The 72,089-nt window shown below is 47.2% G+C and overlaps 1 pseudogene; it reads right to left on the bottom strand.

The window, feature by feature from the left end:
• Positions 1–41,248: 41,248 nt before the first annotated feature.
• Positions 41,249–41,376, bottom strand: LOC136588916 (U2 spliceosomal RNA; annotated as a pseudogene).
• Positions 41,377–72,089: the final 30,713 nt, after the last annotated feature.

Raw genomic sequence — 72,089 nt, 5'->3', positions numbered from 1 at the left:
TTTTTTTCCTTATGTCAAATATAGTTATAAAAGGTTCAGTAGGAGGCCACTTCCCTACCCCCCCACCATACTTAATATGAAAAAACACAACGACTCCCCAGCGTATAAACCACCTACCAGTTATGCCCATTAGCATCACATCCCTAAATGTAAAAGGCCTGAACAGCCCCTATAAACGTAGCATGCTTTGGAGACAGGCTCTTAAGTCCCACTCAGACATCTTCCTCGCCCAAGAGACACACTTCCTGAGAGATAAACACCCCCCCTGCAACCACCCTAAATTTCCAAACATTTTCCTGGCATCAAATGAAGGGAAAAAAAAGAAAGGCGTAATGATAGCCATTAGCCGGAACGTTACATTTTCCCAAAAAAACGTATACGTGGACCCAGGCGGACGATTTCTAATATTAGTCTGCGTAATTAACGCCACCACCTACACTCTAGTAAATGTCTACTTCCCATTTAAAAGGCAGGCCAAATTCTTCAAACATGTTCTTTCCGAAGTGGCTAAAATTCGAGAGGGGAATTTGGTGATCGGAGGAGATCTAAACTCAGTGGTGGACCCTACCTTGGACTCCACCGCGAGCGGCAGGGGCATGTCACCCATTGTCCCAATCATACACTCAGAAGAATTATACGACGTGTGGAGGTGCATGCATGGATCGTAGAGGGACTACACGTTTCTCTCCGCGCCACATGCATCTTATTCTAGGATAGATATGTTCCTGCTGCCACGGGCAGGCCTCGAGGGGGTTTTACAGGCGGATATTGGAACAATATCATGGTCTGACCACGCCCCCATATCCTTAACGCTCCAAGAGAAATTCAACTACTCCCCATCATTCCCATGAAGATTAAATGAATACACTTTAAACCATCCTGAGCATGAACTACCTCTTAAAGAGGAATTAGAAGGATTTTTTGCAAACAATATAGGATCAGTCCCGAACATCTCCACAGTGTGGAATACACACAAAGCCTACATGAGAGGCATATTTATTAAACTTGGAGCAAGAGCCAAAAAGAAAAGAGAAGAGGAATTTAACCTCCTAATGGACAAAATTAAATCCCTAGAAGCATTAAATAAAAATAAACCTACCCCACAAAGGACAACAGACCTTTTTAACCTTCGGGCGAAGCTACAAAACCTGTTGGTTTTTAAACATGACATCGCGTTTCAAAAACTCAGAATGCAATTTTATGCGCACGACAATAGGACGTGGGCCTTACTAGCGAAGCAGCTCAAAGATCTTAGAACTAAAGAAAGAATTGCATACCTCCTCGACCCACAAGGCAGAAAAATCTTCCATCCCCAAAAAATGGCGAACGCATTTGCTGCATATTATTCCTCCTTATATAACTTAAAAAATAACCAAAACATACACCATCCCCAAAAGGAAGAAATACACAGTTTCCTACAAAGTGTGAACCTCCCTCGCCTGTCTCCCGAGCAAATAGAAAATCTCTCTTCCCCAATCACCTCTCAGGAAGTGGAGGACGTGATTAAATTACTTAAGCCCCACAAAACCCCAGGCCCGGACGGATTTTCAAACGGTTATTATAAAAAATTCGCAACGCTCCTGGCCCCTCATCTGGCATCTGTGTTCAACAGGGCGATGGAAAACGGCTCCTTCCCACCCGAGATGTTGGAAGCTCTGATCGTTACAATCCCCAAACCAGGGAAGGAGAATACATCCCCAGCCAATTTCCGACCTATCTCCCTGTTGAACACAGATGTAAAAATTTACGCAAAAATCCTTGGTATAAGACTGTTCACAATCCTTCCGGTATTAGTAGCAACAGACCAAGTGGGATTTGTCCCCCAAAGACAGGCATCGGATGGTACCCGTCGCTTTCTAGACCTGGTCAGGGTGGCCGAAAGGAACAGAACACCAGCTATGCTCCTAGCACTAGATGCTGAGAAAACATTCGACCGAATCCATTGCGGGTTCCTGGAAGCCACCCTGGAGAGGTTTGGATTTTCAGGACGTATCAAGACAGCAATTATGTCCCTGTACTCTGCCCCGTCAGCAAGGATATTCGCCTCGGGATGCCTTTCCTCTCCATTTGCCATCTCTAATGGTACAAGACAGGGGTGCCCCCTTTCCCCCCTAATATTTGCCTTGGTAATGGAACCACTGGCTGAAAAGTTTAGGACTAATCCAAACATTCAAGGGATCAAAGTAGCATTACAAGAACATAAGATTGGTTTATATGCAGACGACGTCATTTTAGCCATTACTAACCCAACCTCTTCCCTGCCACATGTCCAGTCTACTTTAGACCAATTTGGAGATGTCTCATACTATAAAATCAACAACACAAAATCCCAAATGTTAAATTTAGGCCTGGACCCCAAGACGACCCAAAGCATTACGGAAGCATTCCCTTTCACATGGTGCAGCAGTTCTATGCCATACCTGGGCATCAACATAGCATACCCCAGCTCCCTCACCTTCTCCAAAAACTATCTACCACTTCTTAACAGTATCCCCAATATTCTAAGTAAGTTTCGCAAACCCTTCATCTCCTGGGCAGGTAGAATAGCGGCAGTCAAAATGATGATGCTACCCCGAATCCTATATGTCTACAGAACAGTACCAATCCCAATTCCGTCCCAATTCATAACCAAACTCCAAGCCTTGATTAACCAATTCATCTGGGGAGGATCCCACGCTAGAATAAAATTCGCCACTTTAGCAAAACCATACGAACTGGGAGGTATGAGAGCACCTGACATTAAGCGATACTTCGCAGCCACTATTCTAGATCAAATCAAACACTGGTGGGTTACCTCATCCCCCAAAAAATGGGTGAGCATAGAAAAAGCAACATTGGGAGCCCCCCTGATCTCCCTTCTCGGAGTTGCCCCCCCCCCCCCCCGCTGCCAACTCGTACCCTACCAAGTCTTCAGGTGTCGGTGCAGATTTGGAACCAACTAGTGGCATCCAACTCGGAAAAGGTCTCGGCCATATCCCTCCCCCTGAGATTCCTATCCTCTATACTCCCGGACTTTGAATTTGGGACCTGGGAGAGAGCTGGGGTGAAAAAAGTAGGAGATCTATGGGAAGAGGCTGCTATAATGGACTTCCCTACATTAAGCAGAAAATTCAATCTCCCTAGTAAACTGGGCTTCTCACATTTGAGATTGAGATACGCACTACAATCCCTAGATATTAGTAAACCACTATTCCCAAAAACGGCCTTTACTTTCTACTCGCTCTCAACAGAGGTCTCCGGAGGCATATCTACTTTTTACGAGAGCTCGTTCTCTCAGATCTCCCAAACCAAATCAGCCCATATGATGCTATGGGAGCTTGACTTTAAACAAACATTCAGTCTGGAAGATTGGAGTAGGGCGCTTGCATGGACGAAAAAGATATCGCATGGAATAGCACACTGGGAAACATCCCAGAAGATATTTCTTCGCTGGTACCTTACCCCAGCTAGAATATCTAAGATGAACAACCTAATCCCGGAGACCTGCTGAAGAGAGTGCGGTGCGAAAGGCACATATTTTCACATGTGGTGGCTTTGTCCAGTCATAAGATCGTTCTGGAACACAGTGTTCAACTTCATCCACTCAGTCACCCACCAATATGTAGCCCCTGACCCGACCCTGGCCCTTTGTTTCCTAAACACAAAGAAGCTATCCCCCTTCTACTCGGCTCTCACCTCACACATTCTCCTAGCGTCACGTATGGCAATTGCCAAACACTGGAAAGCAAAGGAAGCCCCCTCCATACTGGAGGTAAGGAACTTAGTAAACCACACATTTCATTTAGAGGAGGCCTACTCACGAAGATTTGCTTCCGGGGGCCCACGAATGACCTTTTGGGCAACCTGGATAGACTATATGACTAATAATCCCTAAAGACACGAAAAGGCAATGCCACCTCCCTTAACTGCTAAACCCAAATGAGGCGGACCTGCTGACCCCCCACATGTTCTAACTCCCCCTCCGTCGACCGAAGCCACCCCCTACCCACACCCCGGAAAACATACGGTAGTATGGTAAATTCAATAGATTTTGGACTCAAATAACTCATCAGTCCCCATCATAAGTGTACCTCCTCTATCTCATGTTATTTTATTCCATGTTATTTTATTTTATTTTGTTCCTCTTTCAATATGTTATATATATATATGCTCTATTCTGCTCTGTAGTTCTGGTATATTTTGGATATTGCCACAGTACTACTACACTTCAATATGTTAACAATATGAAAAGTCCCTTTTTTTTTTCTCTTTTTCTCTTTTGATTGTAATGGAAAATTGTTAATAAAGAGACAATTAAACAGGGTCATTTGTGGGGGTTCTCCAAAGCCGCTCAAGGGCTCCACAAGTGGGCAATGGGGCCTAAAACACTTTCATGCAAAATAACTTCACAAAGCCACCGGCTGCTCCTTTCGGTTTGGCCCCCATTGTGCATACGGACACAAGATTAGGGCCACAATGGGTATATCTCTGAACACGGGACATACAGGGGGTCTCCATTTTGGGGTGCCAATCCTCATCTTCATGTGCAATATAGAAAAAAATCCCATCATTAAAATTAAAATGACATATTTGCATTTTTGACCCCCTCAGTGAATACATTAAGGGGTGTAGTTTATAAAATGGGGTCATTTGTGGGGGGCTCTATCATTTGGACACCCATGAGACTTTGCAATCTTGGCTTGGTGCAGGAAAAGAAAGTGTTCCTCAAAATGTTAAAAATCAATGTAAAATTTGTACGTCTCCTAAATGGTTAAAAAAAAAATGGAGTTTTTCTAATGTGCGTCCAGAATAAAGTAAACAGATGGAAATATATATCTTATCAAAGATTTGTACAGTATGTTTGCACATGTTTGAGATATTGCGGCTGAAAATAAATTACATTTTTATAAATTTTTTCTCAATTTTGACGCTTTTAATAAATATACACTAATTTTATCAGACTATTTTCACCACCTAAATGAAGTACAACATGTGGCAAAAAAACAATATCAGAATCACTTGGATATGCAGAGCCTTTAGGCCTCATGTCCACGGGGAAAAGAAGAATTAAAATCCGCAGCGGATCACCCGCACGCGGATCCGCACCCCATAGGGATGCATTGACCACCCGCGGGTAGATAAATACCCGCGGATGGTCAATAAAAGTGAATTAAGAAAAATGTGGAGCATGAAAAAAAAATAAGAATAACTTACCCGTAGCGGACCGGGCAGATCTCCTCTTCTTTGCGGCCGGATCTTCTTTCTTCGGCCCGGCGGATGTGCCCGGCGCGCGGCACGCCTATAGCAGTTTGTCTCCTCACCAACCATATGTATCAGTGTTATGGTGGATGGTCTATATTGCATCTATTACTTCTACAAGGAAGAAAAAAGAAAAAACAAGCCTTGCGCTCACGGAAAAAAGCAGGAACGAAAGTAAATTGATTATTTAAACTTAATCAATTTTATTACATAACCAACAATCTGAGCTACGCGTTTCTGCGACTTATAAGTCGCCTTTTTCAAGCACCTTGAAAAAGCTTGAAAAAGGCGACTTATAAGTCGCAGAAACGCGTAGCTCAGATTGTTGGTTATGTAATAAAATTGATTAAGTTTAAATAATCAATTTACTTTCGTTCCTGCTTTTTTCCGTGAGCGCAAGGCTTGTTTTTTCTTTTTTCTTCCTTGTACGAATTGCAACGGGCTCCGAATAACTTTTGTGATGTCTCGTAATCCATGCTGTGCGGCTCTCTACGGATAAGGAAAAAAGCTTTATATGCCTTCCAGGATTTCGGTGCCGGTGAGATCTAAGTTTATTACCTAGTCTCACCTGAGCACCCGGTGAGTAACAAAATCCTTCTCACCACGTTTTGTTTGTACCGGCTATACACTGTGGCGCTCTCCTCTCACAATTCTTTTGTTTCATCTATTACTTCTAGTTCTAGCTGTTTGTCATCCCTTTGATGACTGTCAGGATCCAACACCCCCCCCAGGATCCAACAGCGCCCCACCCATCCTTCCCCTCTGAAGGTAATATAGCGCTCACTAGCTCCACAAGACTAGATTGGAGCGGCTCCTCTCTTCAGTAGCTCCACTCACTTACCCAAAGGAAGCAGCTGGTGGCATCACCAGCTTGTTCACACTCAGGAGGCTCTATTCCCTGCAATTGGCTTAGTTCCGTGGGTTTGCATAGTTATTGCCTAATACATCTCTAAACATCTATAGGCAACACACTGTTCCTGCTTTTTTCACTCCTACTTTAATAGATAAAGATATCTTATTTGGACAATTGGTATGTTTCTCCGAAGGTTTGTTCAGTTAGTGGAAATTTGGTACAGTATTGTGATGGAACCTGTACGTTTGCTAAAAAAAAAAAAAGGAATTAAATACTCAAATGTAATCTAATGTAATGTCTTTTTCGACCAATAAGACAAATTGAACACAGCAAGTGTGTGTGTGAGAGAGAGGGGGTGGCTGAGTAAGTGGGTGAGCAGGCGGGCGGCTGTGTGAGTAGCAGAGTGTTTAGGAAAGTTTCAGAAGGAGGACCAGCACATTGGATAACTTTTTCGTAGAAAAATCAGCTTTTATTTTCCCAGTATGTAAGCATGAAAAGGAGTGCGACGTTTCAACCTCACATACCAGCTCTTTATCATACATACACACACACACACTCATACATACACACACACACACACTCATACATACACACACACACACACACTCATACATACACACACATTCATTCTCACACACACACACACACACACATTCATACACACACACACATTCATACATACACACACACATTCATACATACACACACACAAACACACACACACATTCATACACACACACACATTCATACACACACATATTCATACACACACACACACATTCATTTTCACACACACACACACTCATTCTCACACACATTCATATACACACGCACACACATTCATACACACACACACATTCATAAGTTTCACCTCCCCTCATGGATCGGATCCATGAGGGAAGGTGAGGATACTCACCCCACTTCGTATCCATAAGGGGAGATGAAATTACGTACCTAAGGTCCCCGGATTTGTCCCCTGATGGGATGTTGATCCGCGGACCTTACCCCGGCCATCAGCGAGAGGAGATGAAACATCTTCTCGGAGGCTTCCGCATTTGAATCCAGATCCGGTTATCCTCCATGGACCCTTCCGGCTTCTGTGCATGCGCCCGCCGGCCTCCACAAGTGGATTCTACATACGGCAGTGTGATCCCAGCGTTATTCAGACCACTACCTAGAATACATAATTTACAAGAAGCCCCGGGAACGCTTGCCTTCCTGCAGTTCCAAGAGCAGCTTGTTGAGAGTCTTCTGTGTGAGACTTCCGCACCATGGCAAGCATACGAAGCCTCACAGAGCGCCACTTTTTACACCCCATACCCGCCGCTGAGGTCAAGAAATACCCCCAAAAAAGCATGAGAGGAGGGCGGATACCTGATTTTCTTGCCCCATGTGCCCATCTCAACCAGCCTCTGTAATTACCCCGCCGTCGGACATAAAACGCAGTTTATATTATTACTTTTATCTAAGATTTAGGGAATGCTAAAAATTGGGGATGGCAGGGGGGAGGGGGGTTGTAGAGGGGGATTATTTTTAGAAAGTCAATTTTTTTTCCCGCACAAGTGGGCAATGGGGCCTGGAATTTATTCAGTTGTGCACTGAAATCCAACGGGTGTTCCCTCCATTATAGGCCGTACATCATGTGGATGGCGTGGGATCAGAAGCTGAGCTCACACCATCCGATAGCGGGCTTCCCACTGCTACAGCGGGGTACATAAGGATAGCGATCCCTACTATTAAACTCCTACATTCTGTTGAGATGTAAGCAAGTAGAGGATTCCCCGAGGGAGCGTGCTCCCTATGTTATGTCGTCTGGCCCTTGTAATCGTGGCGGGCCGATTAGTTGCCATGACAACAGGTGTCCCTGCTTGCCATTACCTATGATCACTACTGTAACTGATGAGGCATTGCGGTACAGAAGCCTCTTGTATAATCATGGCTGTTGTGGCCCCTATAGAGAGAGATATAGATATTCAACTTTTCTGTGCATTTTCCTCTATTTCATATGGGGGGGGGGGGGTTGTATTGCAGACGAATAGTTTTACATTCAGTAAATCCTGTGCCTCGCTGAGAACTGTCTGCGTCGTTTTAGTTTGGTTTTCTCGCTCCGCCATATTTTCTTTGGGCGACTTTCAGGAATCTTTTCCTCCGTTATTCTCATCCGTGACTTACAGCTCTGTTTGCGCCTGACGTACATGGTAACAACTAGCGAATGCTGTCTGAAAAAAAACATATCTTTCATCTGCTGTGTAGCATGGTATTGGTAAAGCCGGCCAAGGGATCGCTCTCCTCGAGGCACAATTGCGCTTCGTGCCGCCGAGTGTATTGCGCCCACGCTCCTGGGAAGAAGCTTTCGCAGTAATGAAGAGCGATAGCCTCGAACGCCCCTTTAACAATATTGTTTAGGGCTATTGGACTGCTTTTTGCCTGTGACTCACCTTTTTTTTTTTTTATAAGCTTTTTCTTTCAAAGAATTATGACGGAGGATCCTGAAAAACTGCGCAATATTTTACACCGATTGAGTACACAGAAAAGATACCCAAACACAGCGGCCTTTGGTTTATCAGGGAATGACACTTGGTGTAAAATCCACATTTTTAATAAATAATAAAACGTGATTTGAATTTGTTTTTTTGTTTTACCTTATTTATGTTTTCAGACTTCTGATTACCCACGCTGTAAAGCCGGCTGCACATGGCTGTGACAGGCTCTGCCATGGAATTCCGGGGCGGAGTCCGTCACGGCGGCCCCAAGAGACCCCAATACTTCCGGTTTCGGAGTCCCGCATGACGCCTCAGCGCGCATGGGCAATCGAGCGCGTGACGCCTGATTCTACGCGGATTGTATTTTTCTAGTGGACATGAGGCCTAAGGCCGCCTGCAGACGGCCGTGTCGCATCCAGCTGCTCGCAACGGGACCCGACCTGAGCGCCTGCAGAGAGCAGTGCGGAACTCGCCCGCTCCCGCAGCTCTGACTCATGTGCCAGCAGACGGCGCATGCGCAGAGCCGGCAGCCAGCGAGTGACGTTTATGTCCGGGGCTCTGCGAACCCCGCACAGAATTAGAGCATGGCGCGGTTTGTTTTCTGCGCGTGATTTCGCGTAGATAAACCACGGCCTTCTGCATAGGATTGCGTATTAAAATGCAATCCTATGCAGGCGTGTACAGCCGGAAATGTACGGTGCTGCGTCTGGCATAGACTGAAGTGGCAGCGGTTCGCACTCGTCATCAGCTGCGTGTGTGTATGTACGTGCGTGCGTGTATGTATGTGCGTGTGTGTACGTGCGTGCGTGTGTGTATGTATGTATGTATGTACGTGCGTGTATGTATGTATGTATGTACGTACGTGCGTGTATGTATGTACGTACGTGCGTGTATGTATGTACCTACGTGCGTGTATGTATGTGCGTGTATGTATGTACGTATGTACATGTATGTACGTACGTGCGTTTATGTATGTACGTCCGTGCATGTACGTACTCCCGTGTATGTATGTACGTGTACGTACGTACGTGTATGTATGTACGTACGCGTGTGTATGTACGTACGCGTGTGTACACGTACGTCGAATTTGGACAATAATTTGCTGTGTTAAAATTTCATCTTATAGGCCGGATAACAGATTACATAAAATTTTTGAATTTTTATTTTTTATTTGGCATTTTTGGATACACTAATAGCTTTTATTTATTTTCTTGCAAACGTACAGGTGCCATCACAATACTGTACCAAATTAGCACACAGCTAACAAAGCTTCGGAAAAACATACCAATTGTCCAAATGAGATGTCTGGATCTATTAAAGTTGTGGTGAAGAAAAGCAGGGACAGTATGTAGCTTATAGCGGTTTAGAGATTTATTAGAGATCTCCTGTGTGATCGTTGTCCGGGTCTCCTGGACTCATGGTTAGGGTAGGGAATAGCGGTATAACCAGGAGCTTAGAAGTTCGCCCGCTAGCTTCACGTTTTGTCTAAAATGTCAAGTAATACCTGTTCTTTATAATCAGCCTATCTGTTAGTAGTGGTTGCATTTTTGGCTTCTGTATGCAGTGTTTTCTATCTCTGTGTATTCTGTTCTGTCTCTGTTATATGCCATGCGTCTGTCCTGTTCTGTGGCTCCTAAGATCAGCTATGGCCCAGTTCCGAAGACCGCTGGGCCGCCCTCTTATTTGGGCGATGTCTACGCTTAGGTTGGGCCACTGTCGACCCCCCCCCTTTTAGCACAGGGTCAGTGGCATGGATTCCATGTGAATTTCCTGTGTGCATGTATACTACTAGACTACTAGTCCTTTGGTCACGATGGTGTTGGCAGTCTGCTAAATCTGCCCACACGATCATAACAGTCTGTTCAGAAAGCCGCATAGTACTGATTACATTTTGGGTCCCATTTGTGCATACTAACATAACATTAGGGCCACAATGGGTACATTTCTGAAAACAATACAAACAGGGGTATCCATTTTGGGGTGTCAGTGCACATGAAAATGATTTTGGGGGAAAAAATTTTAGAATAGCACATTACCCGAACACTTTTTTTTTTTTTAAATCTAAATTGCATTAATTCCTGAAAATGTGGGATCTAAATAATGTGGCGCGCATGCGCAGAAGCCGGCGAGCCCGGCAAATTCAAAATCTCCCTGCACCCGGCTGTCACAGATAGCTGTATGCGGTTTCCAGTCATATGATCACCGTTATGCATCGGATAACGGTGATCATATAAAGTTAAAAAGTAAAAAAAAAAAAAAGTTAAAAGTTTAAAAAGTTAAAGTTTCATCTCCCCTTACGGATCGTATCCGTAAGGGGGATGAAATTACGTACCCAAGGTCCCGGATTTGTTCCCTGGTGGGATGTTGATCCGTGGACCTTACCCCAGCTTCTGTGCATGCGCCCGTCAGCATGATGGCGGACGCATGCGCAAAAGTGAAAGATTGCCCAAGAAATGTAACATCTCCCTGCTGCTGGCTACCAAAGGTAGCCAAGAGCCTGGAGATGTCACGGGGAGCCGCGTTATGCGGTTACTGGTCACGTGATCGCCGTTATCCAATGCATAATGGCGATCACGTAAAAGTTCTTTAAAAAGTGGCAGTTTCATCTCCCCTCACCGATGCGATCGGTGAGAGGAGATGAAACATCTTCTCGGAGGCTTCCGCATTTGAATCCAGATGCGATTATCCTCCATGGATCCTGCCAGCTCCTGGGTATGCGCCCGCCGGCAAAATGCCGGACACATTCGCAGGAGCCGGGGAGCCCAGGAAATTTTAAATCTCCTTGCTCCCAGCGACCAATGGTTGCTGAGTGCTTGGAGCAGTGACCGGGGGCCTCGTTGAGCGGTCCCCGGTCACATGATAAAGTAGCGAACTAACATTAGGCCGGTCACACATGACCGGAGAGGAATTACGGGTTCTGCATGCGCTTGATCAACGGTAATCCACGGATCAATCGCATGCATTGGATTACACAATTCCACCCAATTAGCGGGTCGGAATTACGTAATCCACTCGCAGAAACAGAACACGGCATGCTATATTTTACCGCGGATATAGAGCCCATTGTGCTCTATGACCACGGATATACCCGCAGCCCATATGCAAACACATTGTGTACGGGCTGCGGGTACCCGGGTCATCTCTAAGCGACGGCACGGGAAATATAAACAAAAAACTGCCTGTGTGAGTAGGCAGTTATGCCCAGAGGAGCGTGCGTGGCCATTTGAGTCTCCTCACTTAGTTTATAGTATATAGTTGCTCTCCCTAAGGAGAAAAGAGCGTTTCTGACCCCTGTCCCAGGCCTCTCACTAGCAAAAGCCAGACTCCTACTGTACACTGATGATGGGCAATAACCCAGAAACAGCTGTATGTACATGGAGTCTGGCTTTGCTTTTGATTCCCAGTCATTGTAAGAAGACTTGTATAAAAAGTCCCACTTTGACTCGAAGGAATGCTGCCTTTCAATAGGTGGCACTGTGGAGGATTTATTCCATCTCCCTTATTTGCATATTACCCAGAGGAGCGTGCGTGGCCATTTGAGTCTCCTCACTTAGTTTATAGTATATAGTTGCTCTCCCTAAGGAGAAAAGAGCGTTTCTGACCCCAGTAGGCAGTTATGCGCAGAACATTACGCGGCCGTACGCAGGGTCACAGCCGGGCTCACAGCTGGAATCCGCTGCGGGCCTCCACAAGCAGATTCCGCCTACGGCTACGTAAGCCCGGCGTTATTCAGACCGCTACCTGTAATCCGTAATTTACAAGAAGCCCCGGGAACGCTCGCCTTCCTGCAGTTCCAGGAGCAGCTTGTTGTGCGCCTTGTCTGTGAGACCGCCGCACCGCAGCAAAATTACAAAGCCTCACAGAGCGCCACTTTTTACACCCCATACCCGCTGCTGAGGTTACGAAATTCCCCCCAAAATACATGAGAGGAGGGGGGATACCCGGTTTTCTTGCCCCATGTGCCCATCCCAAGGAGCCTCCGTAATTACCCCTGTCTTCGGACATAAAACGCAGTTTATATTATTACCTTTATCTAATATTTAGGGAATGCCAAAAAAATGGGGATGGCGGGGGGGAGGGATTATTTTTAGGATGTCAGTTTTTTTTTCTGTATAAGTGGGCAATGGGGCCTGGAAATTATTCAGTTCTGCCCAGAAATCCAGCGGGCATTCCCTCCATTATAGGCCTAGCCATGTGTCCTGTAAGTAGATTAGGGCCACAATGGGTATGTTTCTGAACACGGGATAAACGGTGGGGGGATCCATTTTGGGGTGAAAGTCTTCATTCCTATGTGTGCTGTAAAAAAAAAACAGTTTTTAAATTGACAAAATTGCCAAACAAATGAAAATCGTAATTTTTTCCTTCTGCTTTGCTTAGATTCAGTCAAATACTGTGGGGTCAAAATACGCAGTACACCCCTAGATGAATTTGTTAAGGGGTCTAGTTTTCAAAATAGGGTCATTTGTGAGGGTTCTTTTTCGTTTTGGCCGCCCAATGTCTCTACAAGTGGGCAATGGGGACTGGAATTTATTCCGTTGTACCCTGAAATCCAATGGGTGCTCCTTCCATTATAGGCCTAGCCATGTGTCCTTTAAGTAGATTAGGGCCACAATGGGTATGTTTCTGAACACGGGACAGCGGGGGTATCCATTTTGGGGTGAATGTCTTCATTCCTATGTACACTGTCCAAAAAACCCAGTTTTTAAATTGACACAATTGCCAAAAAAATGAAAGCCTGTTTGCGCCTTAATGACCAGGCCAAACTTGCCACAACTTGCCTCCAGCTTTCCTAGTCTTCTGCACAACACCATTACATGTCTACACCACTTTGTTTTCAGGAGCCGAGGCAAGTGGGGTGACGACTACCGAGCGAGGCTCTGTTCGTGTCAGTGGTAGGGAGCTCCTTACCTATTGCTCCCCAGGCAGCCTGCTTACCTCTTCTTCTTATCCCAAATCTTCTCCTGGAGCCGCTTGTCACTTCGGTCACGTGACCTCCAGCAACCCGATTTTCCTCCATCCGGTCAAAAAGCGTGCATTGTGCTACCTTCCGCTTCCTTCACTAGTGACGTATGCGTACATTGCCTTGTCAGGAAGCGCGGAATGAAAGCAGCCGTGCGAGACAATGGCGTGACTGCACATGCAGCTATCCTGGAGATAGCTATAGTCTATGGAATATACACGGGCTTTAGCCTTGGCAGTCGTCGTCTTTAAAATCTATGTATAGCTACCTCCCATGCTGTCCATTGGTTTCTACAGTAACATTGCAGCGCCCTCTATTGGTTTTACAGAAACGTGCTGCACCTATGCTCCCTTTAATAAATGATCCCCAGATAGGGGACGTATCAGATGCAACACGCTCAGGCAGCACTCCAGGCGCACCCACAATGCTCTGAGGGAGCTGGAAGACTTTTGCATAGCCCCACCCAACGCTTTCTCAACCGCGCCCTCCCCCCTCCCCCTCACATCCTCCTCAGTCCTTCCTCTTGCACCGTGCTCACGCATCCTAGGCTTGCAGAGCCTGCAGGACTCGTCACCTCCCTACGCAGGATGGTTAAGCAGACGATGACACTAGAAGCAAGCACTAGTTTGCCTCTGAAGGTGCGTCCGTCGGTCGTTTTGAGAGATCTCTTTTGGTGGACGCATTTCGAGTGGGGACGGACGGAAACTTTCTCCCAAAAAAAGGAAAATTGGCTTCGAGCCCATAGGGCTTTATTGGCTTCCCCTGGGCTGGCATTAGTAGACCCTAGTAAGAATAAGAATAGATCAGCATGGTCATCTGAAGAAGTTAAAATGTACAGCAGGCCTTTTTTTTTTTTCCTGCCATACATAAATAAATTCATCCATCCATCCATAACTATAGATTATATAGAGAAATAAATCTTGCTATTTGTATAGCGATAGAGTGAGTAGAGTATAGACATACATTATATACAGATGATAGATTTTAGATTATTTATATCTGTGTAGATTTTATCATCTATATTAATTAGATAATCCATAGATCTATTATCTATCTATCAATCAATAGATCTATTATATAATCAACATACATTATAGAATCTACATATATACATAATACAGCTTTATGTGTTTGTGTATGTATGTAGATATATAAATATATATATATATATATCATCTAAAATCTATCTTTAATCTATATGCACAAAATCTATATAATCTATATCTACATAATTAATAAATAAATAGATAGATTCATTCATTCATACTCATTCATTCATACATACATACATACACACTGTATGCAAATGAGCCAGGTGTCTGGCAGGTTGATGTCACTGCATTGTGATGTCATCAATTTAGAAGTATAAATACCGGACTTGGCAGCCATGTTAGTCAGTCTCCGCTGCAGCTCGGAGACGGGAGGTGGGGGAACCCCTATCTCCTCCGAGAAGCCACAGAACTGGACCTTTTTTATTTTTAGCAGAGTGCATTTTTAATGCAGCACACAAGGGGGAGACAGAGGCCTACCAAAATCTACTGGGTCATATGACGTGGCTGGCGGTGGGCGGGGAAGCGGTTTTTACTCACTCTGAGGAGTAAAGCCCTGGGGGCTGTGGACATGACAGCTCCTGGCGGAAGATGATGATTGGTATTTGTTTTGGGGGTGGGGGGAGAAATTTCCGGAATACTCATTGGGTGTCTCGTCTGAAGTTTTTGCATCTATGGTCGGGGAATGGGAGAGCCCAAATCTTATAGTTCCAGTGTATGTACAACCTTCCACGAGAGCGCGGGGACGTTACTAGTCTAAGTAAACGATGCGCATAAATGCCACAAATGTATTAACCCTTAATCGTACTGACCAGCAGATTGTGTGCCTTTAGGAAAAGCATAGGTGTACCGTCAGGTGTCACAATTGCAAACCGGCCCCTGCGGTGAGGGAACTCAGAGGCCCCCACCATATAAAGAATGTGCATGGAGTGCATTACTCCCTTGCCGCACTGCCTGTTGTGGGAGGGGGTGGAGGGTTGGCCAATGCAGTGTACAGCCCGGAGCTGGTTGATGACATCATCATTCTTCTGCTCCTGGCACCCGTGTGGTCTCCTCACACTACCAGACGCCTGTTTTGGGAGGGGTGGAGGGTCGGCCGACGCGGTGTACGGCGCGGAGTTGGATGATGACATCATCATGCTGCTCCTGGCGCCTGTGTGGTCCCTTCACACTGCCGGACGCCTGTTGTGGGAGGGGTGGAGTGTCGGCCGACGCGGTGTATGTAGTGGAGCCGGATGATGACATCATCATTCTTCTGCTCCTGGCACCTGTAGAGAGCATTGGTCCTGTTCCGGAGGGCTGGTCCCATGACTGTCATATTCTGACTGCCCTGTGTTTGTCCCCCCCCCTTCCCCACGGCTCAGGGGTCAATGTATTTCTTGGAAGCCCCTTGAGAACATGGCCATATGAGGCCTGGTGAAGTGTAGTTCTTATTTTCCCATCTCTCGATGCCTGTGATGTATTCCAGCATTAATGCCCGGATACATTGTGTCCTGCGGGGGGCAGATTATCTCCATATCAAACACAACACTTGGTTTTGGAAGTTCTTTTCCCATCCCCGCATTCAGCATCCCATAACTTCTGCATCTTCCCCGGTCAGAGGTAGGTGAGGCCTTGCTTTCTACGTGACGACCTTTTTGCCCCATTTTGGGTCCATACTTTTGATCACTTAGTATTTTGCCTCCATTTATTAGAGGTTTGTCTTTTTCTCCAGTTTTTCTGTGTTTGATAGTGTATTCAGTGTATTGTACAGGCCATTACGGATATGGTGATACCAAATATGGGGGTCTTCACCCCCCTCCCATATGAAATAGAGGAAAATGCACAGAAAAGTTGAATATCTATATCTCTCTCTATAGGGGCCACAACAGCCATGATTATACAAGAGGCTTCTGTACCGCAATGCCTCATCAGTTACAGTAGTGATCATAGGTAATGGCAAGCAGGGACACCTGTTGTCATGGCAACCAATCGGCCTGCCACGATTACAAGGGCCAGACGACATAACATAGGGAGCATGCTCCCTCGGGGAATCCTCTACTTGCTGCCATCTCAACAGAATGTAGGAGTTTAATAGTAGGGATCGCTATCCTTATGTACCCTGCTGTAGCAGTGGGAAGCCCGCTATCGGATGGTGTGAGCTCAGCTTCTGATCCCACGCCATCCACATGATGTACGCTTGTGTCCTGTTGTGGCAAGTACCACACAGCCAGGACAGACGTACATCCGGTGGCATTAAGGGTTTAACCCCTTAAGAGATAACTTATGTCCTGGGTGGTTGGTACTTGCTGTAAACTCGTGGGAGCAGAATCTGAGATTGTACTATCCCACAGTGGGAGCTGGCTGGGACTGACAGCAATCTATGCTGATCGTGGCATGCAAAGGGTTCACAGAGGGAGCTGGCTGGGACTGACAGCAATCTATGCTGACCGCGGCATGTAAAGTGGTCATAGAGGGAGCTGGCTGGGGCTGACAGCAATCTATGCTGACCGCGGCATGTAAAGGGTTCACAGAGGGAGCTGGCTGGGACTGACAGCAATCTATGCTGACCGCGGCATGTAAAGTGGTCACAGAGGGAGCTGGCTGGGGCTGACAGCAATCTATGCTGACCGCGGCATGTAAAGGGTTCACAGAGGGAGCTGGCTGGGACTGACAGCAATCTATGCTGACCGTGGCATGTAAAGGGTTCACAGTGGGAGCTGGCTGGGGCTCACAGCAATCTATGCTGACCATGGCATGTAAAGGGTTTATAGAGGGAGCTGGCTGGGACTGACAGCAATCTATGCTGACCGTGGCATGTAAAGGGTTCACAGAGGGAGCTGGCTGGGACTGACAGCAATCTATGCTGACTGGGCATGTAAAAGGTTTACAGAGGGAGCTGGCTGGGACTGACAGCCATCTATGCTGACCGCGGCATGTGGAGGGAGCACAGAGGGAGCTGGCTGGGACTGACAGCAATCTACGCTGATCGCGACATGTAAAGGGTTTACAGAGGGAGCTGGCTGGGACTGACAGCCATCTTTGCTGACCGCGGCATGTAAAGGGTTCACAGTGGGAGCTGGCTGGGATTGAAAGTAATAAATGCTGACCACGGCATGTAAAGGGTTTACAGAGGGAGCTGGCTGGGGCTGACAGCAATCTATGCTGACCGTGGCATGTAAAAGGTTTACAGAGGGAGCTGGCTTGGGCTGACAGCAATCTATGCTGACTGTGACATGTAAAGGGTTCACAGAGGGAGCTGGCCGGGGCTGACAGCAATCTATGCTGACCGTGACATGTAAAGGGTTCACAGAGGGAGCTGGCTGGGGCTGACAGCAATCTATGCTGACCGTGGCATGTAAAAGGTTTACAGAGGGAGCTGGTTTGGGCTGACAGCAATCTATGCTGACCGTGGAATGTAAAGGGTTCACAGTGGGAGCTGGTTGGGACTGACAGCAATCTATGCTGACCGTGGGATGTAAAGGGTACAATGGTGTCGCATCTGTAAGAAGTCCCCGCGCTGCACGCAGATGGCGCAGAGCGGTGCAGTTGGGGCCGCGCCATGTCCGCTAGGTGTTGTTATTCACCCGCCCCTCCAGCCTCCTGTGCGGCAGCAGCCATGCATGAAGACTCGGCCTGCGCTGTGCAGCTGCTTCTGTTGTGCGCATAAACCTCTCCATTTATGACCCCACTAGTCCCAGCGAAGACTAGAGAGCCCTCCCCATTACCCACAATGCCCCAGCGGAGACTATGGCCCGCCCATTACCCACAATGCCCTGGTTAAAGCAGCTGTAAACACTAATGCCCACTAGAGATATGATAGCCTCACCTGCTGGATGTGCAGCTCTGCCTGCAGGAACTGAAGCCCGGCCACCGCACCCACCCCAAAAGACATGAAGTTCAGAACTGCTGCGTTAAAAAACTAGACCCCTTAACGAATTCTTCTAGGGCTGTGCTGCGTATTTTGACCCACAGTATTTGAATGAATCTGAGCAAAGCAAAAGGAAAAAATTACAATTTTAATTTTTTGGGCAATTGTGTCATTTTAAAAGCATTTTTTTGTACAGTGTACATAGGAATGAAGACTTTCACTCCAAAATGGATCCCCGTTTGTCCCGTGTTCAGAAACCTACCCATTGTGGCCCTAATATTATGACCGTATGCACAACAGGGTCCAAACCGAAAGGCGCATCAAACGTCAACTGTGTCTTAACATTTACGTAATCGCCATTATCCATCGGATAACAGCGATCACATGACTGGGGACCGCTCACTGCGGCCCTCAGTCACTGCTCCAGGCTGTCGGCTACCTTTAGTAGCCAGGAGTAAGGAGACTTTAAATTTACCAGGCCCTCTGCAGCTGCTGCGCTTGCGTCCACCATCTTGCTGATGGGCACATGCGCTCACATGGACCATGCTCCATTTTCGTGCGGGAGACCAAAATCGGAATTTACTCACCTGCTCCGGATCTTCCCTTCGCCGCGGCTGGCTGTATAACATATCCAGTCGTGTAACGATCACAATAAAGCTGCGCTGCGAACACACAGGATAGATGATGTATACTCACTTAGGAGAGGGGAGTGTCAGCCTCCCCCCTCAGGAGTCCGAGATGGCTCTAAACAATTGTTAACTCCGAAGACTACCTCCACCAGAATCGAAAGTTGCTTCCTCACGATCCAATATCAGGAAATGGTTTTTATTATTAAACAAACACAAATAGGTCCCTTTTTGAGGGGACCCGGCATATACATACAACGCGTTTCGGCTGTTGGAAGCCTTTTTCAAGTATATCCTGCCACTCATAGATAGCTAACTTAAATATAAAACTACTAGACATACAATTCAATCACCTGGAAGAGCCACGTTGTATCGGGCGAAGTATACATCCTGGCGTGCGTCCCTGCATTGCCACCGGCTCACGTGTCATAATAACGCTGCTGGAGGACCTGTGATGATGCCGAAAAGTGGGCGGAGCAAGCGGTCACATGACTGGCAATGTCATGTGACACCGCAGATGGAATTGACAGTGAGGAGGTCACGTGACTGGCACTGTCATGTGACCGGCACAGACACGTCACATTACGTATGGGGTTCACAGCGGGAGAGGTGGGCTAGCCGTCACCTATTATCCCGGCTGACATGTAAAGCTCCTTCCCATGTAATAACATGATAGGCATCCTATAATGTGATACACCATGACATATCAAAAAAAGGCCCTATATATATATATATATATATATAATATAAATATATAAATTATATAATTATATAAGTGATTTTTTTAAAAATGGAGCATGAAAAAATCTGGACCATGCTCCATTTTCGTGCGGGAGACCAAAATCGGAATTCACCTGCTCCGGATCTTCCCTTCGCCGCGGCTGGCTGTATAACATATCCAGTCGTGTGAGACCGGCCTTCGGTAGATCACTACCTTTTTATCACGTGACCAGGGACAGCTCAACGAGACCACCGATCACTGCTCCAGGCTCTCGGTGACCTTTGGTAGCCGGGAGCACAGAGATTTAAAATTTACCGGGCTCCCCAGCTGCTGCGCATGTGTCTGGCATTTTAAGGCAGGTTCATGCGCAGAAGCCGGAGAAGGTCCACGGAGGAGGATCACATTGAGGTTCAAATACAGAGGCCTCCGGTAAGAAGTTTCATCTCCTCTCACCGATCTAAGAGGGGAGATTAAACTTCCACTTTTTCTTAACTTTTACATGATCGCCGCTATCCAACCGAGGATAAGGATCCCGGGGGACATCGCCGGAGGCCTATAGAAATATTTTCACCTTCCTTTACGGATTGGATTCGTTACGGAATGGATATCCATTGGCTAACGGCAATCACGTGACTGGGGACCATGTACTGCGGCCCACCATGAAATCTCCAGGCTCTCGGCTATGTTTGGTAGCCAGGAGCAGGGATATCTTAAATTACTCAGGCAAACTGCGGCTCTTGCATCGGCCAACGTTGACGACGGGCGCGTGCGCAGAAGCCGAGGTGAGGTCCAAGGGTAAATCCGGGGGCCTTAGGTATGTAATTACATCTCCCCTCACGAATATGAGCGAAGATTACATTTTACCATTTTTTAACTTTCTGTTTACTTTTAAGGGTGACTGGTGGTCGCGCCAACAGCAGGGAGCTGTCATGTCCACAGCCCCCAGGGCTTTAATCCCCAGAGCAAGTGTCTTTTTACGGCCCTGGAGATTAAAGCCCGCTTAGGCAGGAAGTCACTAAGGGGTTAAGGAGCAAACAGACTTCGTCACTAGGGCCGCTCTCACACAGACAGTTTTTACAGCGTTTAGCTCGGCGTTTGAAAAGCCACGGTAAACACTGTAAAACACCTCCATTGATTTCAGTGGAGCTTCTCAGTGATGTGGATTTATTTTGGGGTCTACGGCGTAATCAATAGGAATGTTTGTACCCTTCCAGATTTATGTTCAGAGATTGTGCGCACAATGTAAGAGATCACACGGAGACAAGACTGTCAGTGTAGAAAGTCTTCCTGACTGTTTATTAGTAGGCGTATAGCATCTTATATAGCATGATGAGTTAATTGCCCTTTATGGGCAGCAGGAAGCAATACGTGGTTGGGAATCAAAGCATGGGATTGGGTGGTCCAAATATGGTCTTTTTCCATACGGTCCTGCGTGAGTTGCTGTAGTCATGGACGTCCGACATCACGTGGTTTCAGGTACAAAATCAGCGCCATCTCTCCGAGTTTGATGGAGAGGGCAGGGGCGAGAATGAGCAATGTGTCGTCAAATGACGCCTGAGGGTTATGTGCAGGTAAAATGTGTCCTGAGGTTATGAGCGTGTGTTTCTATAATGCTGCATATTCTGATGACGGTTAGCAGTAATGAAACTGTCTGTTTTACTAACTGTCCCTACACTACCCCGCAGCCCTCAACGGTTGACCCTCCTCGACCTCCCAGATCGAGGCAGGCCCATCGAGCAAGCTAAGGCAAGCTCTCCGGGTCTACCACAGGGTTTTTCACAGCCCTTGCGACTGGACCACAGCTAGCCTGAGTCCCCTGTATTAGTTTAGTCGCTCTTCTTTGAACCCCCTCCAATACTGTAACATCTTTCCTGAGCACCGGTGATGAAATAAGAACATCTAAAATCTATTTGGTATCTTCGTGTCCATAACAATTTGAACTCTCAAAAAATCAGCATCATTTATGTTGTCAGAAAAAAAGCCAAAATGTCAGAATTGTACTTTTTGGGTCATTCAATTCCCCCCCCAAAAAAATATCATAAAAAACGATGAAAAAGTGGCATGTAGTCCAAAATGATACCAAGAGAAACCATAGGTTGTCCTGCAAAGTTTTGAGATGGCAGCAAGTAAAGGATTCCCCGAGGGAGCGTGCTCCCTATGTTATGTCGTCTGGCCCTTGTAATCATGGCGGGCCGATGGGTTGCCATGACAACAGGTGTCCCTGCTTGCCATTACCTATGATCACTACTGTAACTGATGAAGCATTACCGTACGTGTACGTATGTATATATATTTATTATATATGATTGTTCTGACCAGGTTGGGGGAGTAGTGGTCAATGTAAGTGGGTGGAGCGGATCTAGGGATCAGTAATACTGGTGTGATGTGACTGTTAACCTGCTGATTTTTCATCATTTCCTGCAGATCTGACGTCCTTGAGAATGGGAAGGCTGTCCGACAGTGAAGAGACCCTCAACGTTCAGCAATCTTGAAACCCTTCGTTTTATGGACTGCTTTTTGCCTGTGACTCACCTTTTTTTTTTTTTTTTATAAGCTTTTTCTTTCAAAGAATTATGACGGAGGATCCTGAAAAACTGCGCAATATTTTACACCGATTGAGTAAACAGAAAAGATACCCAAACACAGAGGCCTTTGGTTTATCAGGGAATGACACTTGGTGTAAAATCCAAATTTTTAGTAAATAATAAAACGTGATTTGAATTTGTTTTTTTGTTTTACCTTATTTATGTTTTTAACTCCTGATTACCCACGCTGTAAAGCCGGCTGCACATGGCTGTGACGGGCTCCGCCATGGAATTCCGGGGCGGAGCCCGTCACGGCGGCCCCAAGAGACCCCAATACTTACCTCCAGTTTCGGAGTCCCGCATGACGCCTCAGCGCACATGGGCAATCGAGCGCGTGACGCACCGCAGCGGCATGTGACGCGGTAGGCGTAGAGGTGGTTTCACGCTATCGTGAATGGACGGCTTCCACAGACTGTAATGGAAGCCGTCCACGCATACACCCGCGGCTAATAGAGCATGCCGTGGGTGAGGACGGGTGATTTTACGGTGCGGAATTCCGCTGTGAAATTCCGCACCGTAAGCATTGAGCTATTAGGTTGAATAGATCCGTCTGTGGGAAGGAGCCTTAAGGCCTCATGTCCACTAGCAAAATGGAATTGCGGTTTCCGCAGCGGATTTGCCCCTAGGGAATCATTGGCCATCCGTGGTCCATTAAACTGATTTTTGCACCCGTGGATGGAATTTTAATAGAATTGCGTTTTTCACGCGTGGGAGAAAAAAAACCGGCATGCTCTGAGGGAGCTGGAAGAACTTTGCATAGCCCCACCCAACGCTTTCTCAACCGCGCCCTCCCCCCTCCCCCTCACATCCTCCTCAGTCCTTCCTCTTGCACCGTGCTCACGCATCCTAGGCTTGCAGAGCCTGCAGGACTCGCCACCTCCCTACGCAGGATGGTTAAGCAGACGATGACACTAGAAGCAAGCACTAGTTTGCCTCTGAAGGTGCGTCCGTCGGTCGTTTTGAGAGATCTCTTTTGGTGGACGCATTTCGAGTGGGGACGGACGGAAACTTTTTCCCAAAAAAAGGAAAATTGGCTTCGAGCCCATAGGGCTTTATTGGCTTCCCCTGGGCTGGCATTAGTAGACCCTAGTAAGAATAAGAATAGATCAGCATGGTCATCTGAAGAAGTTAAAATGTACAGCAGGCCTTCTTTTTTTCCCCGCCATACATAAATAAATTCATCCATCCATCCATAACTATAGATTATATAGAGAAATAAATCTTGCTATTTGTATAGCGATAGATAGATAGATAGATAGAGTGAGTAGATTATAGACATACATTATATCCAGATGATAGATTTTAGATTATTTATATCTGTGTAGATTTTATCATCTATATTAATTAGATAATCCATAGATCTATTATCTATCTATCAATCAACAGATCTATTATATAATCAATATACATTATAGAATCTACATATATACATAATACAGCTTTATGTGTTTGTGTATGTATGTAGATATATAAATATATATATATCATCTAAAATCTATCTTTAATCTATATGCACAAAATCTATCATTCAGATATAATCTATATCTACATAATTAATAAATAAATAGATAGATTCATTCATTCATACATACATACATACATACATACACACTGTATGCAAATGAGCCAGGTGTCTGGCAGGCTGATGTCACTGCATTGTGATGTCATCAATTTAGAAGTATAAATACCGGACTTGGCAGCCATGTTAGTCAGTCTCCGCTGCAGCTCGGAGACGGGAGGTGGGGGAACCCCTATCTCCTCCGAGAAGCCACAGAACTGGACCCTTTTTATTTTTAGCAGAGTGCATTTTTAATGCAGCACACAAGGGGGAGACAGCGGCCTACCAAAATCTACTGGGTCATATGACGTGGCTGGCGGTGGGCGGGGAAGCGGTTTTTACTCTATCTTCCGCTGTGCTACAGCGGAAGATAGCGTGACGCACTGCTTCCATTGACTAGAATGGAGGCCGGCCGCGCGTACACCCGCGGCAAATAAAGCATACCGCGGGTGAGGTCAGGTGATTTCACGGTGCGGAATTCCACGATGGAATTCCGCACCGTGAGCATTGAGCTATTAGGTTCAATAGAACCTAATAGCTGCGGGCAACGCAGCAGATTTACGCAGCGTAAATCCCTCCGTGGGAAGGAGCCCTAACTTTAGCCAGCAGAAGGCGCCATAGCATAAGGGAGAAAAAGAAAAGCCCCTAGGCAACCCGAATCCAAAATTGGATTGCAGAGGGTTAAAGAGGCCCTGTCCTTTTTAGAACGACGGGGGTAAAATCATACGTCCGGATCAGCCACGCCCCTGACACGTTGGCGCTTTGCGATAAATAAGTGGGTTTTGTGTTGCAGTTTGGGTACCCAGTCTCTAAAAGGTTCGCCATCACTGATATAGAGGAAGCCCCGACATGTTGGATACACATGGGAGTGCAGCGCCAAAAACGCATGGAACCGTAGTAAGAGGAAAAACAGTGTGAAAATGGCCTTATAAAGATATATGTTTACATTTAGGCTGGATTCCGATGAGCTTACGCATATTTGCACAGACAAAGAAATAACACGCAACGATTATCTCAGCTAGTGAAATAGACAATTAGTATAATATGCGTTCTTTCCCTATGAGAATGTACGAGAAAATATAGTATGCTGCGTATTTTTTTGTGCGATCGAAATGCACATGGAAAATACGCGCCTGTGAACAAACCCATTGAAATCAATCATTTCTATTTTCTGTGACTTTCGTAGGTGCAACTGCCCCAGAACAAATGGAATCCTGTCCCCTTCACCAGCAGTTTACACTCCGTGCCAGTGCGCGGAAGTTTGGAAATTGCTACGGGATGACAGGCGCCGCCCGATCTTCACCACCTAAATCAAGTACAACATGTGGCAAAAAAACAATATCAGAATCACTTGGATATGCAGAGCCTTTAGGCCTCATGTCCACGGGGAAAAGAAGAATTAAAATCCGCAGCGGATCACCCGCACGCGGATCCGCACCCCATAGGGATGCAATGACCACCCGCGGGTAGATAAATACCTGCGGATGGTCAATAAAAGTGAATTAATAAAAATGTGGACATGCTCCATTTAGGTGCGGGTCTCCCACGGGGACGGCTCCCGCAGACTTCTATTGAAGCCTATAGAAGCCGTCCGGATCCGCGGGAGACCTAAAATAAGAATAACTTACCCGTAGCGGACCGGGCAGATCTTCTTTCTTCGGCCCGGCGGATGTGCCCGGCGCACGTGCGCGGCACGCCTATAGCAGTTTGTCTCCTCACCAACCATATGCATCAGTGTTATGGTGGATGGTCTATATTGCATCTATTACTCCTAGTTCTAGCTGGTTGTCATCCCTTTGATGACTGTCAGGATCCAGCAGCCCCCCACCCATCCTTCCCCTCTGAAGGCAATATGGAGCTCACTAGCTCCACAAGACTAGATTGGAGCGGCTCCTCTCTTCAGTAGCTCCACTCTAGCGACTTCACTGATCTGCTGGCTAGAATGTATTGGCTGGTGGTAGGATCTCCCAGCAGCCACTACACTCCAGACGCACCATCCATTCAGTGAGCGCGGGGCGGGGCTAGTGGGCGGCAGCGCTGGGGAGGACGCAGCAGTTCTGAACTTCATGTCTTTTGGGGTGGGTGCGGTGGCCGGGCTTCAGTTCCTGCAGGCAGAGCTGCACATCCAGCAGGTGAGGCCATCATATCTCTAGTGGGCATTAGTGTTTACAGCTGCTTTAACCAGGGCATTGTGGGTAATGGGCGGGGCCATAGTCTCCGCTGGGGCATTGTGGGTAATGGGGGGGGCTCTCTAGTCTTCGCTGGGACTAGTGGGGTCATAAATGGAGAGGTTTATGCGCACAACAGAAGCATCTGCACAGCGCAGGCCGAGTCTTCATGCATGGCTGCTGCCGCACAGGAGGCTGGAGGGGCGGGTGAATAACAGCACCTAGAGGACATGGCGCGGCCCCAACTGCACCGCTCTGCGCCATCTGCGTGCAGCGCGGGGACTTCTTACAGATGCGACACCATTGTACCCTTTACATTCCACGGTCAGCATAGATTGCTGTCAGTCCCAACCAGCTCCCTCTGTAAACCATTTACATGCCACGGTCAGCATAGATTGCTGTCAGCTCCAGCCAGCTCCCACTGTGAACCCTTTACATTCCACGGTCAGCATAGATTGCTGTCAGTCCCAGCCAGCTCCCACTGTGCTCCCTCTATATGCCGCGGTCAGCATAGATTGCTGTCAGCCCCAGCCAGCTCCCTCTGTAAACCTTTTACATGCCACGGTCAGCATAGATTGCTGTCAGCCCCAGCCAGCTCCCTCTGTGAACCCTTTACATGTCGCGATCAGCGTAGATGGCTGTCAGTCCCAGCCAGCTCCCTCTGTAAACCTTTTACATGCCCAGTCAGCATAGATTGCTGTCAGCCCCAGCCAGCTCCCTCTGTAAACCCTTTACATGCCGCGGTAAGCATAGATTGCTGTCAGTCCCAGCCAGCTCCCTCTGCGAACCCGTTACATGCCACGGTCAGCATAGATTGCTGTCAGTCCCAACCAGCTCCCTCTATAAACCCTTCACATGCCACGGTCAGCATAGATTGCTGTGAGCCCCAGCCAGCTCCCACTGTGAAGCCTTTACATGTCACGGTCAGCATAGATTGCTGTCAGCCCCAGCCAGCTCCCTCTGTGACCACTTTACATGCCGCGGTCAGCATAGATTGCTGTCAGTCCCAGCCAGCTCCCTCTGTGAACCCTTTACATGCCACGATCAGCATAGATTGCTGTCAGTCCCAGCCAGCTCCCACTGTGGGATAGTACAATCTCAGATTCTTCTCCCTCTAGTTTACAGCAAGTACCAGCCACCCAGGACATAGGTTATCTCTTAAGGGGTTAAACCCTTAATGCCACCGGATGTACGTCTGTCCTGGCTGTGTGGTACTTGCCACAACAGGACACAAACGTACATCATGTGGATGGCATGAGATCAGAAGCTGAGCTCACACCATCCGATAGCGGGCTTCCCACTGCTACAGCAGGGTACATAAGGATAGCGATCCCTACTATTAAACTCCTACATTCTGTTGAGATGGCAGCAAGTAGAGGATTCCCCGAGGGAGCATGCTCCCTATGTTATGTCGTCTGGCCCTTGTAATCGTGGCGGGCCGATTGGTTGCCATGACAATAGGTGTCCCTGCTTGCCATTACCTATGATCACTACTGTAACTGATGAGGCATTGCGGTACAGAAGCCTCTTGTATAATCATGGCTGTTGTGGCCCCTATAGAGAGAGATATAGATATTCAACTTTTCTGTGCATTTTCCTCTATTTCATATGGGGGGGGGGGGGTGAAGACCCCCATATTTGGTATCACCATATCCGTAATGGCCTGTACAATACACTGAATACACTATCAAACACAGAAAAACTGGAGAAAGACAAACCTCTAATAAATGGAGGCAAAATACTAAGTGATCAAAAGTATGGACCCAAAATGGGGCAAAAAGCTCGTCACGTAGAAAGCAAGGCCTCACATACCTCTGACCGGGGAAGATGCAGAAGTTATGGGATGCTGAATGCGGGGATGGGAAAAGAACTTCCAAAACCAAGTGTTGTGTTTGATATGGAGATAATCTGCCCGCCGCAGGACACAATGTATCCGGGCATTAATGCTGGAATACATCACAGGCGTCGAGAGATGGGAAAATAAGAACTACACTTCACCAGGCCTCATATGGCCATGTCCTCAAGGGGCTTCCAAGAAATACATTGACCCCTGGGGAAGGGGGGGACAAACACAGGGCAGTCAGAATATGACAGTCATAGGACCAGCCCTCCGGAACAGGACCAATGCTCTCTACAGGTGCCAGGAGCAGAAGAATGATGATGTCATCATCCGGCTCCACTACATACACCGCGTCGGCCGACACTCCACCCCTCCCACAACAGGCGTCCGGCAGTGTGAAGGGACCACACAGGCGCCAGGAGCAGGATGATGATGTCATCATCCAACTCCGCGCCGGCCGACCCTCCACCCCTCCCATAACAGGTGTCTGGTAGTGTGAGGAGACCACACGGGTGCCAGGAGCAGAAGAATGATGATGTCATCAACGAGCTCCGCGCTGTACACTGCATTGGCCAACCCTCCACCCCCTCCCACAACAGGCAGTGCGGCAAGGGAGTAACACACTCCATGCACATTCTTTATATGGTGGGGGCCTCTGAGTTCCCTCACCGCAGGGGCCGGTTTGCAATTGTGACACCTGACGGTACACCTATGCTTTTCCTAAAGGCACACAATCTGCTGGTCAGTACGATTAAGGGCGCCCACCCACTGGCGATTTTTTTCCCTGCGAAATTCGCATTTTGTTCTCTGCAGGGGTCTATGGGACTTATCGCGATTTTGCGGTAAATTGCGATTTTGCGCGATCGCGATTTTAACATTACAAGTCCCATAGACCACTGCAGAGAAAAAAATGCTGCAAATTTCGCAGGGAAAAAAAAATAAAAAAAAAAAATAAAAAAATCGCCAGTGGGTGGGCGCCCTAAGGGTTAATACATTTGTGGCATTTATGCGCATCGTTTACTTAGACTAGTAACGTCCCCGCGCTCTCGTGGAAGGTTGTACATACACTGGAACTATAAGATTTGGGCTCTCCCATTCCCCGACCATAGATGCAAAAACTTCAGACGAGACACCCAATGAGTATTCCGGAAATTTCTCCCCCTACCCCCAAAACAAATACCAATCATCATCTTCCGCCAGGAGCTGTCATGTCCACAGCCCCCAGGGCTTTAATCCTCAGAGTGAGCATGTTTTTACGGCCCTAGGGATCAAAAACACTATAGGGCGGTCAATAAGGGGTTAAGGAGCAAACAGACTTTGTCACTAAGGCCTCTCTATTTTAGTTTGTTTCAGCCCTTTTTAACGCCCCTCATCACCCATTGTAATGATGGAGTGCGTTACACAACGCTGTTGAGCACGTTTGAAAATGGCGTTCGAAAACGCTTGAAAATGCAGCATTTTACCAGACGCCTGTGTGAAAGCAGCCTTAGGGCTCATGTCCACGGGCGTATACGTAACACACTGTGGGTCTCCTGCGGTGTTTTACAAATTGCAACCAATACTCTCTGCCGGCAGATAGACGGCAGAGGCCACGTATGTGGTAAGTATAGCACTGTGCATGCCCACTAATTTCACATCACGGACATGCGCAGTTTGATTTTTTTTTTTTTATTCCCGCTCTGTTCAGAGCAGGAGAGTGTATCGAAACACTGCCCTCTTGCAATGTGGAATTTCTGCGGTTTTGTTTTTACCACTTCTTTTCCCGCCCGTTATTTGTGCGCTCGGGAAAAGATAATACCTGCCCTATCATGTAGTAACAGTACCTGCAGGGAAGATCGGGCGGCGCCTGTCATCCCGTAGCAATTTCCAAACTTCCGCGCACTGGCACGGAGTGTAAACTGCTGGTGAAGGGGACAGGATTCCATTTGTTCTGGGGCAGTTGCACCTACGAAAGTCACAGAAAATAGAAATGATTGATTTCAATGGGTTTGTTCACAGGCGCGTATTTTCCATGTGCATTTCGATCGCACAAAAAAAATACGCAGCATACTATATTTTCTCGTACATTCTCATAGGGAAAGAACGCATATTATACTAATTGTCTATTTCACTAGCTGAGATAATCGTTGCGTGTTATTTCTTTGTCTGTGCAAATATGCGTAAGCTCATCGGAATCCAGCCTAAATGTAAACATATATCTTTATAAGGCCATTTTCACACTGTTTTTCCTCTTACTACGGTTCCATGCGTTTTTGGCGCTGCACTACCATGTGTATCCAACATGTCGGGGCTTCCTCTATATCAGTGATGGCGAACCTTTTAGAGACTGGGTACCCAAACTGCAACACAAAACCCACTTATTTATCGCAAAGCGCCAACGTGTCAGGGGCGGGGCTGATCAGGACGTATGATTTTACCCCCGTCGTTCTAAAAAGGACAGGGCCTCTTTAACCGTCTGCAATCCAATTTTGGATTTGGGTTGCCTACGGGCTTTTCTTTTTCTGCCTTATACTATGGCACCTTCTGCTGGCTAAAGTTAGGGCTCCTTCCCACGGAGGGATTTATGCTGCGTAAATCTGCTGCGTTGCCCGCAGCTATTAGGTTCTATTGAACCTAATAGCTCAATGCTCACGGTGCGGAATTCCACGATGGAATTCCGCACCGTGAAATCACCTGACCTCACCCGCGGTATGCTTTATTTGCCGCGGGTGTACGCGCGGCCGGCCTCCATTCTAGTCAATGGAAGCAGTGCGTCACGCTATCTTCCGCTGTAGCACAGCGGAAGATAGAGTAAAAACCACTTCCCCGCCCACCGCCAGCCACGTCATATGACCCAGTAGATTTTGGTAGGCCGCTGTCTCCCCCTTGTGTGCTGCATTAAAAATGCACTCTGCTAAAAATAAAAAGGGTCCAGTTCTGTGGCTTCTCGGAGGAGATAGGGGATCCCCCACCTCCCGTCTCCGAGCTGCAGCGGAGACTGACTAACATGGCTGCCAAGTCCGGTATTTATACTTCTAAATTGATGACATCACAATGCAGTGACATCAGCCTGCCAGACACCTGGCTCATTTGCATACAGTGTGTATGTATGTATGTATGTATGTATGTATGAATGAATGAATGAATGAATGAGTATGACTGAATGAATCTATCTATTTATTTATTAATTATGTAGATTATAGATATAGATTATATCTGAATTATAGATTTTGTGCATATAGATTAAAGATAGATTTTAGATGATATATATATATATATATTTATATATCTACATACATACACAAACACATAAAGCTGTATTATGTATATATGTAGATTCTATAATGTATGTTGATTATATAATAGATCTATTGATTGATAGATAGATAATCTATAGATCTATTATATAATTAATATAGATGATAAAATCTACACAGATATAAATAATCTAAAATCTATCATCTGGATATAATGTATGTCTATAATCTACTCACTCTATCTATCTCTATCTATCTATCTATCTATCTATCTATCTATCTATCTATCTATCTATCTATCTATCTATCGCTATACAAATAGCAAGATTTATTTCTCTATATAATCTATAGTTATGGATGGATGGATGAATTTATTTATGTATGGCGGGGAAAAAAAAGGCCTGCTGTACATTTTAACTTCTTCAGATGACCATGCTGATCTATTCTTATTCTTACTAGGGTCTACTAATGCCAGCCCAGGGGAAGCCAATAAAGCCCTATGGGCTCGAAGCCAATTTTCCTTTTTTTGGGAAAAAGTTTCCGTCCGTCCCCACTCGAAATGCGTCCACCAAAAGAGATCTCTCAAAACGACCGACGGACGCACCTTCAGAGGCAAACTAGTGCTTGCTTCTAGTGTCATCGTCTGCTTAACCATCCTGCGTAGGGAGGTGACGAGTCCTGCAGGCTCTGCAAGCCTAGGATGCGTGAGCACGGTGCAAGAGGAAGGACTGAGGAGGATGTGAGGGGGAGGGGGGAGGGCGCGGTTGAGAAAGCGTTGGGTGGGGCTATGCAAAGGTCTTCCAGCTCCCTCAGAGCATTGTGGGTGCGCCCGGAGTGCTGCCTGAGCGTGTTGCATCTGATACGTCCCCTAATTGGGGATAATTTATTAAAGGGAGCATAGGTGCAGCACGTTTCTGTAAAACCAATAGAGGGCGCTGCAATGTTACTGTAGAAACCAATGGACAGCATGGGAGGTAGCTATACATAGATTTTAAAGATGACGACTGCCAAGGCTAAAGCCCGTGTATATTCCATAGACTATAGCTATCTCCAGGATAGCTGCATGCGCAGTCGTGTGCCGGGTTCGCACGTGCGCAGTCGCGCAATTGTCTCGCACGGCTGCTTTCATTCCGCGCTTCCTGACAAGGCAATGTACGCATACGTCACTAGTGAAGGAAGCGGAAGGTAGCGCAATGTACACTTTTTGACCGGTTAGAGGAAAATCGGGTTGCTGGAGGTCACGTGACCGAAGTGACAAGCGGCTCCAGGAGAAGATTTGGGATAAGAAGAAGAGGTAAGCAGGCTCCCTGGGGAGCAATAGGTAAGTATACAGTATATTTTTTTGTTTTTAATGACAGAACCCCTTTAAGGCTCTATTATGACACTTTTCGAACCGTGGTATGGTTACATGCGGGGAGTGTGAAGACGGTATGGTTACATAAGGGGGGTGTGGTGACAATACGGTTACACTAGGAAAGTGGGCTTACATGAGGGGAGCGTGGAGGCGGGGCGGCTACAGAAGGGGAGTGTGATGGAACCCCTAACAATAATCTGTGCCGTGTCATTTCCATAAATGTCATAGAAGGTAATGAAAATGAAGTGAACAGTTTAGCATACAGTAATTCCCCTTTCACATGGGCCAAAATTCTCACTATTCTCACTTACCCAAAGGAAGCAGCTGGTGACAAAACATGAAACGTGGGCAAGGAGGCTCTGGTATCCTGTTGTACCACTTCTAGCTTGGATACAAGAGGTTATACAGATGGGAATGGAGGCTCTAGTACCCTGTTGTACGCCTTGTAGCTTGGATAAAAGATAAGGACAGGCAAGGGGACTCTAGTACTGCGTTGTACCACTTCTAGCTTCTAGTATAGAAGATGGGGAACAGGCGGCTATGGAGGCTCTATTCTAGAGAATCAATACAGTAAGCAGTGGAGTAGGTCAGTAAATCAATGGCTGAAATAACAGTTGAATTGTGTTACCACGTTACTACTGACAGTCCTCACCTCTTTAGTAACAGGTGGCATGGCTGAAGCCTCATCACAGTATTTCAGTGCCAGAGCTTTCTGTCCTCGGTCTTTGTAGCACTAGTATGAAAGATAAAAAACACCAAAAAAAGCAAAAACCAGTAAAGCAATAGAATCTTACAGTAACTTTGGGGCATTACAGCAGCACACAATGTCCCTGCAGGTTGGATTACAGATGAGTGCTGCTGTATGGTGCCTTCATACCTCTAGGGCAGGATACCTACCTGATATGTATTGTCATGGGGCGCACCAAGATCTTGTCTCAGGCTTTGCTTGCAGTCCTACCATATCGCACTAAATGCAGAAGTGCAGTCAATGCAGCTTTTTACCTAAAATAGTAAAAATTGGTCAAAGCCTCATGCAGTGTATTACCTGACCCTGGAATAACATCAATGGCAATTATAAGAATAATGCTGATAATAATACAAATTCTGTATGTCTGTTTTCAGCCTTACAAAACCATAACTATAGAAGTTTAAATTTATACGTAAAGCTAGATATTTTTAGAAATATCTATATTGATATATAACTATCTATTTTTATAGCTAGATATATATCTATGCAGTAAGATACATTAGATCGATGGTGACACACGCACCCGAAACAAGGACCACAGGTTGTAAGCAGCCATTTTTCCGTCAGTCTCCACTGGAGTCTCTCCCAGTCCCAAACTGAACCTACCTACCTGAATTGTAAGTACCTACCTTCTTGTTCTCTATGAAAGAACTGAGCGTACCTTTTAAAAACATGGCGGCGGCAGCAGCAACCAATCAGATTTTGTATAGTTTATGTATAGCTACCTGCCATGCTGTCCATTGGTTTCTACAGTAACATTGCAGTGCCCTCTGTTGGTTTTACAGAAACGTGTTGCACCACCTATTGGATTTACCCAAACTTACAGCACCATAGAGATTAGCGGGTCACCTCCCAGTTCTCCATCTTTTTGCCCTATTTTTCTCTAGGGTGGTTTCAAACCGGCGGGTAAAATCGCGCCATTTTTAACCGATGCGTTGGTTATTGAAAAAAAAAAAGCAGATTTCGCAGCCAATGATTCCCGACGGTTCCCTTCCCTTCAGCAAGGTTTTCACTGATGTGATGTTGAGAGAGAAAATCGCAGCCTGCTGTGTCCTTCTGCGCAGTGCGTTTTTTAAAATCTCCCATGTAATCCTATGGAGGCTGCGTTTTATCGCATCACAAGGCGACAAATATGCGCTGCAATGTTAACATTGGAAAGTCCTACCGACTTGCGCGTTAAACAAAAACATGTGGTTTTTAATGTGCGCGGCAGCGATGCGATTTAATCCTCTAAAAAAAAAAAAAGCATCGCTGGTGATGGTCACGGCCGTATATTGGGACAAAACTAAGCCTAAGCTTTCTGTGGTTTCGTTTTCACCAGCAGTATTCTCTCCCGTTAATACTTGACCGAGAAAATATAGGACCTCCCCTATGAATACTATGTGCGTGAAAGATCAGACGGCCGCCATATTCCCACCATTTATTTTGTTTCTTACAGTTGCTCCTACAGCGGTGTGTGTGTGTTTGTATATGTATGTGTGTATGTATGTGTATATATTTTACACACATACACACATCGCAATGCATTGTTCTTACAAGGCGCACTGCACTAGCAGACACACTCGCATATTTGCCATGCGAGATATTGGTTTGAGTTTCTCGGGCTGATATAGTGCTCACTTGTGTAAAATCAGCCACAGAGAATGAATTTAACATCACCAAAGACATAAAGCTATACATTGCCCTCTATTGTCAGCATGCTGTTATCCTGACCCCCAAGTGTCAATGCATAATGCATCCCAAGTGGCAGCTTGCCCACCCATATCACGTCTTGTATCCAAGCTAGAGGCGATACAACAGGGTCTGTTTCACATTTTGTATCCAAGCTAGAGGTAGTACAACTTTAACTTTTTTCCTTCTGCTTTGCTCAGATTCATTCAAATACTGTGGGTCAAAATACGCAGCACAGCCCTAGAGGAATTCGTTAAGGGGTCTAGTTTTTTAAACAGGGTCATTTGTGGGGGTTCTCCAAAGTGCTCAAGGGCTCCACAAGTGAGCAATGGGACCTAAAACACTTTCATGCAAAATAACTGTTGACAAAGCCACCGGCTGCTCCTTTCGGTTTGGGCCCCATTGTGCATACGGACACAAGATTAGGGCCACAAAGGGTATATCTCTGAACACGGGACATACGGGGGGTCTCCATTTTGGGGTGCCAATCCTCATCTTCATGTGCAATATAGAAAAAAATCCCATCATTAAAATTAAAATGACATATTTGCAAAAATATGAAATTTAATTTCTTCCCCTCCAAATTGCATTAATTCTTGACAAAACCTGTGGGATAAAAATCCTCCTGACCCCCTCAGTGAATACATTAAGGGGTGTAGTTTATAAAATGGGGTCATTTGTGGGGGGATCTATCATTTGGACACCCATGAGACTTTGCAATCTTGGCTTGGTGCAGGAAAAGAAAGTGTTCCTCAAAATGTTAAAAATCAATGTTAAATTTGTACGTCTCCTAAATTGTTAAAAAAAAACTGAAGTTTTTCTAATGTGCGTCCAGAATAAAGTAAACAGATGGAAATATATATCTTATCAAAGATTTGTACAGTATGTTTGCACATGTTTGAGATATTGTGGCTGAAAATAAATTACATTTTTATAAATTTTTTCTCAATTTTGACGCTTTTAATAAATATACACTAATTTTATCAGACTATTTTCACCACCTAAATGAAGTACAACATGTGGCAAAAAAACAATATCAGAATCACTTGGATATGCAGAGCCTTTAGGCCTCATGTCCACGGGGAAAAGAAGAATTAAAATCCGCAGCGGATCACCCGCACGCGGATCCGCACCCCATAGGGATGCATTGACCACCCGCGGGTAGATAAATACCCGCGGATGGTCAATAAAAGTGAATTAAGAAAAATGTGGAGCATGAAAAAAAAATGGACATGCTCCATTTAGGTGCGGGTCTCCTAAAATAAGAATAACTTACCCGTAGCGGACCGGGCAGATCTTCTCTTCTTTGCGGCCAGATCTTCTTTCTTCGGCCCGGCGGATGTGCCCGGCGCACGCGCGCGGCACGCCTATAACAGTTTGTCTCCTCACCAACCATATGTATCAGTGTTATGGTGGATGGTCTATATTGCATCTATTACTCCTAGTTCTAGCTGGTTGTCATCCCTTTGATGACTGTCAGGATCCAACAACCCCCCCCTCCCACCCATCAGGATCCACCAGCCCCCCCACCCATCAGGATCCAACAGCGCCCCACCCATCAGGATCCAGCGGCCCCACACCCATCAGGATCCAGCAGCCCCCCACCCATCCTTCCCCTCTGAAGGTAATATAGCGCTCACTAGCTCCACAAGACTAGATTGGAGCGCCTCCTCTCTTCAGTAGCTCCACTCTAGCCACTTCACTGATCTGCTGGCTAGAATGTATTGGCTGGTGGTAGGATCTCCCAGCAGCCAATACACTCCAGACGCACCATCCAATCAGTGAGAGGGGGCGGGGCTAGTGAGCGGCAGCTCGGGGGAGGACGCAGCAGTTCTGAACTCACGATATTTTTGTATCTTAGTGAACTGAATATGGCCGCCACCACAACTTGCCTCCAGCTTTCCTAGTCTTCTGCACAACATCATTACATGTCTACACCACTTTGTTTTCAGGAGCCGAGGCAAGTGGTGTGACGACTACCGAGCGAGGCTCTGTTCGTGTCAGCGGTAGGGGGCTCCATGATGGTCATCAGATTACCAACAGTTCTGTCACCCAGCTTTCCTAGTCCCTGAATGGCCAGTCAGCCTCCTTTTGTCATATCACTGTAGGGCAGTGACTCCCACCTCCAGTCCTCGGGACCCCACAGGTCATGTTTTCAGGACTTCCTCAGTGTTGTACAGGTGATGTAATTATCATCGGTACCTCAGACATTGCCACAGGTGTTCTTACTATACGAGATCCTGTACATGACCTGTTGGGGGCGCTGAGGGGCGGAGGTGGGGAGCACTGCTCTAGAGGGTTCTAGGAAAGCTGGGAGATCCATTGTGTTGGCATTAGGTTAGCTGAACCCCCAGCGATCCGCTGTAATCCAAGGAAGATCTGGCAGTAAGGCTAATGTCACACAGTGAGTGCGATACCAGGCCGTGAATCGCGGCCCGTTTTCGCGCTCGCTAACGTACGATTTTTCTGTGGATGTGAGTCATTTTTGTAATAAAACTGCCTCCCCTCCCTCCCGCTGCGGCTGTCCTCACCTAGCACGCGGTGCGATGCTGCCGCCAGCCCCATTAAAACAATGGGTGATGCAAGGCCCCGCCCAAAGATAGAACGAGCCGCGGTTCATATACGTGCAATATTTGCTCTGCCGCGTGAAAAAGGCCGAAGTGTTTAATTCCCCTGCAACGCCCCCGCAGGAGAAATTAAGTATTACGCCGTCCTTCTGCCATATGATGAACAGACATGTTGGCTGCACCATATGGTAAACTGGAGTCGGGTAATAGTGAAACGCTCAAACGTGGGAATACAACCGTTTATGTTCCATCTGAATATTGGCGCATTTACGGTCGGCGTTCGGAGGCAGAACACGTCTTAAGCAGGATTTTCACACAATGAACACAGAAACAGCAAACCTGCTGTGAAGTCGAGGAGCGTCCGACACGTTCGCAGCAATACGTACAAATCTGCCGCAGGACACCGACAGCGGAGATTATTAGCACCACGTGGTCCAGCAAGCTACGAACATGGCCTAAATGTTAGGAGGCTCGTATATATTAGGGAGTCCCCTAATACTCAGGCCGCGTTTACATGAGCGACAAAGTCACACTGCGACAAATCACGTGTTTGTTCGGCCCATGCTTTCCAATGGGGCAATTCACATGTTTTGGAGGGTGCGACATCCCGATATGCCTGCGACTCGTGAGGTTTCGTGGCCCATGTTACCCTATGGAGCCTTCCTCTCTGTTGCATCGCATGAAAGCGTGATTTTTGTGCGGTGCGATGCAACTTTGACAGGAGGAAATCCTATCATCACAGCCATAACCTAAGGCCTATATATATACACACACATCACCTAGGAGCGCTGCCCGGCGCTGCTGCAGCTTCCTCCCAGTATATATATATATATATATATATATATATATATACACACTGGGAGCTGTCCAAATCCGCAGCTATGGTTGTGGTTTACACGGAGAGACGACAAGGAGCCGTTCATGTTTAGCCCATGTAAAGGACGCCATCAGCCAACAAATGAGCATTTCCTCGTTAGTCCGCTCATCGCTGCCATGTTCACACGAGGTAATGAGCGGGCACCAGTCAGTGGCCACGAACCTTCGGCCACTGCAGATATTGGCGCGGACTTCCCTTTTACGGGAACCCGTGGCCAGCTGTTAGCCCAGTAAACCAATCCCACGGGTACAATGGTGTCGCATCTGTAAGAAGTCCCCGCGCCGCACGCAAATGGCGCAGAGCGGTGCAGTTGGGGCCACGCCGTCTCCGCTAGGTGCTGTTATACACCCGCCCCTCCAGCCTCCTGTGCGACGACAGCCATGCATGAAGACTTGGCCTGCGCTGTGCAGCTGCTTCTGTTGTGCACATAAACCTCTCCATTTATGACCCCACCAGTCCCAGCGAAGACTAGAGAGCCCCCCCCCCCAATTACCCACAATGCCCCAGCGGAGACTATGGCCCCGCCCATTACCCACAATGCCCTGGTTAAAGCAGCTGTAAACACTAATGCCCACTAGAGATATGATGGCCTCACCTGCTGGATGTGCAGCTCTGCCAGCAGGAACTGAAGCCCGGCCACCGCACCCACCCCAGAAGACATGGAGTTCAGAACGGCTGCGTCCTCCCCAGAGCTGCCGCTCACTAGCCCTGCTCCCCGCTCACTGATTGGATGGTGCGTCTGGAGTGTAGTGGCTGCTGGGAGATCCTACCACTAGCCAATACATTCTATCCAGCAGATCAGTGAAGTGGCTAGAGTGGAGCTACTGAAGAGAGGAGCATTTTAGCATTCCCTAAAATAACGTAAACTGCGTTTTATGTCCGACGGAGGGGTAATTACAGAGGCTGGTTGGGATGGGCACATGGGGCAAGAAAACCAGGTTTCACCCCTCCTCTAATGCTTTTTGGGGTATTTCTTGACCTCAGCGACGGGTATGGGTTGTAAAAAGTGGCGCTCTGTGAAGCTGGCCATTCAGGAACTAGGAAAGCTGGGTGACAAAACATGTTGGTAACCTGATGACCATCATGGAGCTCCCTACCACTGACACGAACAGAGCCTCGCTCGGTAGTCGTCACCCCACTTGCCTCGGCTCCTGAAAACAAAGTGGTGTAGACATGTAATGATGTTGTGCAGAAGACTAGGAAAGCTGGAGGCAAGTTGTGGTGGCGGCCATATTCAGTTCACTTAGATACAAAAATATCGGATTAGTCATCTTAGTGACTTGGCGGAAGATGATGATTGGGATTTGTTCCCGCCAGGAACTTTTGTTCTAAAAGGAACAATCCCGTGGCCCCTTCAGCAGCACTCTGCGCTCTCACACTAACCTGCTATAGTGTGAGTGCAGAGCGCTGCTGAAGGGGCAGCTTTAAAATCCGCCCCACAGGTCAATTTAAACTGTAGATTGTTTTTCCGCATTATATGGATGAGATTTCTTTAAACGTGTGACTACTTCTCCATTCACTTCTGTGGAGCTGACGGAGATGGTCAAGCACTGAGCTCCCATGAACGGCGGAGTCGTAGTCATGCAATGAGACTAGTGCTACGCGACCAAAATTGCTGTATAGCCCTGCGACCTCACACTCTCGGGCCGGCTTCACACCACCGGTTTCCTATTGTTCAATCCACAGTCGTCGTCCACACGGAGGATCCGCAGCAAATCACACGCATTGAAAGATACATACTACTGCTACTTCCTTCACTCTCGCGGTCATCCGCATTACAGATTCTGCAGGAACGCAGGGTCGCCGTCTGGGTTAACAGCCAGATTCCGCTGTGGTATCCCGCATTCGGAATGTGAAGCAGTCGTGTGCAACCGGCCTTACTGAAGACAATGGAGTTGCGATACAACTCACAAGTAGCTGCGACCAATATATTGCAAAAATCCAACCTCGTAGAGGTTTAAGCAATCTATAGGTTGTGGGAACTTGCGCGACCCCATTGATATATTTGAGAATGCAAGTTCACAGGGCTGCACAGCGATCTTTGGTCACATGACCCATGTCATGGCGAAAGACTCCATAGAGCTCCAGCCTTAGGGCTCATGTCCACGACTGTGTTCTCACCGCAGAGACGCAGCGTTTTACGCATACCACCGTGGGCTCTTCGGCCAGATTCACACAGATGTATTTGCGAAGCATTTTATGCATGAAAAATATACATGCTAAATACACGTCAGTAGAACCCGCTGATTGCAGCGAGTTCCTTCACATAAGTGTATTTTGCATGCGCATTTTGTTAAAAAAAAAAGCAGTCCCCTTTATTTTCTCGTGCATTTCTGCAGGGGCAGAACATGTATTATTCTAATTACACTAATTGCCCATTTCAATAAATGGCGGCATGGTTGCGTGTTTTTTTGCGCTTGCAAATGTGCTTGATTCGTGCTAAAAGTACAGTAAGGGCCGCTTCACACAAACATATTTGTTTCAATGGATGCCTTCAGAATTCTCTTTACTCACACATTTCGCATGCGTGCAAAACCTCACCATGCTCTATTTTTGTGCACATTTGCGCACCAAGGGTCCCTGTACAAGTCTATGGGAAGTGTGCACGTAACCGATTCCTATCTCCAAAAAAAGTTATAATAAACAGCGATAAAAAAGTCTTATAAACTCCAAAATGGTACAAATAAAAACTACAGGACATCACGCAAAAACACGAGCCGTCGCACAAGTATCATGCGATACTTCCGCCATGTATCACGTGGACATGAGGCCTAAATCTAAGTGCTTGGTTGTTAGCAGCCGCAGCTGCGCTGCACCTCTTGCTCATCAGTTTTTTTTCCTGCTTTTGGAAACTGCTGTAGGAAAGGGGGTGCACCAGTACTGGAGGTACTGCAATACCAGGTCAATGTGCGGAGTGGACAGAGCAAGCACTTTTTCCAGCTCCCTGTTCTAAAAATCCATTTAATATATGATCCCCAGATAGGGGACGTATCAGATGCAACACGCTCAGCCAGCACTCCGGGCACACCCACAATGCACTGAGGGAGCCGGAAGACCTTTGCATAGCCCCGCCCAACGCCTTCTCAACCGTGGTGAGCCGTCCCCGCGGGAGACCCGCGCCTGAATGGAGCATGTCCGGATTTTTTCCTGCACGCGGGACCCGCGCCTGCAGGGAAAAATGACATCCGCAGGTATTTTACTACCTGCGGGTGTCTAATGCATCCATATCCATTGCATAGCGCCGATCGCAATGCCGGGGGTGGGGGGGTCCGAACAGCCCGGGATGACAGCTCCATGCTGCGGACACCGACAGCATGGAGCTGTCACGTCCAGAGCCCGAGGGGCTTTATTCTCTGCAGGACACATGTTTTTACGTCCTCAGAGAATAAAGCCCACTTCGGGAGGACGTAAAAACACTATGGCCCGGGGCGTGGCTTAGCAAGCAAGGAGAGAGGTCGCACGCTGTTTTGCTCCTCCACAGAATCTCCCTTTTCAGCCCTTTTCTGGGTCAAATCAGTGACCCAAACAGAGGCAGACAAGAGCACAGCACCTGGGGACCCACCAGAACCCACAACCGGCCCGGACAAGGCTCACCTGGTGATCTCCAGCCGCCAAAAAGAAGCCGAAGAGCCGCGGCCCTGCACAGCGGCCCGCGCCCGCGGCCTAACCCGACAAGTACCGCGCTCAGAAACACCCGGCGAGGACCGCTCACGGAGCCCCAAGCAGAGGACTACGGCACAAGGTAACCCCTGCCGACTTGGAGGGGAGGCTCTGTCACCCTCAGTGCCCGCGCTCTCACCGCAGCGCCTTGCAAATACACAGCCGCGGCTCCCTCCCTCTGAATATACCGCCGTGGCCACCAACCTGCAACTCGGCGGCACATACACTCATCAGGGTGATCCCCCGCTGGACTAATCCCCACGCTGGTGGTTTTCCCCCTCCTGCTCCCCAGAGCCGACAATCAGCACGGGCGGGCACACCGGAAGATCTGCACCTAGTCTCTTGCTCCCTGTGAGGCAGCGGCCATCTCGCCCCCCCCCTCCCCCCTGAGTCGAGCAGGCTGCTTGGCATACTAGCCAGACCAGAGCAGAAAAGTAAAAGTAAAAAAGAGAGGATACTGTGATCCTCCCAGCACATCAACACCAGGCAAAGTTTAAAGCAGTACTCACTATTTCTGACGTGCAGCGGGGGAACGGAGGTCCTCTCCCCGGAGCTCTCAGACCGACAGCAGGCTCCATTAACCCCTTAGTGACCAAGCCTGTTTACGCCTTAATGACCAGGCCAAATTTTGCAAATCTGACACATGTCACTTTAGCATGGAAAAAGACCAGAAAGGTTTTGCATATCCAAGCGATTCTGACATTGTTTTATCGCCACATGTTGTACTTCATTTAGGTGGAAAAAAAAGACCGATAGAATTTGTGTTTATTTATAAAAAGCGCCAAAATTGGGAAAATTTTGAAAAAATCGTCATTTTTTCACATTTCCAACTGCAATATCTCAAATATGTGCAAACATAATATAGAAATTTTTGCTAAGATTTATATTTCCATCCGTTTACTTTATTTTGGGCGCACATTGGAAAAACTTTCGTTTTTTTTTAACCATTTAGGAGACGTACAAATGTAACATTACTTTTCAGCATTTTGAGGAACACTTTGTTTTCCTACACCAATCCAAGATTGGAAAGGCTCATAGGAGTCAAAATGATAGATACCCCCACAAGTGACCCCATTTTAAAAACTACACCCTTTAACGTATTCACTGAGGGGTGTCATGAGTATTTTAACCCCACAGTTTTTTTTCAGGAGTCAATGCAATTTAGAAGAGAAAAACAAAAATTTCATATTTTTGCAAATATGTCATTTTAAAGACAGGACTTTTTTCTATAGTACACATGAAAATCAGGATTTGCACCCCAGAATGGATACCCCTGTTTGTCCCGTGCTCAGAAACATACCCATTGTGGCCCTAATCTTACGTTTGGATGCACAATGGGGCCCAAAATGAAAGGAGCAATCGGTGGCTTTCGGAACAGAAATTTTGCTTGAAGGAGATTTAGGCCCCATTGCCCACTTGTAGAGCCATTGAGTGACCAAAACTATGGAGAACCCCCACAAGTGACCCCATTTTGAAAAGTAGACCCCTTAACGAATTTATCTAGGGGTATAATGACTTTTTTGACTTCACAGTTTTTGAATGAATCTAAGCCAAGCCGAAGGAAAAAAATTACAATTTTCATTTTTTTGGTAATTCTGTCATTTTAAAAGCAGTTTTTTTGTACAGCACATATATGAATGAAGACTTGCACCCCAAAATGGATACCCCTGTTTCTCCCGTGCTCAGAAACATACCCATTGTGGCCCTAATCATATGTCTGGATGCACAATGGGGCCCAAAATGAAAGGAGCAACCGGTGGCTTTCGGAACAGAAATTTTGCTTGAAGGAGATTTAGTCCCCATTGCCCACTTGTAGAGCCCTTGAGTGACCAAAACGATGGAGAACGCCCACAAGTGACCCCATTTTGAAAAGTAGACCCCTTAACGAATTTATCTAGGGGTAGGATGACTTTTTTGACTTCACAGTTTTTGAATGAATCTAAGCCAAGCCGAAGGAAAAAAAATACGATTTTCATTTTTTGGTAATTCTGTCATTTCAAAAGCAGTTTTTTTTGTACCACACATATATGAATGAAGACTTGCACCCCAAAATGGATACCCCTGTTTGTCCTGTGCACAGAAACATACCCATTGTGGCCCTAGTATTACGTCTATATGCACAATGGGGCCCAAAATGAAAGGAGCAACCGGTGGCTTTCGGAACAGAAATTTTGCTTGAAGGAGATTTAGGCCCTATTGCCCACTTGTAGAGCCATTGAGTGACCAAAACGATGGAGAACCCCCACAAGTGACCCCATTTTGAAAAGTAGACCCCCTAACGAATTTATCTAGGGGTATAATGACTTTTTTGACTTCACAGTTTTTGAATGAATCTAAGCCAAGCAGAAGGAAAAAATTACGATTTTCATTTTTTTGGCAATTGTGTCAATTTAAAAACTGGTTTTTTTGGAAAGTGTACATAGGAATGAAGACTTTCGCCCCAAAATGGATACCCCCATTTGTCCCGTGTTCAGAAACATACCCATTGTGGCCCTAATCTACTTAAAGGAAACATAGCTAGGCCTATAATGGAAGGAGCACCCGTTGGATTTCAGGGTACAACGGAATAAATTCCAGTCCCCATTGCCCACAGTTAGAGCCATTGAGCGTCCAAAACGATAGAGAACCCCCACAAATGACCCATTTTAAAAACTAGACCCCTTAACAAATTCATCTAGGGGTGTACTGCATATTTTGACCCCAAAGTATTTGAATGAATCTAAGCAAAGCAAAAGGAAAAAATTACGATTTTCATTTGTTTGTCAATTTTGTCAATTTAAAAACTGTTTTTTTTGTACAGTGTACATAGGAATGAAGACTTTCACTCCAAAATGGATACCCCTGTTTGTCCCCTGTTCAGAAACATACCCATTGTGGCCCTAATCTACTTACAGGACACATGGCTAGGCCCATAATGGAGGGAATGCCCGCTGGATTTCAGGGCAGAACTGAATAAATTCCAGGCCCCATTGCCCACTTATACGGAAATTGACTTCCTAAAAATAATCCCCCCCCCCCCCCCGCCATCCCCATTTTTTGGCATTCCCTAAATATTAGATAAAGGTAATAATATAAATGCGTTTTATGTCCGAAGACAGGGGTAATTACGGAGGCTGGTTGGGCTGGGCACATGGGGCAAGAAAACCGGGTATCCCCCCTCCTCCTCTCATGTATTTTGGGGGGTATTTCGTAACCTCAGCGGCGGGGATGGGGTGTAGAAAGTGGCGCTGTGAGGCTTTGTAATCTTGCTGCGGTGCAGCGGTCTCACAGAGAAGGCGCTCAACAAGCTGCTCCTGGAACTGCAGGAAGGCGAGCGTTCCCGGGGCTTCTTGTAAATTACGGATTACAGGTAGCGGTCTGAATAACGCCGGGCTCACGTAGCCGTAGGCGGAATCTGCTTGCGGAGGCCCGCAGCGGATTCCAGCTGTGAGCCTGGCTGTGACCCTGCGTACGGTTGCGTAATGTACTGCACATAACTGCCTACTCACACAGGCGGTTTTTTGTTTGCATTTCCCGCACCGTCGCTTAGAGATGACCCGGGTACCCGCAGCCCGTACACAATGTGTTTGCATATGGGGTGCGAGTATATCCGCGGTCATAGAGCACAATGGGCTCTAGGTCGCAGATATTCGTGGTAAAATATAGCATGCTGTGTTCTGTTTCTGCGAGTGGATTACGTAATTCCGACCCGCTAATTGGGGGGAATTGTGTAATCCAATGCATGCGATTGATCCGTGGATTACCGCTGATCAAGCGCATGCAGAACCTGTAATTCCTCTCTGGTCACGCGTGACCGGCCTAATGTTAGTTCGCTACTTTATCATGTGACCGGGGACCGCTCAGCGAGGCCGCTGGTCACTGCTCCAAGCACTCAGCAACCGTTGGTCGCTGGGAGCAAGGAGATTTAACATTTCCTGGGCTTCCCGGCTCCTGCGAATGTGTCCGGCATTTTGCCGGCGGGCGCATGCTCAGCAGCCGGAAGGGTCCATGGAGGATAATCGCATCTGGATTCAAATGCGGAAGCCTCCGAGAAGATGTTTCATCTCCTCCCACCGATCGCATCGGTGAGGGGAAATGAAACTGCCACTTTTTAAAGAACTTTTACGTGATCGCCATTATGCATTGGATAACGGCGATCACGTGACCAGTAACCGCTCACCGCGGCTCCCCGTGACATCTCCAGGCTCTTGGCTACCTTTTGTAGCCAGTAGCAGGGAGATTTTATATTTCTTGGGCAATCTTTCACTTTTGCGCATGCGTCCGCCATCATGCTGACGGGCGCATGCGCCGAAGCTGGGGTAAGATCCGCGGATCAACATCCCACCAGGGAACGAATCCGGGACCTTGGGTACGTAATTTCATCCCCCCTTACGGATACGATCCATAAGGGGAGATGAAACTTTAACTTTTTAAACTTTTTTTTACTTTTTACTTTTTTTTTTTTTTTTTACTTTTTAACTTTATATGATCACCGTTATCTGATGGATAACGGTGATCATATGACTGGAAACCGCATACAGCGGTCCCCAGTCATATCTCCCTGCACTCGGCTATCTGTGACAGCCGGGTGCAAGGAGATTTTGAATTTGCCGGGCTCGCCGGCTTCTGCGCATGCGCGCCGCATCGGCACATCGCAGAAGCCAGCGGGGGGTCCAGACACCGGCCGGAGGACATCGGCGGACCTGAGGTGAGTATTTTCACCTCCCCTCATGGATCCGATCCATGAGGGGAGGTGAAACTTTTCTTTTTTTACACTTTTTTTTAACTTTTTTGCGATCGCCGCTATCCATTGGATAACGGCGATCGCGGTACCGGGGACCGCTCACCGCAGTCCCCGCTGACATCTCCTGCCTCCCGGCTACCTACAGGAGCCGGGAGCCAGGAGATTTTAAGTCTCCCGCGCCGCCGGGCCTTCTGCGCATGCGGCTGACGTAATGCCGCCAGGCGCGCATGCGCAGAAGGACGGCTACGGCGCCCGGAGCATCGGGACAGCTGGGAGTCGTGCGACGGACATCGGTGAGTAATTTCAGCTGCTCCGATGGATCCGATCCATCAGAGCAGCTGAATCTTTAACTTTTTGGGCACTTTTATTTACTTTTTTGCGATCGGCGCTATCCATTGCATAGCGCCGATCGCAATGCCGGGGGGGGCTCCGAACAGCCCGGGATGACAGCTCCATGCTGTCAGCTACCTGCGGACACCGACAGCATGGAGCTGTCACGTCCACAGCCCGAGGGGCATTATTCTCTGCAGGAAGCATGTTTTTACGTCCTCAGAGAATAAGGCCCACTTCGGGAGGACGTAAAAACACTATGGGCTGGTCGTTAAGGGGTTAAAGTATAGTGCAGTTCAAATATCAATGCACCACAGCACCATCTAGTGGCCAAAACAGAGATAACCAGGACCTGAACCTCTTCTCATCCCTTTCTCAAAGCACTAAACAAAGCCAATCCTTGCCCATTAGAAAGAGCAACGAGGCCCCTAAGGCCTCCTTCCCACGAGCGTGACGGGCTCCGCCGCGTAATATTACGCAGTGAAGCCCGTCACGGCGCCCCCCAGAGACCCCATACTTACCAGCGGAAGATCGCGTGAAGACGCTTCCCCGCCCACCGCCGTCGCGTCATGTGACACGCCCACCGCGTCACATGACGCGGCCGGCCGTGTCACGTGACGCGCCGGCCGCGTCATATGACGCGCGGCGGTAGGCGGGGAAGCGTTTTTTCACGCTATCTTCCGCTGGTTGCAGCGGGAGATAGCGTGAACGGACGGCTTCCATTGACTGCGATGGAAGCCGTCAGCGCGTACACCCGCAGCAAATAGAACATGCTGCGGGTGACAACGGGAGATTTCACGGTGCGTAATTCCGCGGTGGAATTACGCATCGTGTGCATTGTGCTATTAGGTTCAATAGAACCTAATAGCATGGGGCAACGCAGCGGATTTTTGCCGCGGATTTACGCGGCGTAAATCCATTCGTGGGAAGGAGGCCTAAGTGTGTTGAGAAGAGGGACCCACAGTTAACTACAAGGAGAATACCTCCCCACCTTACTGCCAAGTGATCTGTGGAGGAATATCTGCATAGCCAGACTGCTATATAGAAACTGTCAGCAACCCACAAAGACAGACCCTGTGCCAAAGGGTACTGACAGAAAAACACTATATAGCCTCCTCAACATTACAAAATAGCCTGGAAGCAAGTCCCAGCCCCCGCAACACCCAAGGAAGCAATACATCGCGCGCCTCGCAGACGCAAATATCAAATTCCCGGTGCGACCCAGCGGACTCCTCAATCCCAAACACTTTCTTCTCAGCAAATACTGATAGTTCTAAAAAAAGAAAGGACTCTTATCAGGCAAAGCCACACTTAACAAATCTTCAAAACTCTACAGGAGCGCTACCTAAGGCACTCAAGATGGAATAGCAGGACTCTATGTTCTAACTCCACCCGCCACATGAGGCTCCTCAGCAACACATAACAGGACCACTCAACATCAATGAGCTTCTAAAGGAACTTTTAACAAACAACTACGCCTTCCAACGCCTCCATAAAGAATACGCCACCCGGTAGACCACTATACAACAAATAGCGACCAATCCACAGCGCATATCCAAGAATTAACTATTCAGGATGGTTAAGCGACGTATTAAAGCAACGGCCCCCAGGAGACTCTCAGAGTACTTCCCGCCTGGCACACAGAGCAACAAAAACAAACCCGCCACATCTCATTCAAACATCCCCGTAACCGAAGAAATACCCAACACCCACAGCCCTGCGGCTCTGTCTCCATACTCCTCCACAGGATCTCTCCCGCCTACCCCAGCCAATCCCAACACCTCCCCTGGAAGCGGAGGGAAAAGGAATGTTCAGGACCCCCTACCAGCCTCCCCCTCCCCAAAAGGACCGGCGGCAAAAAAGAGCCAAAATAACAATCCACAAGAAACTCCCCCGCAGACAGATCCTATCAACAATCTCCAAGCTTATCCCGACTCTGAAAGCCCCTTAAAGGGGTTGTCCCGCGGCAGCAAGTGGGTCTATACACTTCTGTATGGCCATAATAATGCACTTTGTAATATACATTGTGCATTAATTATGAGCCATACAGAAGTTATAAAAAGTTTTTTACTTACCTGCTCCGTTGCTAGCGTCCTCGTTCCCATGGAGCCGACTAATTTTCGCCCTCCGATGGCCAAATTAGCCGCGCTTGCGCAGTCCGGGTCTTCTGCAGTCTTCTATGGAGCCGCTCGTGCCAGAGAGCGGCTCCGTGTAGCTCCGCCCCGTCACGTGCCGATTCCAGCCAATCAGGAGGCTGGAATCGGCAATGGACCGCACAGAAGAGCTGCGGTCCACGGAGACAGAGGATCCCGGCGGCCATCTTCAGCGGTAAGTATTGAAGTCACCGGAGCGCGGGGATTAAGGTAAGCGCTCCGGTAAACTTTCTTTACTTCCCTGCATCGGGGTTGTCTCGCGCCGAACGGGGGGGGGGTTGAAAAAAAAAAAAACCCGTTTCGGCGCGGGACAACCCCTTTAACTATAAACGCTCTGAAGACTATGCTAATATCGCTGCAAAAGGACATTTCTAAAGATATACAGAGCCTCTCTGGTCAATTACAATCTAACATCGACCACCTAGCTACCAGAACGGACCACCTTGAACGGAAAATGGGAGAATTTACCAAAGCCCACAACGAGTTGGTAGATGCGCATGGCAGTATGGAAGAAGTCGCATATTTGAGAGAGAAGGTCATAGACTTGGAAGACCGATCCAGAAGAAACAATCTCAAATTTAGGGGAGTTCCAGAGACTGTGACCCCCCCTGACATTCCACAATATATACTCAAATTACTCCAAACGCTCCTCCCGGACCTTCCCGAGATCGAATATGCAGTTGACAGAGCCCACAGAATTCCAAAAGCACGCTCTGTCCCTGAGTCAGCCCCCAGAGACATCTTAGCAAGAATACACTTCCATAAAATAAAAGAGGAAGTCTTGGCAGTTGGAAGGTGTAGAGGCACACTACCGACTCCATATGAAGACATACAAATATTTCCAGATCTTTCAGCCGCCACTCTGCAGTCTCGGAGAAAGTTTACAGAAGTTACAGCAGCACTACGAGAGGCGCACATCAAGTATAGATGGGGATTCCCAACCAAACTACTGATCTCAAAAAATGGAACCATCCAGGTTGCCACCTCGCCAGAAGAAGGCGTCTCGTTCCTGAAACAATGGGGGATCCCTATCCTTCAGAAGCCTCTGAGGACGGCGGTAGAATCTCCTACAAGAATCGAACAAGACTGGAAAACAGCAGATAAGCATGGCAGACACGCATAAATTGATGTTGTAAAGGGTCTTGAACCCATAGTTATATTTCTCCTTTACGGAGCCTAAAGTGGATGGTTTAAAATGCCACCCCTACCTAAGGTTCATTCATCCAGTGCAGATAGGCGCTGGATGAACAATATTTTGATTTTGTTAACTGTTAATGATGTTTTTTTTCCTTATGTCAAATATAGTTATAAAAGGTTCAGTAGGAGGCCACTTCCCTACCCCCCCACCATACTTAATATGAAAAAACACAACGACTCCCCAGCGTATAAACCACCTACCAGTTATGCCCATTAGCATCACATCCCTAAATGTAAAAGGCCTGAACAGCCCCTATAAACGTAGCATGCTTTGGAGACAGGCTCTTAAGTCCCACTCAGACATCTTCCTCGCCCAAGAGACACACTTCCTGAGAGATAAACACCCCCCCTGCAACCACCCTAAATTTCCAAACATTTTCCTGGCATCAAATGAAGGGAAAAAAAAGAAAGGCGTAATGATAGCCATTAGCCGGAACGTTACATTTTCCCAAAAAAACGTATACGTGGACCCAGGCGGACGATTTCTAATATTAGTCTGCGTAATTAACGCCACCACCTACACTCTAGTAAATGTCTACTTCCCATTTAAAAGGCAGGCCAAATTCTTCAAACATGTTCTTTCCGAAGTGGCTAAAATTCGAGAGGGGAATTTGGTGATCGGAGGAGATCTAAACTCAGTGGTGGACCCTACCTTGGACTCCACCGCGAGCGGCAGGGGCATGTCACCCATTGTCCCAATCATACACTCAGAAGAATTATACGACGTGTGGAGGTGCATGCATGGATCGTAGAGGGACTACACGTTTCTCTCCGCGCCACATGCATCTTATTCTAGGATAGATATGTTCCTGCTGCCACGGGCAGGCCTCGAGGGGGTTTTACAGGCGGATATTGGAACAATATCATGGTCTGACCACGCCCCCATATCCTTAACGCTCCAAGAGAAATTCAACTACTCCCCATCATTCCCATGAAGATTAAATGAATACACTTTAAACCATCCTGAGCATGAACTACCTCTTAAAGAGGAATTAGAAGGATTTTTTGCAAACAATATAGGATCAGTCCCGAACATCTCCACAGTGTGGAATACACACAAAGCCTACATGAGAGGCATATTTATTAAACTTGGAGCAAGAGCCAAAAAGAAAAGAGAAGAGGAATTTAACCTCCTAATGGACAAAATTAAATCCCTAGAAGCATTAAATAAAAATAAACCTACCCCACAAAGGACAACAGACCTTTTTAACCTTCGGGCGAAGCTACAAAACCTGTTGGTTTTTAAACATGACATCGCGTTTCAAAAACTCAGAATGCAATTTTATGCGCACGACAATAGGACGGGGGCCTTACTAGCGAAGCAGCTCAAAGATCTTAGAACTAAAGAAAGAATTGCATACCTCCTCAACCCACAAGGCAGAAAAATCTTCCATCCCCAAAAAATGGCGAACGCATTTGCTGCATATTATTCCTCCTTATATAACTTAAAAAATAACCAAAACATACACCATCCCCAAAAGGAAGAAATACACAGTTTCCTACAAAGTGTGAACCTCCCTCGCCTGTCTCCCGAGCAAATAGAAAATCTCTCTTCCCCAATCACCTCTCAGGAAGTGGAGGACGTGATTAAATTACTTAAGCCCCACAAAACCCCAGGCCCGGACGGATTTTCAAACGGTTATTATAAAAAATTCGCAACGCTCCTGGGCCCTCATCTGGCATCTGTGTTCAACAGGGCGATGGAAAACGTCTCCTTCCCACCCGAGATGTTGGAAGCTCTGATCGTTACAATCCCCAAACCAGGGAAGGAGAATACATCCCCAGCCAATTTCCGACCTATCTCCCTGTTGAACACAGATGTAAAAATTTACGCAAAAATCCTTGGTATAAGACTGTTCACAATCCTTCCGGTATTAGTAGCAACAGACCAAGTGGGATTTGTCCCCCAAAGACAGGCATCGGATGGTACCCGTCGCTTTCTAGACCTGGTCAGGGTGGCCGAAAGGAACAGAACACCAGCTATGCTCTTAGCACTAGATGCTGAGAAAGCATTTGACCGAATCCATTGGGGGTTCCTGGAAGCCACCCTGGAGAGGTTTGGATTTTCAGGACGTATCAAGACAGCAATTATGTCCCTGTACTCTGCCCCATCAGCAAGGATATTCGCCTCGGGATGCCTTTCCTCTCCATTTGCCATCTCTAATGGTACAAGACAGGGGTGCCCCCTTTCCCCCCTAATATTTGCCTTGGTAATGGAACCACTGGCTGAAAAGTTTAGGACTAATCCAAACATTCAAGGGATCAAAGTAGCATTACAAGAACATAAGATTGGTTTATATGCAGACGACGTCATTTTAGCCATTACTAACCCAACCTCTTCCCTGCCACATGTCCAGTCTACTTTAGACCAATTTGGAGATGTCTCATACTATAAAATCAACAACACAAAATCCCAAATGTTAAATTTAGGCCTGGACCCCAAGACGACCCAAAGCATTACGGAAGCATTCCCTTTCACATGGTGCAGCAGTTCTATGCCATACCTGGGCATCAACATAGCATACCCCAGCTCCCTCACCTTCTCCAAAAACTATCTACCACTTCTTAACAGTATCCCCAATATTCTAAGTAAGTTTCGCAAACCCTTCATCTCCTGGGCAGGTAGAATAGCGGCAGTCAAAATGATGATGCTACCCCGAATCCTATATGTCTACAGAACAGTACCAATCCCAATTCCGTCCCAATTCATAACCAAACTCCAAGCCTTGATTAACCAATTCATCTGGGAAGGATCCCACGCTAGAATAAAATTCGCCACTTTAGCAAAACCATACGAACTGGGAGGTATGAGAGCACCTGACATTAAGCGATACTTCGCAGCCACTATTCTAGATCAAATCAAACGTTGGTGGGTTACCTCATCCCCCCAAAAATGGGTGAGCATAGAAAAAGCAACATTGGGAGCCCCCCTGATCTCCCTTCTCGGAGTTGCCCCCCCCCCCGCTGCCAACTCGTACCCTACCAAGTCTTCAGGTGTCGGTGCAGATTTGGAACCAACTAGTGGCATCCAATTCGGAAAAGGTCTCGGCCATATCCCTCCCCCTGAGATTCCTATCCTCTATACTCCCGGACTTTGAATTTGGGACCTGGAAGAGAGCTGGGGTGAAAAAAGTAGGAGATCTATGGGAAGAGGCTGCTATAATGGACTTCCCTACATTAAGCAGAAAATTCAATCTCCCTAGTAAACTGGGCTTCTCACATTTGAGATTGAGATACGCACTACAATCCCTAGATATTAGTAAACCACTATTCCCAAAAACGGCCTTTACTTTCTACTCGCTCTCAACAGAGGTCTCCGGAGGCATATCTACTTTTTACGAGAGCTCGTTCTCTCAGATCTCCCAAACCAAATCAGCCCATATGATGCTATGGGAGCTTGACTTTAAACAAACATTCAGTCTGGAAGATTGGAGTAGGGCGCTTGCATGGACGAAAAAGATATCGCATGGAATAGCACACTGGGAAACATCCCAGAAGATATTTCTTCGCTGGTACCTTACCCCAGCTAGAATATCTAAGATGAACAACCTAATCCCGGAGACCTGCTGAAGAGAGTGCGGTGCGAAAGGCACATATTTTCACATGTGGTGGCTTTGTCCAGTCATAAGATCGTTCTGGAACACAGTGTTCAACTTCATCCACTCAGTCACCCACCAATATGTAGCCCCTGACCCGACCCTGGCCCTTTGTTTCCTAAACACAAAGAAGCTATCCCCCTTCTACGCGGCTCTCACCTCACACATTCTCCTAGCGTCACGTATGGCAATTGCCAAACACTGGAAAGCAAAGGAAGCCCCCTCCATACTGGAGGTAAGGAACTTAGTAAACCACACATTTCATTTAGAGGAGGCCTACTCACGAAGATTTGCTTCCGGGGGCCCACGAATGACCTTTTGGGCAACCTGGATAGACTATATGACTAATAATCCCTAAAGACACGAAAAGGCAATGCCACCTCCCTTAACTGCTAAACCCAAATGAGGCGGACCTGCTGACCCCCCACATGTTCTAACTCCCCCTCCGTCGACCGAAGCCCCCCCTACCCACACCCCGGAAAACATACGGTAGTATGGTAAATTCGATAGATTTTGGACTCAAATAACTCATCAGTCCCCATCATAAGTGTACCTCCTCTATCTCATGTTATTTTATTCCATGTTATTTTATTTTATTTTGTTCCTCTTTCAATATGTTATATATATATGCTCTATTCTGCTCTGTAGTTCTGGTATAATTTGGATATTGCCACAGTACTACTACACTTCAATATGTTAACAATATGAAAAGTCCCTTTTTTTTTCTCTTTTTCTCTTTTGATTGTAATGGAAAATTGTTAATAAAGAGACAATTAAACAGGGTCATTTGTGGGGGTTCTCCAAAGCCGCTCAAGGGCTCCACAAGTGGGCAATGGGGCCTAAAACACTTTCATGCAAAATAACTTCACAAAGCCACCGGCTGCTCCTTTCGGTTTGGCCCCCATTGTGCATACGGACACAAGATTAGGGCCACAATGGGTATATCTCTGAACACGGGACATACAGGGGGTCTCCATTTTGGGGTGCCAATCCTCATCTTCATGTGCAATATAGAAAAAAATCCCATCATTAAAATTAAAATGACATATTTGCATTTTTGACCCCCTCAGTGAATACATTAAGGGGTGTAGTTTATAAAATGGGGTCATTTGTGGGGGGATCTATCATTTGGACACCCATGAGACTTTGCAATCTTGGCTTGGTGCAGGAAAAGAAAGTGTTCCTCAAAATGTTAAAAATCAATGTAAAATTTGTACGTCTCCTAAATGGTTAAAAAAAAAATGAAGTTTTTCTAATGTGCGTCCAGAATAAAGTAAACAGATGGAAATATATATCTTATCAAAGATTTGTACAGTATGTTTGCACATGTTTGAGATATTGCGGCTGAAAATAAATTACATTTTTATAAATTTTTTCTCAATTTTGACGCTTTTAATAAATATACACTAATTTTATCAGACTATTTTCACCACCTAAATGAAGTACAACATGTGGCAAAAAAACAATATCAGAATCACTTGGATATGCAGAGCCTTTAGGCCTCATGTCCACGGGGAAAAGAAGAATTAAAATCCGCAGCGGATCACCCGCACGCGGATCCGCACCCCATAGGGATGCATTGACCACCCGCGGGTAGATAAATACCCGCGGATGGTCAATAAAAGTGAATTAAGAAAAATGTGGAGCATGAAAAAAAAATGGACATGCTCCATTTAGGTGCGGGTCTCCCGCGGGGACGGCTCCCGCAGGCTTCTATTGAAGCCTATGGAAGCCGTCCGGATCCGCGGGAGACCTAAAATAAGAATAACTTACCCGTAGCGGACCGGGCAGATCTCCTCTTCTTTGCGGCCGGATCTTCTTTCTTCGGCCCGGCGGATGTGCCCGGCGCGCGGCACGCCTATAGCAGTTTGTCTCCTCACCAACCATATGTATCAGTGTTATGGTGGATGGTCTATATTGCATCTATTACTTCTAGTTCTAGCTGTTTGTCATCCCTTTGATGACTGTCAGGATCCAACACCCCCCCCAGGATCCAACAGCGCCCCACCCATCCTTCCCCTCTGAAGGTAATATAGCGCTCACTAGCTCCACAAGACTAGATTGGAGCGGCTCCTCTCTTCAGTAGCTCCACTCACTTACCCAAAGGAAGCAGCTGGTGGCATCACCAGCTTGTTCACACTCAGGAGGCTCTATTCCCTGCAATTGGCTTAGTTCCGTGGGTTTGCATAGTTATTGCCTAATACATCTCTAAACATCTATAGGCAACACACTGTTCCTGCTTTTTTCACTCCTACTTTAATAGATAAAGATATATTATTTGGACAATTGGTATGTTTCTCCGAAGGTTTGTTCAGTTAGTGGAAATTTGGTACAGTATTGTGATGGAACCTGTACGTTTGCTAAAAAAAATAAAATCTAATGTAATGTCTTTTTCGACCAATAAGACAAATTGAACACAGCAAGTGTGTGTGTGAGAGAGAGGGGGTGGCTGAGTAAGTGGGTGAGCAGGCGGGCGGCTGTGTGAGGAGCAGAGTGTTTAGGAAAGTTTCAGAAGGAGGACCAGCACATTGGATAACTTTTTCGTAGAAAAATCAGCTTTTATTTTCCCAGTATGTAAGCATGAAAAGGAGTGCGACGTTTCAACCTCACATACCAGCTCTTTATCATACATACACACACACACACTCATACATACACACACACTCATACATACACACACACACACACTCATACATACACACACACACATTCATTCTCACACACACACACACACACATTCATACACACACACACATTCATACATACACACACACATTCATACATACACACACACAAACACACACATTAATACACACACACATTCATACACACACACACATTCATTTTCACACACACACACACTCATTCTCACACACATTCATATACACACGCACACACATTCATACACACACACACATTCATAAGTTTCACCTCCCCTCATGGATCGGATCCATGAGGGAAGGTGAAGATACTCACCCCACTTCGTATCCATAAGGGGAGATGAAATTACGTACCTAAGGTCCCCGGATTTGTCCCCTGATGGGATGTTGATCCGCGGACCTTACCCCGGCCATCAGCGAGAGGAGATGAAACCTCTTCTCGGAGGCTTCCGCATTTGAATCCAGATCCGGTTATCCTCCATGGACCCTTCCGGCTTCTGTGCATGCGCCCGCCGGCCTCCACAAGTGGATTCTACATACGGCAGTGTGATCCCAGCGTTATTCAGACCACTACCTAGAATACATAATTTACAAGAAGCCCCGGGAACGCTTGCCTTCCTGCAGTTCCAAGAGCAGCTTGTTGAGAGTCTTCTGTGTGAGACTTCCGCACCATGGCAAGCATACGAAGCCTCACAGAGCGCCACTTTTTACACCCCATACCCGCCGCTGAGGTCAAGAAATACCCCCAAAAAAGCATGAGAGGAGGGCGGATACCTGATTTTCTTGCCCCATGTGCCCATCTCAACCAGCCTCTGTAATTACCCCGCCGTCGGACATAAAACGCAGTTTATATTATTACTTTTATCTAAGATTTAGGGAATGCTAAAAATTGGGGATGGCAGGGGGGAGGGGGGTTGTAGAGGGGGATTATTTTTAGAAAGTCAATTTTTTTTCCCGCACAAGTGGGCAATGGGGCCTGGAATTTATTCAGTTGTGCACTGAAATCCAACGGGTGTTCCCTCCATTATAGGCCGTACATCATGTGGATGGCGTGGGATCAGAAGCTGAGCTCACACCATCCGATAGCGGGCTTCCCACTGCTACAGCGGGGTACATAAGGATAGCGATCCCTACTATTAAACTCCTACATTCTGTTGAGATGTAAGCAAGTAGAGGATTCCCCGAGGGAGCGTGCTCCCTATGTTATGTCGTGTGGCCCTTGTAATCGTGGCGGGCCGATTAGTTGCCATGACAACAGGTGTCCCTGCTTGCCATTACCTATGATCACTACTGTAACTGATGAGGCATTGCGGTACAGAAGCCTCTTGTATAATCATGGCTGTTGTGGCCCCTATAGAGAGAGATATAGATATTCAACTTTTCTGTGCATTTTCCTCTATTTCATATGGGGGGGGGGTTGTATTGCAGACGAATAGTTTTACATTCAGTAAATCCTGTGCCTCGCTGAGAACTGTCTGCGTCGTTTTAGTTTGGTTTTCTCGCTCCGCCATATTTTCTTTGGGCGACTTTCAGGAATCTTTTCCTCCGTTATTCTCATCCGTGACTTACAGCTCTGTTTGCGCCTGACGTACATGGTAACAACTAGCGAATGCTGTCTGAAAAAAAACATATCTTTCATCTGCTGTGTAGCATGGTATCGGTAAAGCCGGCCAAGGGATCGCTCTCCTCGAGGCACAATTGCGCTTCGTGCCGCCGAGTGTATTGCGCCCACGCTCCTGGGAAGAAGCTTTCGCAGTAATGAAGAGCGATAGCCTCGAACGCCCCTTTAACAATATTGTTTAGGGCTATTGGACTGCTTTTTGCCTGTGACTCACCTTTTTTTTTTTTTATAAGCTTTTTCTTTCAAAGAATTATGACGGAGGATCCTGAAAAACTGCGCAATATTTTACACCGATTGAGTACACAGAAAAGATACCCAAACACAGCGGCCTTTGGTTTATCAGGGAATGACACTTGGTGTAAAATCCACATTTTTAATAAATAATAAAACGTGATTTGAATTTGTTTTTTTGTTTTATCTTATTTATGTTTTCAGACTCCTGATTACCCACGCTGTAAAGCCGGCTGCACATGGCTGTGACAGGCTCTGCCATGGAATTCCGGGGCGGAGCCCGTCACGGCGGCCCCAAGAGACCCCAATACTTCCGGTTTCGGAGTCCCGCATGACGCCTCAGCGCGCATGGGCAATCGAGCGCGTGACGCCTGATTCTACGCGGATTGTATTTTTCTAGTGGACATGAGGCCTAAGGCCGCCTGCAGACGGCCGTGTCGCATCCAGCTGCTCGCAACGGGACCCGACCTGAGCGCCTGCAGAGAGCAGTGCGGAACTCGCCCGCTCCCGCAGCTCTGACTCATGTGCCAGCAGACGGCGCATGCGCAGAGCCGGCAGCCAGCGAGTGACGTTTATGTCCGGGGCTCTGCGAACCCCGCACAGAATTAGAGCATGGCGCGGTTTGTTTTCTGCGCGTGATTTCGCGTAGATAAACCACGGCCTTCTGCATAGGATTGCGTATTAAAATGCAATCCTATGCAGGCGTGTACAGCCGGAAATGTACGGTGCTGCGTCTGGCATAGACTGAAGTGGCAGCGGTTCGCACTCGTCATCAGCTGCGTGTGTGTATGTACGTGCGTGCGTGTATGTATGTGCGTGTGTGTACGTGCGTGCGTGTGTGTATGTATGTATGTATGTACGTGCGTGTATGTATGTATGTATGTACGTACGTGCGTGTATGTATGTACCTACGTGCGTGTATGTATGTACCTACGTGCGTGTATGTATGTGCGTGTATGTATGTACGTATGTACATGTATGTACGTACGTGCGTTTATGTATGTACGTCCGTGCATGTACGTACTCCCGTGTATGTATGTACGTGTACGTACGTACGTGTATGTATGTACGTACGCGTGTGTATGTACGTACGCGTGTGTACACGTACGTCGAATTTGGACAATAATTTGCTGTGTTAAAATTTCATCTTATAGGCCGGATAACAGATTACATAAAATTTTTGAATTTTTATTTTTTATTTGGCATTTTTGGATACACTAATAGCTTTTATTTATTTTCTTGCAAACGTACAGGTGCCATCACAATACTGTACCAAATTAGCACACAGCTAACAAAGCTTCGGAAAAACATACCAATTGTCCAAATGAGATGTCTGGATCTATTAAAGTTGTGGTGAAGAAAAGCAGGGACAGTATGTAGCTTATAGCGGTTTAGAGATTTATTAGAGATCTCCTGTGTGATCGTTGTCTGGGTCTCCTGGACTCATGGTTAGGGTAGGGAATAGCGGTATAACCAGGAGCTTAGAAGTTCGCCCGCTAGCTTCACGTTTTGTCTAAAATGTCAAGTAATACCTGTTCTTTATAATCAGCCTATCTGTTAGTAGTGGTTGCATTTTTGGCTTCTGTATGCAGTGTTTTCTATCTCTGTGTATTCTGTTCTGTCTCTGTTATATGCCATGCGTGTGTCCTGTTCTGTGGCTCCTAAGATCAGCTATGGCCCAGTTCCGAAGACCGCTGGGCCGCCCTCTTATTTGGGCGATGTCTACGCTTAGGTTGGGCCACTGTCGACCCCCCCCCTTTTAGCACAGGGTCAGTGGCATGGATTCCATGTGAATTTCCTGTGTGCATGTATACTACTAGACTACTAGTCCTTTGGTCACGATGGTGTTGGCAGTCTGCTAAATCTGCCCACACGATCATAACAGTCTGTTCAGAAAGCCGCATAGTACTGATTACATTTTGGGTCCCATTTGTGCATACTAACATAACATTAGGGCCACAATGGGTACATTTCTGAAAACAATACAAACAGGGGTATCCATTTTGAGGTGTCAGTGCACATGAAAATGATTTTGGGGGAAAAAATTTTAGAATAGCACATTACCCGAACACTTTTTTTTTTTTTAAATCTAAATTGCATTAATTCCTGAAAATGTGGGATCTAAATAATGTGGCGCGCATGCGCAGAAGCCGGCGAGCCCGGCAAATTCAAAATCTCCCTGCACCCGGCTGTCACAGATAGCTGTATGCGGTTTCCAGTCATATGATCACCGTTATGCATCGGATAACGGTGATCATATAAAGTTAAAAAGTAAAAAAAAAAAAAAGTTAAAAGTTTAAAAAGTTAAAGTTTCATCTCCCCTTACGGATCGTATCCGTAAGGGGGATGAAATTACGTACCCAAGGTCCCGGATTTGTTCCCTGGTGGGATGTTGATCTGTGGACCTTACCCCAGCTTCTGTGCATGCGCCCGTCAGCATGATGGCGGACGCATGCGCAAAAGTGAAAGATTGCCCAAGAAATGTAACATCTCCCTGCTGCTGGCTACCAAAGGTAGCCAAGAGCCTGGAGATGTCACGGGGAGCCGCGTTATGCGGTTACTGGTCACGTGATCGCCGTTATCCAATGCATAATGGCGATCACGTAAAAGTTCTTTAAAAAGTGGCAGTTTCATCTCCCCTCACCGATGCGATCGGTGAGAGGAGATGAAACATCTTCTCGGAGGCTTCCGCATTTGAATCCAGATGCGATTATCCTCCATGGATCCTGCCAGCTCCTGGGTATGCGCCCGCCGGCAAAATGCCGGACACATTCGCAGGAGCCGGGGAGCCCAGGAAATTTTAAATCTCCTTGCTCCCAGCGACCAATGGTTGCTGAGTGCTTGGAGCAGTGACCGGGGGCCTCGTTGAGCGGTCCCCGGTCACATGATAAAGTAGCGAACTAACATTAGGCCGGTCACACATGACCGGAGAGGAATTACGGGTCCTGCATGCGCTTGATCAACGGTAATCCACGGATCAATCGCATGCATTGGATTACACAATTCCACCCAATTAGCGGGTCGGAATTACGTAATCCACTCGCAGAAACAGAACACGGCATGCTATATTTTACCGCGGATATAGAGCCCATTGTGCTCTATGACCACGGATATACCCACAGCCCATATGCAAACACATTGTGTACGGGCTGCGGGTACCCGGGTCATCTCTAAGCGACGGCACGGGAAATATAAACAAAAAACTGCCTGTGTGAGTAGGCAGTTATGCCCAGAGGAGCGTGCGTGGCCATTTGAGTCTCCTCACTTAGTTTATAGTATATAGTTGCTCTCCCTAAGGAGAAAAGAGCGTTTCTGACCCCTGTCCCAGGCCTCTCACTAGCAAAAGCCAGACTCCTACTGTACACTGATGATGGGCAATAACCCAGAAACAGCTGTATGTACATGGAGTCTGGCTTTGCTTTTGATTCCCAGTCATTGTAAGAAGACTTGTATAAAAAGTCCCACTTTGACTCGAAGGAATGCTGCCTTTCAATAGGTGGCACTGTGGAGGATTTATTCCATCTCCCTTATTTGCATATTACCCAGAGGAGCGTGCGTGGCCATTTGAGTCTCCTCACTTAGTTTATAGTATATAGTTGCTCTCCCTAAGGAGAAAAGAGCGTTTCTGACCCCAGTAGGCAGTTATGCGCAGAACATTACGCGGCCGTACGCAGGGTCACAGCCGGGCTCACAGCTGGAATCCGCTGCGGGCCTCCACAAGCAGATTCCGCCTACGGCTACGTAAGCCCGGCGTTATTCAGACCGCTACCTGTAATCCGTAATTTACAAGAAGCCCCGGGAACGCTCGCCTTCCTGCAGTTCCAGGAGCAGCTTGTTGTGCGCCTTGTCTGTGAGACCGCCGCACCGCAGCAAAATTACAAAGCCTCACAGAGCGCCACTTTTTACACCCCATACCCGCTGCTGAGGTTACGAAATTCCCCCCAAAATACATGAGAGGAGGGGGGATACCCGGTTTTCTTGCCCCATGTGCCCATCCCAAGGAGCCTCCGTAATTACCCCTGTCTTCGGACATAAAACGCAGTTTATATTATTACCTTTATCTAATATTTAGGGAATGCCAAAAAAATGGGGATGGCGGGGGGGAGGGATTATTTTTAGGATGTCAGTTTTTTTTTCTGTATAAGTGGGCAATGGGGCCTGGAAATTATTCAGTTCTGCCCAGAAATCCAGCGGGCATTCCCTCCATTATAGGCCTAGCCATGTGTCCTGTAAGTAGATTAGGGCCACAATGGGTATGTTTCTGAACACGGGACAAACGGTGTGGGGATTCATTTTGGGGTGAAAGTCTTCATTCCTATGTGTGCTGTAAAAAAAAACCAGTTTTTAAATTGACAAAATTGCCAAACAAATGAAAATCGTAATTTTTTCCTTCTGCTTTGCTTAGATTCAGTCAAATACTGTGGGGTCAAAATACGCAGTACACCCCTAGATGAATTTGTTAAGGGGTCTAGTTTTCAAAATAGGGTCATTTGTGAGGGTTCTTTTTCGTTTTGGCCGCCCAATGTCTCTACAAGTGGGCAATGGGGACTGGAATTTATTCCGTTGTACCCTGAAATCCAATGGGTGCTCCTTCCATTATAGGCCTAGCCATGTGTCCTTTAAGTAGATTAGGGCCACAATGGGTATGTTTCTGAACACGGGACAGCGGGGGTATCCATTTTGGGGTGAATGTCTTCATTCCTATGTACACTGTCCAAAAAACCCAGTTTTTAAATTGACACAATTGCCAAAAAAATGAAAGCCTGTTTGCGCCTTAATGACCAGGCCAAACTTGCCACAACTTGCCTCCAGCTTTCCTAGTCTTCTGCACAACACCATTACATGTCTACACCACTTTGTTTTCAGGAGCCGAGGCAAGTGGGGTGACGACTACCGAGCGAGGCTCTGTTCGTGTCAGTGGTAGGGAGCTCCTTACCTATTGCTCCCCAGGCAGCCTGCTTACCTCTTCTTCTTATCCCAAATCTTCTCCTGGAGCCGCTTGTCACTTCGGTCACGTGACCTCCAGCAACCCGATTTTCCTCCATCCGGTCAAAAAGCGTGCATTGTGCTACCTTCCGCTTCCTTCACTAGTGACATATGCGTACATTGCCTTGTCAGGAAGCGCGGAATGAAAGCAGCCGTGCGAGACAATGGCGTGACTGCACATGCAGCTATCCTGGAGATAGCTATAGTCTATGGAATATACACGGGCTTTAGCCTTGGCAGTCGTCGTCTTTAAAATCTATGTATAGCTACCTCCCATGCTGTCCATTGGTTTCTACAGTAACATTGCAGCGCCCTCTATTGGTTTTACAGAAACGTGCTGCACCTATGCTCCCTTTAATAAATGATCCCCAGATAGGGGACGTATCAGATGCAACACGCTCAGGCAGCACTCCAGGCGCACCCACAATGCTCTGAGGGAGCTGGAAGACTTTTGCATAGCCCCACCCAACGCTTTCTCAACCGCGCCCTCCCCCCTCCCCCTCACATCCTCCTCAGTCCTTCCTCTTGCACCGTGCTCACGCATCCTAGGCTTGCAGAGCCTGCAGGACTCGTCACCTCCCTACGCAGGATGGTTAAGCAGACGATGACACTAGAAGCAAGCACTAGTTTGCCTCTGAAGGTGCGTCCGTCGGTCGTTTTGAGAGATCTCTTTTGGTGGACGCATTTCGAGTGGGGACGGACGGAAACTTTCTCCCACAAAAAGGAAAATTGGCTTCGACCCCATAGGGCTTTATTGGCTTCCCCTGGGCTGGCATTAGTAGACCCTAGTAAGAATAAGAATAGATCAGCATGGTCATCTGAAGAAGTTAAAATGTACAGCAGGCCTTTTTTTTCCCCCGCCATACATAAATAAATTCATCCATCCATAACTATAGATTATATAGAGAAATAAATCTTGCTATTTGTATAGCGATAGATAGATAGATAGAGATAGATAGAGTGAGTAGATTATAGACATACATTATATCCAGATGATAGATTTTAGATTATTTATATCTGTGTAGATTTTATCATCTATATTAATTAGATAATCCATAGATCTATTATCTATCTATCAATCAACAGATCTATTATATAATCAACATACATTATAGAATCTACATATATACATAATACAGCTTTATGTGTTTGTGTATGTATGTAGATATATAAATATATATATATCATCTAAAATCTATCTTTAATCTATTTGCACAAAATCTATAATTCAGATATAATCTATATCTACATAATTAATAAATAAATAGATAGATTCATTCATTCATACTCATTCATACATACATACATACATACATACACACTGTATGCAAATGAGCCAGGTGTCTGGCAGGCTGATGTCACTGCATTGTGATGTCATCAATTTAGAAGTATAAATACCGGACTTGGCAGCCATGTTAGTCAGTCTCCGCTGCAGCTCGGAGACGGGAGGTGGGGGAACCCCTATCTCCTCCGAGAAGCCACAGAACTGGACCCTTTTTATTTTTAGCAGAGTGCACTTTTAATGCAGCACACAAGGGGGAGACAGCGGCCTACCAAAATCTACTGGGTCATATGACGTGGCTGGCGGTGGGCGGGGAAGCGGTTTCTACTCTATCTTCCGCTGTGCTACAGCGGAAGATAGCGTGACGCACTGCTTCCATTGACTAGAATGTAGGCCGGCCGCGCGTACACCCGCGGCAAATAAAGCATACCGCGGGTGAGGTCAGGTGATTTCACGGTGCGGAATTCCACGATGGAATTCCGCACCGTGAGCATTGAGCTATTAGGTTCAATAGAACCTAATAGCTGCGGGCAACGCAGCAGATTTACGCAGCGGAAATCCCTCCGTGGGAAGGAGCCCTAACTTTAGCCAGCAGAAGGCGCCATAGTATAAGGCAGAAAAAGAAAAGCCCCTAGGCAACCCGAATCCAAAATTGGATTGCAGAGGGTTAAAGAGGCCCTGTCCTTTTTAGAACGACGGGGGTAAAATCATACGTCCGGATCAGCCCCGCCCCTGACACGTTGGCGCTTTGCGATAAATAAGTGGGTTTTGTGTTGCAGTTTGGGTACCCAGTCTCTAAAAGGTTCGCCATCACTGATATAGAGGAAGCCCCGACATGTTGGATACACATGGGAGTGCAGCGCCAAAAACACATGGAACCGTAGTAAGAGGAAAAACAGTGTGAAAATGGCCTTATAAAGATTTATGTTTACATTTAGGCTGGATTCCGATGAGCTTACGCATATTTGCACAGATAAAGAAATAACACGCAACGATTATCTCAGCTAGTGAAATAGACAATTAGTATAATATGCGTTCTTTACCTATGAGAATGTGCGAGAAAATATAGTATGCTGCGTATTTTTTTGTGCGATCGAAATGCACATGGAAAATACGCGCCTGTGAACAAACCCATTGAAATCAATCATTTCTATTTTCTGTGACTTTCGTAGGTGCAACTGCCCCAGAACAAATGGAATCCTGTCCCCTTCACCAGCAGTTTACACTCCGTGCCAGTGCGCGGAAGTTTGGAAATTGCTACGGGATGACAGGCGCCGCCCGATCTTCACCACCTAAATCAAGTACAACATGTGGCAAAAAAACAATATCAGAATCACTTGGATATGCAGAGCCTTTAGGCCTCATTTCCACGGGGAAAAGAAGAATTAAAATCCGCAACGGATCACCCGCACGCGGATCCGCACCCCATAGGGATGCAATGACCACCCGCGGGTAGATAAATACCTGCGGATGGTCAATAAAAGTGAATTAATAAAAATGTGGACATGCTCCATTTAGGTGCGGGTCTCCCGCGGGGACGGCTCCCGCAGGCTTCTATTGAAGCCTATAGAAGCCGTCCGGATCCGCGGGAGACCTAAAATAAGAATAACTTACCCGTAGCGGACCGGGCAGATCTTCTTTCTTCAGCTCGGCGGATGTGCCCGGCGCACGCGCGCAGCACGCCTATAGCAGTTTGTCTCCTCACCAACCATATGTATCAGTGTTATGGTGGATGGTCTATATTGCATCTATTACTCCTAGTTCTAGCTGGTTGTCATCCCTTTGATGACTGTCAGGATCCAGCAGCCCCCCACCCATCCTTCCCCTCTGAAGGTAATATGGAGCTCACTAGCTCCACAAGACTAGATTGGAGCGGCTCCTCTCTTCAGTAGCTCCACTCTAGCGACTTCACTGATCTGCTGGCTAGAATGTATTGGCTGGTGGTAGGATCTCCCAGCAGCCACTACACTCCAGACGCACCATCCAATCAATGAGCGCGGGGCGGGGCTAGTGGGCGGCAGCGCTGGGGAGGACGCAGCAGTTCTGAACTTCATGTCTTTTGGGGTGGGTGCGGTGGCCGGGCTTCAGTTCCTGCAGGCAGAGCTGCACATCCAGCAGGTGAGGCCATCATATCTCTAGTGGGCATTAGTGTTTACAGCTGCTTTAACCAGGGCATTGTGGGTAATGGGCGGGGCCATAGTCTCCGCTGGGGCATTGTGGGTAATTGGGGGGGGGGCTCTCTAGTCTTCGCTGGGACTGGTGGGGTCATAAATGGAGAGGTTTATGTGCACAACAGAAGCAGCTGCACAGCGCAGGCCAAGTCTTCATGCATGGCTGTCGTCGCACAGGAGGCTGGAGGGGTGGGTGTATAACAGCACCTAGCGGAGACGGCGCGGCCCCAACTGCACCGCTCTGCGCCATTTGCGTGCGGCGCGGGGACTTCTTACAGATGCGACACCATTGTACCCGTGGGATTGGTTTACTGGGCTAACAGCTGGCCACGGGTTCCCGTAAAAGGGAAGTCCGTGCCAATATCTGCAGTGGCCGAAGGTTCGTGGCCACTGACTGGTGCCCGCTCATTACCTCGTGTGAACATGGCAGCGATGAGTGGACTAACGAGGAAATGCTCATTTGTTGGCTGATGGCGTCCTTTACATGGGCTAAACATGAACGGCTCCTTGTCGTCTCTCCGTGTAAACCACAACCATAGCTGCGGATTTGGACAGCTCCCAGTGTGTATATATATATATATATATATATATACTGGGAGGAAGCTGCAGCAGCGCCGGGCAGCGCTCCTAGGTGATGTGTGTGTATATATATAGGCCTTAGGTTATGGCTGTGATGATAGGATTTCCTCCTGTCAAAGTTGCATCGCACCGCACAAAAATCACGCTTTCATGCGATGCAACAGAGAGGAAGGGTCCATAGGGTAACATGGGCCACGAAACCTCACGAGTCGCGGGCATATCGGGATGTCGCACCCTCCAAAACATGTGAATTGCCCCATTGGAAAGCATGGGCCGAACAAACACGTGATTTGTCGCAGTGTGACTTTGTCGCTCATGTAAACGCGGCCTGAGTATTAGGGGACTCCCTAATATATACGAGCCTCCTAACATTTAGGCCATGTTCGTAGCTTGCTGGACCACGTGGTGCTAATAATCTCCGCTGTCGGTGTCCTGCGGCAGATTTGTACGTATTGCTGCGAACGTGTCGGACGCTCCTCGACTTCACAGCAGGTTTGCTGTTTCTGTGTTCATTGTGTGAAAATCCTGCTTAAGACGTGTTCTGCCTCCGAACGCCGACCGTAAATGCGCCAATATTCAGATGGAACGTGAACGGTTGTATTCCCACGTTTGAGCGTTTCACTATTACCCGACTCCAGTTTACCATATGGTGCAGCCAACATGTCTGTTCATCATATGGCAGAAGGACGGCGTAATACTTAATTTCTCCTGCGGGGGCGTTGCAGGGGAATTGAACACTTCGGCCTTTTTCAAGCGGCAGAGCAAATATTGCACGTATATGAACCGCGGCTCGTTCTATCTTTGGGCGGGGCCTTGCATCACCCATTGTTTTAATGGGGCTGGCGGCAGCATCGCACCGCGTGCTAGGTGCGGACAGCCGCAGCGGGAGGGAGGGGAGGCAGTTTTATTACAAAAATGACTCACATCCACAGAAAAATCGTACGTTAGCGAGCGCGAAAACGGGCCGCGATTCACGGCCTGGTATCGCACTCACTGTGTGACATTAGCCTTACTGCCAGATCTTCCTTGGATTACAGCGGATCGCTGGGGGTTCAGCTAACCTAATGCCAACACAATGGATCTCCCAGCTTTCCTAGAACCCTCTAGAGCAGTGCTCCCCACCTCCGCCCCTCAGCGCCCCCAACAGGTCATGTATAGGATCTCGTATAGTAAGAACACCTGTGGCAATGTCTGAGGTACCGATGATAATTACATCACCTGTACAACACTGAGGAAGTCCTGAAAACATGACCTGTGGGGTCCCGAGGACTGGAGGTGGGAGTCACTGCCCTACAGTGATATGACAAAAGGAGGCTGACTGGCCATTCAGGGACTAGGAAAGCTGGGTGACAGAACTGTTGGTAACCTGATGACCATCATGGAGCCCCCTACCGCTGACACGAACAGAGCCTCGCTCGGTAGTCGTCACACCACTTGCCTCGGCTCCTGAAAACAAAGTGGTGTAGACATGTAATGATGTTGTGCAGAAGACTAGGAAAGCTGGAGGCAAGTTGTGGTGGCGGCCATATTCAGTTCACTTTTTCAAACACGGTCTACACCTCTCAGGTGCCGAGTTACAGGACGGTGAAAACAGTGAGTTTGTGTTAGACGCGAATCGTGCTCTGAATCATGCTCTAGTCTGGGAGCTCAAGCTTATTGCTTTTTCAAACACGGTCTATACCTCTCAGGTGCCGAGTTACAGGACGGTGAAAACAGTGAGTTTGTGTTAGACGCGAATCGTGCTCTGATTCATGCTCTAGGCTGGGAGCGCTAGCTTATTGCTTTTTCAAACACGGTCTACACCTCTCAGGTGCCGAGTTACAGGACGGTGAAAACAGTGAGTTTGTGTTAGACGCGAATCGTGCTCTGATGCATGCTCTAGGCTGGGAGCGCTAGCTTATTGCATTTTCAAACACGGTCTACACCTCTCAGGTGCCGAGTTACAGGACGGTGAAAACAGTGAGTTTGTGTTAGACGCGAATCGTGCTCTGATTCATGCTCTAGGCTGGGAGCGCAAGCTTATTGCTTTTTCAAACACGGTCTACACCTCTCGGGTGCCGAGGTACAGGACGGTGAAAACAGTGAGTTTGTGTTAGACGCGAATCGTGCTCTGATTCATGCTCTAGGCGGGGAGCTCAAGCTTATTGCTTTTTCAAACACGGTCTACACCTCTCAGGTGCCGAGTTACAGGACGGTGAAAACAGTGAGTTTGTGTTAGACGCGAATCGTGCTCTGATTCATGCTCTAGGCTGGGAGCTCAAGCTTATTGCTTTTCCAAACACGGTCTACACCTCTCAGGTGCCGAGTTACAGGACGGTGAAAACAGTGAGTTTGTGTTAGACGCGAATCGTGCTCTGATTCATGCTCTAGGCGGGGAGCTCAAGCTTATTGCTTTTTCAAACACGGTCTACACCTCTCAGGTGCCGAGTTACAGGACGGTGAAAACAGTGAGTTTGTGTTAGACGCGAATCGTGCTCTGAATCATGCTCTAGTCTGGGAGCTCAAGCTTATTGCTTTTTCAAACACGGTCTATACCTCTCAGGTGCCGAGTTACAGGACGGTGAAAACAGTGAGTTTGTGTTAGACGCGAATCGTGCCCTGATTCATGCTCTAGGCGGGGAGCTCAAGCTTATTGCTTTTTCAAACACGGTCTACACCTCTCAGGTGCCGAGTTACAGGACGGTGAAAACAGTGAGTTTGTGTTAGACGCGAATCGTGCTCTGATTCATGCTCTAGGCTGGGAGCGCAAGCTTATTGCTTTTTCAAACACGGTCTACACCTCTCAGGTGCCGAGTTACAGGACGGTGAAAACAGTGAGTTTGTGTTAGACGCGAATCGTGCTCTGATTCATGCTCTAGGCTGGGAGCGCTAGCTTATTGCTTTTTCAAACACGGTCTACACCTCTCAGGTGCCGAGTTACAGGACGGTGAAAACAGTGAGTTTGTGTTAGACGCGAATCGTGCTCTGATTCATGCTCTAGGCTGGGAGCTCAAGCTTATTGCTTTTTCAAACACGGTCTACACCTCTCAGGTGCCGAGGTACAGGACGGTGAAAACAGTGAGTTTGTGTTAGACGCGAATCGTGCTCTGATTCATGCTCTAGGCGGGGAGCTCAAGCTTATTGCTTTTTCAAACACGGTCTACACCTCTCAGGTGCCGAGTTACAGGACGGTGAAAACAGTGAGTTTGTGTTAGACGCGAATCGTGCTCTGATTCATGCTCTAGGCTGGGAGCGCAAGCTTATTGCTTTTTCAAACACGGTCTACACCTCTCGGGTGCCGAGGTACAGGACAGTGAAAACAGTGAGTTTGTGTTAGACGCGAATCGTGCTCTGATTCATGCTCTAGGCGGGGAGCTCAAGCTTATTGCTTTTTCAAACACGGTCTACACCTCTCAGGTGCCGAGTTACAGGATGGTGAAAACAGTGAGTTTGTGTTAGACGCGAATCGTGCTCTGATTCATGCTCTAGGCTGGGAGCTCAAGCTTATTGCTTTTTCAAACACGGTCTACACCTCTCAGGTGCCGAGTTACAGGACGGTGAAAACAGTGAGTTTGTGTTAGACGCGAATCGTGCTCTGATTCATGCTCTAGGCTGGGAGCGCAAGCTTATTGCTTTTTCAAATACGGTCTACACCTCTCAGGTGCCGAGTTACAGGACGGTGAAAACAGTGAGTTTGTGTTAGACGCGAATCGTGCTCTGATTCATGCTCTAGGCTGGGAGCGCAAGCTTATTGCTTTTTCAAACACGGTCTACACCTCTCAGGTGCCGAGTTACAGGACGGTGAAAACAGTGAGTTTGTGTTAGACGCGAATCGTGCTCTGATTCATGCTCTAGGCTGGGAGCTCAAGCTTATTGCTTTTTCAAACACGGTCTACACCTCTCAGGTGCCGAGTTACAGGACGGTGAAAACAGTGAGTTTGTGTTAGACGCGAATCGTGCTCTGATTCATGCTCTAGGCGGGGAGCTCAAGCTTATTGCTTTTTCAAACACGGTCTACACCTCTCAGGTGCCGAGTTACAGGACGGTGAAAACAGTGAGTTTGTGTTAGACGCGAATCGTGCTCTGATTCATGCTCTAGGCTGGGAGCGCAAGCTTATTGCTTTTTCAAACACGGTCTACACCTCTCAGGTGCCGAGTTACAGGACGGTGAAAACAGTGAGTTTGTGTTAGACGCGAATCGTGCTCTGATTCATGCTCTAGGCTGGGAGCGCAAGCTTAATGCTTTTTCAAACACGGTTTACACCTCTCAGGTGCCGAGTTCTCTCGTTGCTCTCCCTAAGGAGGATTCATGCCAGCTCCCTCATTTGCATATTACCCACAGGAGCGTGCATGGCCAGGTGCGTCTACTTACTCAGTTTGTAGGTGCTCTCCCTAAGGAGGATTCATGTCAGCTCCCTTATTTGCATATTACCCAGAGGAGCGTGCATGGCCAGGTGCGTTTCCTTACTCAGTTTGTAGTTGCGCTCCCTAAGAAGGATTCATGTCAGCTCTTATTTGCATATTACCCAGAGGAGCG

This window comes from Eleutherodactylus coqui, chromosome 13 (genome assembly GCF_035609145.1).
Source record: "Eleutherodactylus coqui strain aEleCoq1 chromosome 13, aEleCoq1.hap1, whole genome shotgun sequence".
Lineage (NCBI taxonomy): Eukaryota > Metazoa > Chordata > Amphibia > Anura > Eleutherodactylidae > Eleutherodactylus > Eleutherodactylus coqui.
The sequence above is the reverse complement of the archived record's forward strand: the minus strand, read 5'-3'. Positions and strand labels throughout refer to the sequence as shown.